The sequence below is a fragment of the Aulostomus chinensis genome, chromosome 2 (assembly GCF_037954235.1).
Source record: "Aulostomus chinensis isolate RoL2024-O1b breed Wild chromosome 2, RoL_Achi_v1.0, whole genome shotgun sequence".
Classification (NCBI taxonomy): domain Eukaryota; kingdom Metazoa; phylum Chordata; class Actinopteri; order Syngnathiformes; family Aulostomidae; genus Aulostomus; species Aulostomus chinensis.
This window is the reverse complement of record NC_141321.1, coordinates 7,278,476-7,350,564: the sequence shown is the minus strand read 5'-3', so window position 1 is coordinate 7,350,564 and position 72,089 is coordinate 7,278,476. Positions and strand designations below refer to the sequence as shown.

The 72,089-nt window shown below is 42.9% G+C and overlaps 2 protein-coding genes across 3 annotated transcripts in view; both read left to right on the top strand.

The window, feature by feature from the left end:
• The window catches only part of gatm (glycine amidinotransferase (L-arginine:glycine amidinotransferase)), a 4,170-nt gene extending 2,831 nt beyond the window's left edge, over nt 1-1,339 (top strand). The window contains exons 8-9 of the mRNA XM_086193402.1: nt 1-33; nt 127-1,339. The exon at nt 1-33 is cut by the window's left edge and continues 84 nt beyond it. Of these exons, the coding sequence (XP_086049528.1) occupies nt 1-33; nt 127-239 (146 nt within the window). The 3' untranslated portion in view covers nt 240-1,339. The remainder of the gene's footprint in view (nt 34-126) is intronic.
• A 14,719-nt stretch (nt 1,340-16,058) lies between these two features.
• Nucleotides 16,059-69,375, top strand: pde8a (phosphodiesterase 8A). 2 transcript variants are annotated; one of them, XM_086225153.1, is made up of 23 exons: nt 16,059-17,280; nt 17,528-17,645; nt 43,906-43,962; nt 48,082-48,272; nt 50,350-50,406; nt 50,633-50,687; nt 50,985-51,073; nt 51,599-51,677; nt 52,470-52,610; nt 53,110-53,198; nt 53,311-53,362; nt 53,650-53,692; nt 54,735-54,812; nt 55,004-55,074; nt 59,321-59,485; nt 61,973-62,021; nt 62,176-62,311; nt 62,413-62,611; nt 63,528-63,745; nt 64,742-64,874; nt 65,533-65,697; nt 65,802-65,931; nt 67,438-69,375. In XM_086225153.1, exons 3-23 carry the CDS (start codon nt 43,936-43,938, stop codon nt 67,542-67,544), a joined length of 2,274 nt encoding a protein of 757 aa, XP_086081279.1. In that variant the 5' UTR covers nt 16,059-17,280; nt 17,528-17,645; nt 43,906-43,935; the 3' UTR covers nt 67,545-69,375. The 2 variants fall into 2 exon arrangements, with proteins under 2 accessions (XP_086081279.1, XP_086081273.1); XM_086225147.1 differs by having other exon boundaries at nt 16,059-17,645.
• The last annotated feature ends 2,714 nt before the right edge of the window (nt 69,376-72,089 follow it).

Here is a 72,089-nt window from a genome sequence, read left to right as displayed (position 1 = left end):
AAGGCACCATTCAGAAGATGTTTGAGAGCCTTGGTGAGTGCACCAGCTTTTTTCTTTTTCTTTTTTTAAAGACACGACGGTGGCAGGGGCGCCACATTGTGCATTAATGTTGTGTTTTCACCGCAGGTATCAAGACCATAAAGGTGAACATTCGCCATGCTAACTCCCTGGGTGGCGGCTTTCACTGCTGGACAACTGATGTCCGCCGCCGTGGTACCCTGCAGTCCTACTTCCACTAGCCTTGCCAGAAATAGGCAGTTTCTATTGAGCTTTGAAGATTAAAGCATCAGTCCGGGATTTTAATTCCACTGCGAATTTTTGATTTTTTACAGCAGATCTAGCTTCTACTGTGTTTAAGACATAGGCTAATGAGACGTAGAGCTTTGTGTAAAGAAAAAAAAAACTTCCGTTTGCTAAATACATTTTCAATTTGTGTGTGAGTGTCAAACAATAGGTTGCTCCATTTCCGGATTGGGTCTTTATGTCCTGAATCAACATGTACGAATTGTTTTGATTGACATGGCCGTGCATCCCAGGGCCTTTGCAAAACAGCTCTGTTCATGCTATCCTCTCAGTAGCATCACATGAATATAAAATGAATGAATATAAATCATGAATCTCAATATTAACTGCATTTCTGGCCTGGCTCCTGTGAAACTGATTCGTTTATGGCGCATACATCTAAAAGTCATAGCTCTGAGGACAAGGTACAGTTTGGTATGTGAATGTCATCAAACTATAGGGCACAGGAGCGGAGAAACAAGCTCCTCTTCTTCAACACTCATAAACCACCATCTTTTTCCAAAGTATTTTTATATTTAAAGAAATGTATAAAAGTTGTTACGTAGGTCATGAAACAATATTAATTTCTTATCAATGGTATCTTATGTTGTAAAGATTTTATTTGATTGAACAGACAACGTTCTATTTTTATTTTTCATACTCTTTATTGGATTTCCCAACAATTCGTGTGTTTATATATTTACTTAAAAAAAAGTATGCAGTCCATATCAGATATTGTAAAACCTTTTTGCCTCTAGTGTTTTTTTCTTGTTGCGCGTCTGGGCCACGCTACTTGTCATTCTCACTCGGCTGTTTGGTTGTCTTTGTTTGCCAAGCAAAAATCTCTACAGAGAGGAAAGAGTTTTGTTGTGATGATTTCTGTTTTATGATTCCTTTGATGCGTATACGGTAGGATACAGTATAAGCATGTTTACCTCCTGACGGCTGCCTTTACATTTTAGTTATCCAATAAAATCTAAGGCAATTCTGGCTGAACCGAGTCATCTGTCATGGTGGGGGTTTTTGTGTGTGTGTGTGTGTGTGTGTGTGTATTTTTTTATTGGTCTTAACCTTTTACACACAAGCAGGTCATTGAAGGTCAGTCCATCCGGGCGGTTGATTAATGGCACCATAGACTGAAATGACTACGACACTTTTAACGCCTGTAAATATTAACCAGGGTGATGAGAGGAAAATTGCATCATTCATTATGTAAACTACCCAACTGCAAATCAAAATGGTGATTGTGCTGTAAAGATAAGATGATTTATGTTTTTACTTTTCAGTTGGGTGCAAGTCCCTGGCAATGTTTGGTCTTTTTAAAGTGAATTCCTGGTGAAAAATAAATAAATAAATAATAATAATAGGCATCTTGTACCCTGATTTTGGGCATAATTGTTTTTGTTACCTAAAGCACAAAAACTCCAGTATTGCTGCTATTGGATTTACAGTCATTGTCTCGCCCTGGCGGTGGGTGAAAGGTCAGTCAGCTGGAGTCGTGTACTCGGAGGGATTAAGTATCTTGCTCAAACTGCTTACGTGACCAGAGAAAGACAAATTTCCTGGAACGGCCCCAGAAAAAGCCTTTTCTATCTCCTGTAAATAATTATTCACTCCGCGGGACAATAAAGCCACGTGCTACAGGATTGTTTGCACTTTATGATGAACCGACTAACTTTTCAGGCATTTTAGGGAGTTCATTATATGTTTTAAGTGTGTGTCTGCTATTAATGGCAAGTCATTACCTGTTGCTGCATTTTGCTGCCATCTACTGGTGAAAAATACCAACACCAGGGAAATAAATCCACCAAGAATCACAACAGTCTTGGACGACTACTGTCACACGCAAATGATGAAGCCGCTCTGTGACATCCTGCTGTTGCTGATCCCAGGCAGGTGCTGTTCTGCCCTCAGGCACCAGGATCCAGCCTCATGCATGGAGCTGCTAAGTGGGACAGGACACAGGTTCAAAACAAGCATTGTTCTGTAAAACCAGGTCACTTGGATGCCGTGGCTGCGGCCTCCATGCAGCCATTGTGTAGCAGGAAAAGAGTTAACATGCAATACATGTCAGATCATAGCAGCATGATCATGAGTGCTGCGATGCCATGGTTTAGTGGGCCAACCTGGGGGTTGGGTTCTCCGTGGGTTCCCTCAGGATTATAAACTGGATCTTGGATCATTGCTCCAAATAAAATCTGTGGAGAAAAAAAGTTCATGAGATTTACAAGTTTTGTTCCGCATGGTAATCTTTACCTCTCTTATCATTTTCGAAGCATGAAGGTAAATGATGGATGTGCAAAGCTAACGCTGTGTTCTGAGCAAACCACGGCGGGGATGCAGGACTTCAGTATCACCACGACTTTGCTCTTTGCTTTGTTTTGACCCTGATGACTCTTAATGTCCTTGACCTCGGTGGTCTCAGTCGGACGCTAAATAGCAGCTGCAATTTTTCAGACACATTTAATGCTTCAGAGTGTCTGAATTTGGGATTTACTGTCATATTTTATGCAGCAGAACAAAAAATGAAGCTGGTGTTTCTCGACATTCAATAGAGAACTCACTGACGCTGGCGTGAGGGAACTTGGTGTTCAACAATGCTCATATATCAGCATTTCTTTCAGATTTTAGAAATCATTCCTGTGCCACTCTGTTTTTAGGTCTGTAAATGAACAAAGACTGTAGTCTAAGTATAACTTGTGTTAGGAATCACGCTATTGACATGAAACTGAATTGATCATAGAATTTCCCTTGAAATACTAACTTAAAACTGCTGCAGTCTTTATGGTTTCTCATTAACTTTTCTTTTTGTGTCTTCTTGTTCACTCTCGATGAGTTAAACCATTTCGTGAGGCCAAATACTTCAAAGTATTGTGGCCATTCACCACACAGCTTGTGATAAACTGTATTGTTCCGTAACATTAAAGTGACGAAATCTGAATTCAAAATTTCTCTGAGCTGATAAACTCTTTCTGGATGCTGCCGTGACAGCACAAGTCTCCGATGGGCCTGAAACAGTTTGCTACCAGTAGACACAACCTGACAATGCAAGGCTCTCCTCACACAAGCGCACCGCTTATTTAACTACTTCACCTTTGTCACAATGTGGCCCATATCAAGCGCTTGCAGGGTGAACGGTGCTATCAAGTTGCGACTGTGGCCTGTGACGAGGCCTGCGCGTCCTGTACTGATAAATCTCACCCTCGACTGAAGGTCACCGGTCGTCAGGCTAGCTCCTCTAGAGGCCAAGTCACCATGCAGCTGCTGACAACTACCTAATTTTTCCGCCTGTATGTAATCCTCAGCAGATGGATGCTTGTTTGTACAGCTGCTTAATTGCACAACACTACAGCTGCTTGTGCAACTGTTTGCAAACAGAAATGATTGCAATCTAGTAACGATCGGGCAGGAACACCTCCTCTTGGCTATGACTGAATAAATACAGGCTGTGCTCCAGTCAGCTGAAGCAGAGCTACGGCCTCTGCTCAAGGGTCCCTTGGTGGGTATCAGAGAATTCAATACAGGTGTCTGAGGAAATCTGCTGCAATGGCTCACCAGTAGTCCTCCATCAAACCACAGCAAAGAAGCAGCACATATGGTGTTTCTTTGGAATCGCCACGCAAGCATGTCTCAACTGTGCAACACAATTGTGCTGTTGTGTTGGCGGTGTCTCTTATTCCCCTCACTTAAGAACGCCATAAAAGCAGAAGATTTCTGCAACCTGGCCAAACCTTTAGTCACATCAATACATTCTGGGGTCTTGAATCAATGTTGTTCACATTTAGTTTCTGGGCAGAAGCGCAGCTCCTGTGGTTCCACGGCATTGTTTGACCCATGGACGTGGACCAGGGGAGGGTTTCAATCCTCCACTTTTACACTTGAGGATCACATAGATGTCACTCACCTAGGCATTTTGTATGTATGAGTCCATTTTTTTTGTTTTCATGGGTTAATTTGGATGTACCAACCATGTGATGGACTGGCAACCTGTCCAAGGTGTGCCGTGTCTCCCCTGGGGACAGCTGAGCTGGGCTGGCTGGTAACAGAGGGATGAATGATGGATTTGAACCAAAGCTCTGTTTCAGCTCTTTCCCAGCCAAGGACAAAGTCTTCGCAAACAACTGAAACATGTATTTTAATTAAATATATTTTGTCAGCAGATTTAAGCAGCAGGTTTAAATCAAAACTGTCACAGCCATCTAAATAAAAAAAAGAAAAAATTGAATGTGTGTAAGTTTGCAAAACACACTTCAAGTCCCATTGCTTATTTCTGTTTATGGTGATCATTTCTAAATTATATGTACTTCATCATAAATGTTATAAATGATATTATGGTGATTTAAAATACAAATCTTTCATGAAAGACATCTTAGATTAGATTATGAGTTTATTTTTTTTGGGGGGGGGGGGGCATTGTGCAATCTAACATGAATTAATCACATGGACTAAAAAGACGTGCACCAGATTTACAGATAGCTCATCTCCAGGAGTCACATGACACAACTCCAACCCTCTACAGAAGATGTGGAGTTCATTCTTCACCTAAGCGAGCAAAGTACAACGACCAAGTTTAGCATACAAAACAGCACAGGAACGCCTTCTTAACATAAAGCGGGAACTGTTCATACAGACAATAAGTTACCTGGTAATGAATAGATAAGTGCAGAGGGAGCGATGGTAATCAGACGGACGGTTCAGTTCTTCACCAGAACTGGGCTCCTGTGAGACCTGAACACTCATACCATGAAGCAGACCCACCTAGATGTCCCTGTCAAGCCTGTCCTTTCAGTACAGCAGCCAGCATCGTTCAAAATAATGAGTGCGTGGAAGAACTGTGTGCTGGTGCTCTTAATCTGAGGAGGAGGCCCTCCCGTGTTGACGCATGGGTACGTGTTTAGTCCCCTGATCTAAGGAGAGTATCTGCTAGAAACTGTTTCACACAAGCGTCGGCCGTGCAGAGAAGCTCACGTCCTCGATATTCACGCATCCCATTGAATGAAGTGGAAATTCTGTTCTGTCCGGAACACTTCTTTTTTTTTTTTTAATTCAAACGTGGGATAAAAAATGAGGTCATTAGTAGAATACCAACAAGTTTCCATTCCAGTAATATCACAGTTATTAATGGATTCTCCTCTAAAACACACGTCCTACTTTTTCATCAGAAGGCTCTCTCAGATGGGTTTTGTTTAATTAGAGGAATGATTTCGATCTCAAGTTGGTTCAACGTATTTATATTCAGATTCCTGGAACACAAAACATTCACTCAGTAATGTGTGGTTGACGCCAGTCGGCAGGAGTGATGAGGACATTTCTCACACAGGCTTGAAACAGCTTTGAACAAGGCGTTCTTAAACTTGTCTACTGTACCCGGAATGACAGTTCTGCTGGATCTGGGCCAGGAACTTCGTGTTTAACAGAGATAATGGAAGCACACCGTGTGCAGACAGTACATGATACAACAGCATGGCCACGGGACAGTAAGAGAAACAGTTTGGCTCCTCTCCTCCGTGTGTCTGAGAGACACAGACGCTAACTTGTTTCACGTCAAGTCTACAAAAGATGATATTCAGTGCAGGAGTTTGAACTGTTGCTGTCCATCCAGTTGTTGCAGCTTCAGCAAGGCTGCCTGAGCAAATGTTCTATCTGCTCTTGCACTGAATGTGGACTTCTTAAGCTGAAGAACAAATAGTTTGAGTATAAATTTGAGGTAATAATTATTCAATAATACACAAACCTTTTGAAGTGTCTGACAGGAAAGATTGTGAACATTTATTTTTCAGTTTGGAGACAAGCAGACCAACAGAGATCTCTTCTAATATTTCTATTGATACATTCTACTCTCTCTGAACGTTTTTTTTTAGACACGTAACATGGAAGGCCACTTCATAGTATATAGTGCATGTAGAAGTACAAAAACCATCAACTTTGCCTCCCTCTAGTGGCAGAAGCTGGGAACTTTCGTAAAACTTAACAGCAACATGTTTGCTGTCCATGTACTTTCAGAAATGTTCCTCCATGACCTCTTGATTGTTTGTGTCAGCCACAGACAGAGAGGGTGCAAAGGGTGACTTAGGCTCAGTTTACTTCATTCAGGGGTTTGAGCTTTTCTCAGATGTAGTTATTACAACTCTGAGCGCCAGAAACAAGAGTTCACGTCTTTCATGACGAGGAGCAGCCGATATTTCAGAAAGTCCCTGCAAAGTACAGTAGAGTATCAACATGGACGGAGGAAAGACAAATGTTGCTTTTATCGAACCCTCTCAGTGTCACAACCACACCCTCCACCTCGTCCTAACAAGTAGAATTGAAGCTGAACATCTAGTTGTGTTTCCACAGAAGGCGCTTTTATCTGACCATCAATGAATCTCTTTTGAATTTGTACTAATGGACTTCACTCCACGAAGGAAACTGTAGTGTCCAGATGTTTGTCTGATCAGGCCACACCTGGATTTAAGGAAGGGATTCCACTGGCGCTAAATTCTGTGTCATGTCCCATTGTAGCAGAGAACTCTGCTGTCAACCTTAGTCCCTCCCAAACTGATCATTTTATCGATAGAGCAGCCGGCAGGTTAAGAACAACTCTGGACTCAAATCGCCCCGCTAAAAAAGAAAACTATGAATCCAAGGAAACAAGCACCTTGGTACAATTCTGAAAGCAGACAGCTTCAACAAAAAACACAGAAACTGGAGAGAATGTGGCGCTCCTCCAGACTGAAGGAGTCACATGTAGTCTGGCGAGACAGCCTTAAAAGTTATAAGAAAGCCCTTTGAAAAGCTCGAGCAGCCTACAACTCGGTACTAATCGAGGTGCAGAAGAACAACCCCGGGTTCCTCTTCAGTCCTGGAGCCAGACTGACAGGGAGCCACAGCTCTACTGAACCAAGTATTCCTGTTTCCCTGGTCGGCAAAGATTTCGTGGACTTCTACAATAACAAAATTCTACTTATTAGAGAGAAAATTCTCCTCCTGCCATGAGGCAACAACACGGCACCTATGACCCCGGGATGATTCTCATGGAGAATTGTTGGATGTGACTTCATTGAGGGAGTGAGGTGCTGGACCTGCGCTACTAGTGAAGTGTCATGAGATAACTTTTGTTGGGATTTGGTGCTGTACAAATACTAGACTTCTTTTCCTGACGGGTGATGGGCTAAAACCATGCCTCCCAAAAACACAGGAATACAAGACATTCTGGTGAACGATGTACCGTTATCATATGAAGGAAATGCACTGTAATGGAATGTAGGGTTTAATTTGTATATCTATGGGTTTGAGGGTGTGGGAAGAATATATTTTTGGTATCAGGTATGAATGCTCATACTGAAGCTAAATCAATCTTCCAAAATATTGTTCAATAAGAACTCACCACAGCACTGACATGATACAGCAGGGCAGAGACACATTGCCCTGTTTGTTGGTTTATACCACCTATGTGACAGTAAACCAACATAATCATGTTAAAAGTTTACCTTCCTACAAAGGTTCATCTGAAGAATGCAGCAGCACAAAGAGCAATGAGAGTAAGTGATAAAACAAACACAAATAAAGAGAAGAGCAAATACAGCAGTAAACATGTCATTTCCCCACCAGTCCTGCTGCAGGGAACTGAAAGAGCACCGAGCACCGGGGCTGCACGGAGCTTTAGTCACTCAAAACCTAAAACTAAAGTCAAATCAGCCGTGTCACTCTTTCAGTAGCTGACCGAAGCTTGTGATTCAGGCGACTGTTGGAATGTAAATCCAGTGTTACGTGAGAGTGCAAATAACAACTTCTCTATGAAAAATCAGAATCAAATAAAACTTTGCAACCAGGACATGACATCTGAGTTGCTGCGGACACTCAGGGAGGTCCGGAGCCGTTCGTGTATTCCACACCTCAACGTTGAATTGAATCCACAACTTGATCACGTTCGTTCCCCTTAACTGTGAGCGCTTGAGCAAATTACATCTTTGGGGTGAAGTAATTCATCAGTGTTTCTAATTTACTTTCACTTTTTCCTGAGTTTCTCAGGTAGCATGACTTTAACAAGAAGGAGAAAAGTTGATGTTTCAACAGAATTGGTCAGCACCCAGCATACACCGCACGCAGCAGGGGCATACAGGCCGACGGTCGAGACCGGGGCCCGAGGGGGAGCCACGAACTAGTCAGAGGACCAGGTTTTGGAGGATCAGGATACGGAAAACACATCAGTCGTACTGGGTGTGCTGGTGAGCAGACGAGGTCCAAACACTCCATACCACCGTCACACTACCTTCAGTCCGGAGGAACCAGGCAGACTTAAAAGGCCTCTGAGAGGAACTCTGAAGACCAGCGAGGGTGTGACAGAGCACAGAGAACTTCAGCCAGCACCCGCAAGCGGCTACGGCTGCTGCTTTGCTCACTTTCAGATGAAAGAGATGGCAACACATCTACCAGTCTGCTGGACCTGATAATGGGACGTCCTCACAAATATTTGCACCCTGTCCCTGTCGAGATCCGTCACCCTACCCTGTCTGAACTCTACCACATTCATGCCACTGCGGAAGGAGATCAATCCAAGACCTGACTGTTTCCTTTACACAAGTCAAGTGCCCCGGGGGGAGTTCTCCTGCAGCGCATCCAACACAACCGACCCACTTTACCTGGAGCACGTAGGTCCACAGTTGACCACCAGATCACCGCCCTGCTCCCAACCCTGTACTGACCCACCTTGAACACCAGGGAGCTATGTAAGGCTTCTTTCTGTAGAGCAGGATCAAGAATCTTTTGGCTGATCTCCCTCCAGAATCTCGACCCCTTCCTCTCCACCTCTCACTGGCATATCAAGCTGACGATGACGTGACAAGGAGATGTCTAACACTGGAGGAGGAAGGAAGGAAATATAAAAAAAACAACAACTTTGGAATGTCTGCTAGAATCAAGAAAATAGCAAAAGACATTGCGCAGTACATTTTTGTATTTATTTCATTAAATTTTTGGTAAAGAGGAAACCTGTACAAATAGTACACGACGACAAATAGTAGTATTCACATCATCCTGCAGGCACCTCTGTCTGTCAGTGGGAGCCCAGTCCTGCAGTGGTCAGGAGGGGTGGGTCAGAGGTGGGGGGCAGGGACCGTGTTGTTGTACTTAGTAGTATTTTGGGGTTGTGGTGTTTTATGGGATTATTATCTCCACCTGGTGAGTCCGTCTTGCAACATCAAGTCTGTGGCTTAGAAACAACACCTGTCCCACATTACTAAAACAGCGTTTGACCGATAAATCTGCATGTTTTTGTGAGAGTATTTTACTTTGCTGGAATGCAGTCACTGCTAGCATGTCAAACCAAGTCCAAAATGTATAATAATGTATATACAGTCACACAACTGTGTTGTGGTAGCCAGACATGAAAATAAAATTATCATTCATGTGGTCAAACAGTTGAAATGTTTCTGTCTTGTTGATAATCAGGAAGCCATTTACATAATGTCCTTGTTTAGTCAAGTCAAGTCAATTTTATTTGTCTGGCGTCAAATCACAACAAAAGTTCTCTCATGACTCTTTACAAGTAGAGCAGGTCCAGTACCTCACTCCTTCAATGAATCTACACCCAAAAATTCTCCATCAGCAAACACATCCTGCAACAGTGGTGATGAAAACCTTCCTTTTAACAGGCAGGAATGTGGAGCAGAACCAGGATCAGTGGGGACGGCCTTCTGCTTTGACCGGTTGGGGGGAAAGACAGCAGGAGAGTGGGACAGAGACAAAGACAGATCATGGTGGAAGACAGATATGCAGAAGGAAAGACAGAGAGAGAAAGGGAGGAGACTGATGGACAGACGGGGACATGAGCAGGTGGAGCTACGGGTGGCAGCTTGAGCCTCTTCAGGTCTGCAGCCTCCTCCAGCAGCACGCGGGATCTGGGATGAGGGGAGCCTGAAGGCTCCGGAGAAGAAGAGGAGTTAGTAATACGTATGAGTCAGATTTATGTATGACAAATATAGGAGGACAGAGAGGAATTAAGCATTTAAGGTGGCATTGATGGCAGCTTTGGAACTAATGGACTGACGCATTTACTTGATGAAAAACCTTGATTTGTCACAACATTTTTATGTTGTTTAACACATCAAGAGAATCAATGAAGCAGCTTTTGTTAAACCTGCTGAGTGGCTGGGCATCAACACTCTTCAGTATGTGAACCTATACAGTTTCTATCATCAACAAAACGTGCAAATGGAAAGCGCACGTAGGACTGTATATACAACAATAAGTCATTTAATCAATAATCAGAAAATCCATTTTTAAAGCGAAACACAATAAATGCTGGCTGCAGCTTCTCAAATGTGAAGACTTCCTTTCTTTTATTTTTATTTATCATCTGATGTCATTGTAAAGTAGAAAACTGTAAATATCTTTGAGTGGATTTAGTAAAATCTGAATTCGTCTGCGCTTGAGGGAAGACTGACAGGTACATGTATTCGCACCGCTTTGTAACCTGTTGGTATACAGGATGATTTATCAGTGCACAGAAGGTGGAAGAGTTGACAATGAAATATTTCAGTTTCATCCCACATACGAAAGGGACACAAATAAATCCATCAGTGCGAAAAGAGGAACAAAGAAACATATTTATAAGCTGTGGAAGTGGAATGAGAAGTGGATAATAAACATTGATATCAAAATTTGAATGATTTAGCATTGTACAATTAGTTCACAATTTTTTAATGCGCATGTATCTAAGTTCATATATCATAAATAGCTGGAGCAATTTGCTTAATTATGTTTATGTCCACATTGTAGACTTATAATTTAATCCATATTTAGTGATGTGGTGTATAAAAACCTGTAACTTATAGTAAATATGAAATCCTTTGACAGTGGTGTTTGTCATGCGGAGAAACTAGACGGTGGTGCACAGTCACTGGAAGGTTACAGCCTGGAGTCACAGACATGTTGGATATAGAAACATGGAAGGACTGATATATTTAGATCTGCATAACCAGAGCAGCCTACTGAAACATCAGGAGAAATCCTGGGGAGCTGAGCTGGTTATTCAGAGGGCTGCAGCAACTTTTTTTTAATAAAGATCTAACTTACAAACAGCGTAGAGAGGACGTAGAGAATAGACGGATGTGAGACTAGGGCGTATATATCCAACCTTGTTTCCACCTTAATACCCACCTACTCTTGTAAGAAGTGGGCCAATTAGCCAGCTAGCGGCATCAGTCATTAAAAAAAAAAAAAAAAAGTGGAAAAATTGAAAACTGGCCTGATATTAAAAAAAGGAGGTCATTTGTGCATGAAGGCGCATGGTAGGTTTGCATGTGTTAACAGTAGCGCTAAAGTTGCTAGCATTCAGGATGAGGTTGACGGTGCCCTCGGGTCACAGGGCAGCACTCATCACTTGAACCCAGGACGAGCATGAAGCCAGCGGTGGAGGAGCCAGGAGAGGCCATCATGCAGCACGTAAGGTAAGGCAAGGCAAATTTATTTGTATAGCACATTTCATACACAGGGCAATTCAATGTGCTTTACATGAATAGATTGAAGTACAGGAAGGAAAAAGAAAGACATCAGCGTAAAATCAAATGAAATGAAGAGAAAAGAAAAGAGAGAAAGTCAGTGCAGACTATGAATAGGCACCTGAGAAGAGGAAAGTTTTCAACCTGGTTTTGAAGATATCCATGCTTGGTGAAAGTTTGACCTCCATTGGTAGCTTGTTCCAATGATTTGCAGCATAGTAACTAAATGCAGCTTCTCCGTGTTTATTTGTCACTCTGACAACTTTTTCTGAAGATTTCTACAAGGTTTATATGTTTTAAACATGTCACATAGGTAATCAGGAGCTAACCCCTTTATGGACTCATGGACTCAATTTTATATCAAAACTGGTGTGATGTCTTCTGTTCTTTTGGTACGGGTTAGAAACCTAGCAGCAGCATTTTGGATCAATTGTAGCTGCTTAATGCTCTTTTTAGGAAGGCCTGTTAGCAGACCATGACAATCGTCCAATCTGCTGGATATAAACGCATGGATGAGCATCTCTTGGTGTTTTTGGGTGATAAAACATTTAATTCTATTTATGTTTTTGAAGTGACAAAAAGCAGTTTTGGTGACTGCTTTGATGTGGCTGTCAAAGGTCAGATCTGAGTCTACTACAACACCAAGGTTACGGACTTGGTTTGTTGAATTCAGAGCCTGTGTCTCAAGATACCCTGCGATGGTGGTTCTTTTTTCTTTATTTCCAAAAAGAATAATCTCTGTTTTATCCTGGTTAAGTTGAAGGAAATTGTGGCTCATCCAATTTTTTATTTGCTCCAAACACTTATACAGTGACTCAGCTGAACTTAATTCCCCTGGCGACACAGATACATAAAGCTGTGTGTCGTCAGCATAGCTGTGGTAGTCAATATTGAACTGCTTTATAATCTGAATCAAAGGCAACATGTACAAATTGAACAGAGGGGGGCCTAATATGGACCCCTGGGGGACGCCACTCGTCATCGCCAGTTCTTCAGATTCATAGATGCCGATTGTAACAAGATACATCCTGTCTTCTAAGTAAGATCTGAACCACTTGAGGACCGTTCCTGAGAGTCCAACCCAGTTTTCTAACCTGTGCAGCAGGATTCCATGATCAACAGTGTCAAACGCAGCACTAAGATCTAATAAAAGCAAGATAGATACACAGCCAGTCTGTATTCAGTCTTATGTCGTTTAACCCCTTAATCAGGGCCGTTTCAGTGCTGTGGTGAGGTCGGAAACCTGATTGAAATTTGTCCAGAACGTAGTTTATGTTGTTATCTCATGATATTAATCCAATATGATGGCATATTATCGCATTATCCCGACATAATGAGTTCCGTTTCTGGTGATAAATCAACCCATTATCATAACATGAAACTTGTTTAAGCTACATAAATTTATCTGCTTACCATGATACAACGAGCTCTGTTGTGTCATGATAACGAGATGACAAATAGTCAAATAACTTGTTTACTTCCAAGAGAGCAGGAGTGCCGCATGCACAGATTTTACATTTTGTTGATCAACTTAAACTTATCAGAATTCACTTCAACCAAGGTCAAACACTGCTTTTCTCTCCTTTAGGGATGATGTTCAGATCGCTCCTCAATAACTGATCAGACTGCACCTTCACACACACGGCACCTAAGTGATCTTGCTGAGACTTCACAAATAACCAAATAAGTGGACCTGGTCGTCATGGTAACAGGATGATGCAGGGGATGTGTCAACTGGCTTGATTTGACATCTTCATGACTGGATAATTTGGTACAGTGGTACTCCTGGTACCTCATCGTTAATAAGTTTGCTGAATTCTCTAGCGTTAAAGGAAAAGTCTGTAACATGGTTCCCTGCGGCTGCTAAACACAACATTCATTCATCCAAACAGGGCTCCTCCTCCTGGACCCAACGGCACCAGAAGCGTCCGCATGCTACTCATCGAGTCCTAGCCAGCGGCACGCTTAACGCTGGCTAGGACAAACAAAAGCAGGTTAGCACAAGCTAGAGTAGGCCTAGCTACTAACTGACTAGGGACATGCTAACAGCATTTAGCAAGAGGAAACTGATGTTTGTCACCTACCAGAAAGCAGGCCAACTCCTCATCACTCTTCACCCCCAGCCTCTCCTTCAGCACTCAACATTGGGCGAAAGCCAAACCCAGGCTCCCTCTACCTCTGGAGCAAGCTCACTAGGGCCGCGTTTGCCTTTTCCTAGCTGTTCTGTGCACAGCCACCATTGTCTCAGGAATGAATTTCGTCGAGCCTCACCTGCTCCTTGTCAGTGGTGGGGGACACACATCCACTCACTGCCCAGGAGAGTCCCGACAAAACTGGCTTACAATAAAATATAGTATATAAATACAAATTACCACAGCTCGATAAGCAAAGAGACAAATAAACGCTGTGTATCACCAGTTTCATGGTTCAGCATCCACTTCCTCCCACACGTGCCAGACTCTCTACACTGCAGCTGACGCCCAGTGATACTGATGCTAGCTGAGTGTCCGGCGGGATATTAGGAGCTCACAAAGTCAAGCACAGGTGTAGAGACACCGTTGGCCTCGAGGCAGAGTGATGCAACATTCAGGGACGACATGAAACATATGGTGAATATGACTCACCAACCAGTAGGTTTTGGGAATTTCAAGGACAATTGATGAAACTGGCAAATCCAATATCTGACTAGTTTCTTCTATTGAAATACATTATTGAGACTATTGAGATAAAAGCTGCCTGAACCTGAGCCTGGACCTGAACCCGAACCTGAACCTGGACCTGGACCTGAACCTGAACCTGAACCTAGACCTGGACCTGAACTTGGACCTGAACCAGTCATGTCTCGCTCACGGTGGAGGCTGCTGCTGACCAACCTTTGACTTGATCTTGTTGTTGTATTAATGTTACAGTAGTGTGTGTGTGTGTGTGTGAGAGAGAGAGAGAGAGAGAGAGAGAGAGTGTGTGTGTGTGAGAGTGTGTTATGGAAGGGGCAATAGCTGTGGGTCGGTTTGGATAGAAAAGTTCAGGGCCATTTTTCAAGTCCATCCTCGTAAACGTGTGCATGCTCCATACTGGTCATGACCATCTACCCATTAGTCTCCAACATCCAGGTGAGAGCTGGAGGCTGAAGACAGAACCAAGGCGTGAGACACACTGCATGATTAAAGTGCATCACTGGCAGCAAAACTGATCTGAAACAGAACATGTGTGTGCTTGGCCCACATTATTTATCTGAACTGCTTTTATCATATCAACCTTCGCGGACCCTGAGGTCCTCTGGCACCGGCCTTTTAGTCGTGGTCCAAAAAGTAGCACTTAATATTGACATCAAATGAGAAAGAGTACAAATCACGGCGGCTCCAGATGGACATGAAGAATTTGACTCATAAATTAAAGTTCCAGTGAAAAGCCAATAGCCTCAGGATTCATATTGTACCCCAACAGCGATAGAAACCCTTTCCTTCTGTAAATGTACAAGCAATGTTTGAAGGCTTGTATGATTATAAAAACTGTTCTCAAGTCAGGATTTGCAACAACACATAATTTCACATGAGTTGCTCTTTACTTCAGTGTTTTTTTCTCTGGAAATGTTCACTAAAGGCAAATATATCGCTGACTCCACTACACATGCGTGAATGTTGTGTTTTAGTTTACTTTGTTTCTTTCTTGTAATCAACTAATATTTGATAAGGATTATGTGGACTTTGACTCAAAAATGTTTTTACCAAATGAATTTCCAGGACTTTTGCAAGCTGTTGAGGAAAATTATCTTGATATTCTCTTCGCATTGTCGAAAAACGTCTGCTTACACATGAAATCCACACGCAAGCAGACAATTCACGAATATCAACTACAAATTGTGTTGCTGGGTACAACGTAGAGATGAACTGAAGCCAATCAAAATTAACCGAGAGATTTTGATTGGCTTCATGAGCTTGATTTGTAAAATATGCAGGTATTAATGAAGCAATTTTAGATGACATTCATGTTTAAATGTAATTAATCACAAAATGATTCGCATATTTTGTTTCATAACTTTGTATTATTAGATGATTGTGTATTCATTTGTTAACCTCTACGTCTGGCGGGCCATACTCAAGCTCACGTCTTACATGATTCATTTGAACCTGCCAGTTCTTCCTTATTTTTATTTATTTATTTATTTATTTATAGCTTCAATCAAAATGGTGCTCAAAAACATGCGCCTGCCTCTTTAAATCCTCGTCACCCCCCCCCCCCCCCCCCCCCATGGAACCCTGAAAAACGCTCACCTGAACCAACTTCCCCTCCAGCGGGGCGGTGGAGGCAGAGGTGCTCCTACCTGCAGCCAGCTCCGGGTCTCCCTCGGCTCTTAAAGCGGCTTTCAAAGTTCCCACGGAAAGCGGAGGACCACCCAGCGACGCCGAGCGCGACGCCGATTAGCTGCGCGGAGCTCATTTGCATTAACGTCAGTAAAGGCTGTAGGTCAATCCTTGCGGGTGCTTTTATTGGATGTGCCGCTGTCAAGCAGCGCTGAAGAAATGGAAGGGCAAACGCCAGGCAAGGCAGGGAAAAGACAAACATAAAACCAGCATTATGTAGCTCGATGCTGCCTTATCTCGGCTGTCGTTGATAATCCTGCGTCCCAGATTCCAGATCCGAAACTTGTGTACGCGGAGCTGCTTTTTCCTCTCTCTCTCTCTCTCTCTCTCTCTCTCTCTCTCTCTCTCTCTCTCTCTCTCTCTCTCTCTCTCTCTCTCACGGCGATTGCATTCTCCAGAGGTGGTACCTCCACATTTTACAATTTGACCACCTCGCATCTTTTTTTTTCCTTGCTTTTTCTTTTTCCTTTCCTCCTCAAGAATGAGAGAATCTCGGTAACGCTGCAGCCGGTTCGAACCTCTGGTATCAGGCGGATCATCTCCGAGCTGGTAGCGGATGACAGCGAGCCCTCAACCGAGACTCCCCCTGCGAAACTGCTGAATTTTGAGGCTCACAAATGGAGAGTTGTGCGTTTGACCGGAGATGTTTGGCGACAGAGACACTCTGCGGTGTGAATATTGCCGCCTGTTGATGATGAACTGCTCGGGACCGGAGCAAAGTGCTGTGAGAACCGCGTTACTGGCCGCGTCTGGAGCTCAAGTCGCTGCTTAAAGAGAGGAGGACAAGCATCGCTGTTGATGGCTCCGGGGTGGGGAAGGACGACTACACATGAAAGATTGGACTCAAAAAATGGATAAAACTGTTGCATGAGAGCTGGCAGAGGGACTGCATGGCGTGTGTGTATGAATAAGCATGTGGGGGATTTTTTTGTTTGTTTTTTTTGTTTTGTTTGTTTAGGCCTACTTGATAAATTGAAGTTCAGCAAAAATGAGAACATGATGTGGTACGAAGAAGGCGAGAAGAGGAGCAGGAACGAGGGATAAAGCGTCCATGGGGATCTGAGAAGAAGAAGTTTTACAGGAGGGCTTTGATTCAAGATCTCCATTCAACTTCATGAACGACACAGCAAGGAAACCAGCTTCCTAGTCAGGGGGAGGTGGGGGACAGATATATATATTATTCATGCCTTGCTTTAGAGCATTTCCAGTACTGGCTTTGTTGTGGGCTAGATGACATATTTATCTATTTAAATGAAAGCCTAGAAGAACCAGTGGACCTTTGACACAAAAAGAGAGAGCGGATGACACTCTGGTGGCCCTCAGAGTAAAGCACTTGCGCAAAAAGAAAAAGGCTGAAGTGGGTTGAAGCATGGGCTGTGCTTCAAGTATTCATATCTCTGATAGGGTGGTCTACCACAGTGGAAAAGAGTCCGAGGATTCCCACTCACCCCAGCAGACTAACACCACTCAGCATCAAGGAAATCCTGTCTCGGGACTGCCCCTAAAACCCCCGAGCTGCAAGGTGAGGGAACCCACATTCATCACACATGCATTTTAACAATGATTGTGTAGGAAGTGATACACCCATCACCCGAAAAGTTATTATAGCAACAATAACCAGGGCAACTGAAATAAGAGGTCGCGACACACTTTATCACGAAAGAGGCCTTTTATTTTATTTCACTGTTAAGTCCTTTAAAATCTGAACAGCTGCTTTGTTTAATCACACACACACACACATTCTCAGTGGAAGGTCACGGGGTCACAGGCTAACCAAAGGTATTGTTCTCTTTGCTAGCTTAGCTAAGATAAAGCAGGCGAGGACAGCTTCCAGATGCCTCATACTGCATATACTCGTATATATACACAATATGCATAATGTGGGTGTTGGTGATATCTGGTTTCAGACGTGGTTCTCTGCCGCTCAAAGCTTTGGCCTCTGGTTCACCTTTCCACCAGTTTCCAGCAGGACAGCTTCTCCTCAGGGGTCTTCGAAGGCCTAAACTTTCTGTGTCAGCTGACAGATTTTATACTGACAAAAATCAGGCTAAAAACAGAAGTGAGAAATGGTAGGGTGAGATATTGGCAGAAACATTGCTGTCAGTGTGTTATATCATCACAAAAAAAAACCCAACACAGACTCGTTTGTTTATTGGACCACAAATAATCACACTAAGAGTGGTATGATGAAATGTGCAGGCGGGGGCTCAGAATGATGGTGATGGTGATGATGTCGATCAATTTCGCTATTATTTAATGTGTTGTGTAAGAGCTCAGCAGGCAAATGGCTTTCTGGGGGGAAAAGACTGAACTTTAGCCACAAAGTAAGAAGGTTCTGGTTTCCATGTTTGCTGGCACTCTGTGGGAAGATCAGATGAATATTAATGCCATCCTGATAACAGCCAAGAGCTCACACTCACGTATGCATGTACATCTGCAAACATTCCAGGAAGAAAACAAAAGTGGGATTTTGTGAATTTTCTTGTGTATGGTTAGCGCGCGCGCGCGTGTGTGTGTGTGTGTGTGTGTGTGTGTGTTTCGCCTGATAAACCGCAGGCTATTTGAGAGCTTCTGTCAAGCTGAATTTTGTGGCTAAATGTCACCGCAGGATGCAGTGAGAAGTCAGCATGACAGATGCCCCCACGTCAAGACGCCCACTGTGCCTTGGATTGAATTAGTCCCCTGATTGAGTTAGACTAATGGTCCACAAATATCCTTCAGCTGGAAATGGTTAATACGGGATCTGTAAGGTGTCATCTCTGTTGTGCTTACTAGCTGGCGCTAACTGCACCCGGAAGAATGGTCAGAACTCCAATATCACTGTAAACCAGTCGCACCAGTAGCAGCTGTACCTGCTGCTTTTTGTTGCTCTTTTTCTCTGCATATACAGTAGATATCACTGATGGTTACTGGAGGTGTGTGTGTGTGTGTGTGTGTGTGTGTGTGTGTGTGTGTGTGTGTGTGTGTGAGATACTAGGATTTAATTAGCCCTTTCAGACACACTGTCATTGTAAAAAGAGCTAGTTTCATGCACCGATTTCAGAATATGTTTGAGGTTTTCTGAGAAGTCTGAATGACAGCAGCAGGTGTAGAGAGTAGAACTTCATCGGTCCATCAAGTGATCAGCAGGATGTAAATTTTATTAGTCGTTCCGGGGTGACGCCAACCACATTCTTCAGTTCCAGCCTCACAGAGCTGAGACTCTGGGCAGACGTAAATAATCATTTGAAGACATCATATTGACCTGCAGAAGTTGTTTCCTGACTTTTAAACCTCTAGATTTCAACGTGTAAATTAATTATTCAAGGTAATCAAAGGAAAATGTTTATTCCTCACTCGAGGTGCAAAACGAAACCATTGGGTACTTTGGGAGCAACGGTTCACCAATCCAAGGGTTTGTTTTTTATTGTGTATTGAATGCAGTTTGTTTAGTTTATTAAAGAGAAAAAAGGAAGAAAGACAAACCCAGCAAAATAAACAAACAAACAAAAAAAAACCCGGCTGAGCTGAAATGAATAAATACCATGAGAATCGGTGCTGCTGAGCCTGTATGAACCGAACTGGTGCACCATGTCTACCATAACCTTTGTCTCTCTGTGAAACCAAAAAATTGCAGTTCATGTGCACATTGAATCTCGGCTTTTGTATAGAAAGATGATTTTTTTTTTTTCCCCCAGGTTTGGGTTTTGCATCCAATGATACTGTTTTTACATGTGAACCAGCGCTCAGGTTCCACAAAAAATGTATTACCCTGTGTGTAAAGCACACACACTCACAGACACTCACACACAGACGGTCTGTTGGCTCTGAACTTGCTGAGAAAGTGCAGAGAAGATAATGGACACTAGAGCGATGGTGACCGTACTGTAAGTGACAGAAAAGTGCAATAACGATTACATTTATTTGTTATGTATTTATTCATCACCACCCAGTGAGTGTCTCTATTTTCTCTCATTTTTTGCCCTGCTCCCTAATATACTAAACAAACTGAAATCAATCCCAAAATCCGCAACACAAACGGAGCTGTGGACTAGCTGGAGCCCTGCAGGCCCGGTTGCTGCGCTAGAACGAGGTGCATGGTAGCATCTTTAATTGTTGGGGTGTCTGATTGTCTGTGGGCACGTCAGAGCGCTGCCTTGGGTTTGGGAGTGTGAGGAGAGCGCCTACATTTGCCTCTGGAAGGGTCATAATAATCGTCTAAATCTACATGCAGCTGATCGGAGCTACACTACACTACCTTGGGGGGGGGGGGGTATACATTGTGAGAAACATTCAGTAGAGGTTTGGGAGTGTGATGTGAGTCTTTGTCAAGGGTATGTTACCATCTGGGCTACTCCAGGGATGATAAGGCTCAAGCACAAGGTCCTGTGATAGCTGGGCTTTTTTTTTCTGTGCATATAGGGCCAAACAGGCAGAGGAAGACTTCAGCCAAACACAACACCATTTATCTGGCCTTGACGTTTCCAGTCTGGTTGCCCCCCCACTGGAAGAAATCAAGTACATCTCCCCCTGAACAGCAAGAGGTTTACCTCGGACTAACACTGGAAAGGGGCAATAAGCTGCACAAAGCTTCTAAGTATCTGGAGAGTAATATTATTTTGCTTATACCTGCAGAAGTGGTGAAATCACTCACCCATACCCCCCCATGATGAAACCCTCCCATCTCCAGAAAGCTGTTTTTGTTTTTTTGGGTTTTTTTTTTTTTTTTTTTTTTTTTTGTAGCTCCGGTTGAGGATCACTGAATCATTGCTAGAGTGCAGCTCACAACTTAAAAAGTTCCTGAACCAAACATCTTACCCTTAAAAGAATGTGTGGTAAGATTTGACACACCTCTGATCCAGCCAGCTCCACTCCATGGTGTGTGTGTGTGTGTGTGTGCGCGCACGCACTCTCTGGTCAGTTTTGTGTGTGTGTGTGTGTGTATTCTAAGTTAAGAGTCATCGGGTAATTTATTCCAGAGGAGGGCAAAGGCTTAGCATGGTGATGAATTAATCCACTGTGCTGTTTCTGCTTGCTGAGAGGAGGGAGAATGATATTGGCTTGCTTTTACTTTCATTAGTTTATCAAAGTTTTAGCTCTTCCCCTTTTGCTGTTCTTGAGCTACAACAGCTCCTGCTCTTAGGTGTTACACTCTGAACGTCTACAGTTAATGCATTCGTCTCCATTTAATTGGAAGCTTGTTTTTATTGCTGCAATCTAATGATTTAATGCACAATGGGAGCAGTCTCCTCTTGTGCACCCTCAGAAATGCTAACGTTCAGTCCACTTAAATGGCCCTGCTGTTGTCTTTGTGTGTACAGCTGCTGATTGGATCAAGTGATGGACTGTGCTTATCTGTGGCCATCAAGCATGGCATGTGTAAAGGTACAATGGCCCTTTATAGCCCAGAGCATGGCACTAACCCCTACAACTCCGTCATGCTTGGTGGTTTGTTTCCCACTGGAGAAAAATTTGGCACCATTTCCAGCACTTTTATAGGAACAATTCAATATTTTGATGCTTCCACTCTTCAGTCATCCGCTGACTGTACGCTCCACCTGGCTGCTGGTTAGCCTGTCTTAGTCTAGCAAGGTTCTGAAAGGCCTTGATTATACAAAGCTAAGCTGGTCGGCTGCTAGCTCCAGTCTGATATTTAAAACAACATGATGTAAATGTTGTGTTTGCGTGTTTTGAGAGGCCTCCATTAGGGGTTAGACAGGCTGTGGGAGTCGGAATGAAACCGACAATATTATATCTAAGTTCTATAAGGCCCTGATCAAAAGGCTAGTAACTGTAACTGACCAGTTTGCAATCTCTGTCGGATATTTCAAGAGCGTCACAAAGGAGTTTGAAAACCAGGCAATTTACCTATGGCCTGAGCTGAAGAGGGCCCCCAAGGACTGCTGGTTATGAGTCCACCGCAATGGCACCAGAGCACCCTTAGATTCATTGATAGGCCATGTAATGGAGTTTCCAACAAACCAAAGCGGGCGCGCCCATGCCAGTAGTTTGGGTTCAGTGGGAGGTCAGATTGGACACACACACCCTCAGGTTTTTGTTTTTTTTGCATGGGCCCCCCGATTGGCTAGAAACGCCCCTGGATATCTACGTGTAGCTAAGCAGGAGTAGCATGCTGCTTGTAGCTTCACACCTAGCATCATTAGCGGGAAAGTTTTCCCCTGTGTAGGGAGGAAATTCGCGTGTTACAAATTACACAACTTCTGAATCAAACAAGCTGTAAAGACAAAGTTGCAAAAATGTCCCGAACAACAAACTTAATCAGACACTTCGCACCAGGCCACCGAAGAAGCCCAGTTGAAAGAGGCCTTGAAAAGCATTGTGGCTAAAGCAGGTAATCAGAAAATGACAAACACTACACTTCATTTTAGTTGCAAGTCAAAACTGTAACTTGATGGCTTTTATGATTATGAATGAGGTAAAGAATATTTTTCACCGTAAAAAAGTTACCCAAGTGTTTGTTTAGCTGGCCATAAAATGTCTTGGAGCAGAATGAAATTCGGAGGCAGCAAGTTAATTGCGTTTGCGCATCAAAGGGAGTTTTTCCTTAAGTGTGACTTTAAGTGCTCATTGTGTTTTATTTAAACATAACGTCAGTGGCAGTTTGACAACGTCCTCCCTTCCTGATCGGCGTGTCTACAGAGGGAGTGAGGGGTAGTTTTTGCTGTGTCATTTATCTCCATTGACACATGAGCTGAATGAATTGACAGGAAGTGAGACGGGGCCTATGGAGCACCCATCATCCACTGATTGACGCTCTGGACTCTCGAGCTTCTTAAGACGAGATGTTTGTTAAGGCGGCAGCACATCAGCAGGCCGTATTCATACATTTTATGAAGAAATCTATTCATGAGCATTGATTAGTTGCACTGTGGGATGTCATGGCGGCAAGTCAACTGCTGTCAGTATTAATAGCGATCCTGCGTTGAAACAACACGAGGGCAACACTAATAATCCCTCCATCGTCTGATGTGTGGATATAGGGGATCTCTTCAGTTTGCTCTCTTATGAGGATTTGAGTACTTTGGAAACAGAACCTCCCACCGCTATCAAACACTCTTAACAAATAAGACCACTTTCAACACTTGTTCTGCTCACCTCCACGTTAAGAATTTTGTATCACAAGGTCGGCATGTGATAGCTTCATGAGATTAGGAAATCTTCAATAACAAGTTTTTTAACGATCTAGCTGTGCTCTTTGTTCCATTTAAATTGGACACATCAGGCCAATTTCCTGCTCTGTATTTTTTATGTCAGTTAGTGTAGCTTTGCATGATTCAGCATTTTTTTAAAACTGTGTGCGTAAGTGTGTATGTGTGTGTTCTTGGGAAGATTTGGGGAGTAAGTGATGTCACTGGGGTCACAGCCCCCAGTGCTGTGATGACCAAACTGGGAGAGTGACTCCACCGGACTAAGTACAACTTCTGAACATCTCAGCTGAGATACTGCCCCATATCTTAGCTGTCTCAGGGGCACCTTTGCCCAGCCTGCTTCTGGGGTCCTGTCTGGTGGTCCAGACCCTGGCCTCTATTGATCTGATCCTAAGTGCCAGCTCTAATTGCTGCCACTGGTCGAGCCTCTGTGCTGTCTACCGCCCAGCCTTCTCCAGCCACTGGTTGGGTCTGCTGATGTCCTCCTCTTCTTGTATCTGGTGGTGGCAGATGCTGTGTGGGGGCTTGTTCCTCCATGATGCAAAGCAGAACTATTCATGCACTGGACTGTAGTCTACCAGGAGGAGTAATGTTCATATAAAATCTGTCCTGCATCAAACGCTTTCAGGTGAAGTTCTTCTGAAAATTTCATTCTCATTTGTCATCTGCTGGAGTGTCTTGCAACAATCACTAACACGCTTTAGTTCCTGAGAGCTTCTTGACAGGCAGTCATGAAACTGAGGCATATGCCAAAGAACCCAAAGAACATATGGGGCATACAGAGTTCACACCATGCCAAGGAGATTTGTTCTTTCTAAAAAAAGACACTATGTTTTTACAAAACACGGTGGGAGATAAACTCATGAAAAAGTGAACAGTCCCATATAGTCTAAGCTCACAGAACTGAATTTATTGATTAAAATGGACCAAGTTTTGATCTAACATATCTTTTTTGATGAAAACCACTTAACTTAATTGGGTTAGTTCTATCTGCAAGCTGTGTACTCTGTACAGGACTTTTCTTTTTCTACGTCTGTAAGTTCTGAATAACTTTTTGATGCAACTTTTTCATGGCAGCTCTCATCTCCCCTAAATGCAATCAAAGTGAGGAGCTCTAATATGTGCAGAAAACGGATGAGTATTTTGAAGACCTTCTGACTCAAAAGTGTAATTTCCTGAAATATTATGTACTTTAAAGTTTGGGAAGTAAGCATACAAACAACCATGGAAAAGGACTGAAGGTCAACTCAATTAAAATTTATTTTGTAGCACATTTCTTGAAACAGGCTTGAACTCATTAAGTATTTTTGGAACACTTAACAGCATCGATGGAGCTTCGTGCAAAAGTGAGAAATGTAGAGAATTCGGGGTTTGGTTAGGTTGTCGGGCGAAAATGCTCAGAGGTAGAGTGGCCCTCCTCCACATGAGGGGTCGTTGGTTCGATCCTCACTTCCATGAATGACTGTCCAAGTGTTCTTGAGCAACACCGAACCTTGAATTGTTCCTGATGCGAAGGGTAGCAGCTTGCGTGGAAGCCTCCACATCAGTGTGCGTGACTGGGTGAAGGAGGCGACATCTTAAAGCTCTTTTAGTGCTGCTAGGGTAGAAAGGTGCATCCTGGCTGGATGACCTCCTGAGTCTCGTTGAAGCTGCCTTTGCACAACCATTGTAATTTCACTAAAATTTGGATTCGTGAGCGTTACAGATGCACATACCTGGGATTTTTTTTTTTTACTTTTTGATCGAAACCTTGTTAGCCATTTCTTCCTGTTAGCATCTTTGTGCAAAGCCCTAAGTGGGGCACCGATTGATTGATTGATACTCAGCAGTACCAACATTATTCTTATCAAAAAGCTAAGCTAACTGTTTCCTGTCTGTAGCTTCATATATTCACTGCCCAGATTTACTGGTATTGATCTTCTCTATAGAGTCTAAATGGAGACCCAGCGGGTCCAAAAAAAAAGCGCTGATTATTATTCCACATTTTGTGTACATTCTGTATTTCTGTTCCAGGTTTCCAGTTGTCTCAGTGTATTTGCTTCTTTAAACTCTGGCAGTCTGTAAAAGATCATTTGATTCTATTTGAACAGTTGGTACCTCCTCGGCTCTTTACTGTTTCAACCATTTTAAAGATTTTTTTCTGTGAATGAATCATCATGCATACTCTACAGGGATTTCTTGTATGTACACTCTATACGAACATCTCTCAAGGTCTTTCACCAGATGTGCGCTGTGTGATTTTTGGTGCTGTGTCAGACAAAAGGTCACGAAAGGTGTGTTTGGTCGAGGCTCCCAAGGGTGGTCCTAGGTTCCACTTGGAGAGGTTCAAGGACGGCAGTGTCACAGTCAACTGAGGATAACCTGGGACAAAGTCTGACGGTGTCAGAAATCGAGGATCACCTTCTCACTGTGTGATTGCGGCTACGGCCCGCGTCGACTAACACACCAGTAGGAATGCAGCAGGAAATGCTGCTGATGTCTGATTGACTTGCATGGCAGCCTGCTGTTCAGGAGGTGGTTGATAGACTGATGTATCACCCAGGTTTCTAGATCTTGGTAGATGTGGCAATGTGGCTTTGACAAAACTTATAAGATGGCTAAAATCTAACAGTCTGTTGGAGGCCTTATCCCCTCACTTTGGGGTGTTGTGGAAGGCTTAGCGTGTGAACACCATCAAGGTCATCTGAGAGTCATCTCTCTCACATCGCACCAGTGTCTGTCAGTGTGGTCGTGATCTGGCCTTCAGGAGAACCGTATGTGGCAACCGTAGGGTTTTCTATGGAGTTTTTCCTCAGTCGATGTGAGGGTCTAAGGGCAGAGGATGTTGTTATGATGCCATGTGAAGCCCTTTGAGACAAACTGTTTGTGAAAACGGGCTATACAAATAAAATTGCCTTGCCTTGCCTTGCCTTGCCGTAAGCAGGAACAACACACTGCACGGAATCTAGTTACTGCAGTGCCGTTTTTATCAACTGTCTTTGCAGCCAGGATAAACAAAAGCCAGAAAGTTGTGTGCCGCACACCAAGTTGAGAGATACTAAGATTAAAGGAGCTCTACATATTTTGTGTTTAATTATTAATTGCATTTCACTGCAAATTTTGACAGTATATCTGTAGCAAATTTGGTCCCCAAAAGCTGACGAGGTCTTGACTTAATTTTCGCTTCAATGAGGAAGCACTGAGCAGAGAAGAGCACGGCTGGATTTAAGTGAGCAGGCCTGAAGCTTATTGGCTGACAGGAAAGTCACTCATTCACCAGCTCAGCACTGCAGTAATCCAGCAACTCTTGGCTCCTTCCTTGTTGTAATGAACACAACTATGGTGCAAAATATTCTGGAGTGTCTCCTTCCGTTTGCTTTCAACATACTGCCCCTCAACTTCGCTTAACCCCCACAGTTTGTAGTGGGAAGGGAACAAGTACTTTTTGTTGTTTTGTTTTTTGCAGTTTCATGGACATAATTGTTTATCAAGATACTTCATTTAAATTTAAATTTGTATCATAGCCAAACACAGTCTGGTCATCTCCCCTCTGTTATTGTATACATTTTGTCAAATTAGGGAAATGAACTTTGCTCTGAGAGGATTTAGTTTTAGACATACTGACCTTGATGAAGGTGCAGGAGCTTAAAGTAACCATGTCTGCTCTGTTTGGTCCGGTCATCTTAGATGATGCCCTGAAAATACTGAATTCTTAATGTGCAGATTAAATACCGGAATTGAGGCAGGAGGCCGCTGTTCACTTCCCGGTTGCAACTTAGCCAAGACTGTCATCCCCTTGACCTTAACAAAAGTACATATTTGTTACAAAACCACCATCTTTGCTTAAGGGGAACCTGACCCTAAGCATTGCAGAACTTCATTATTTTTCCGTCATTGATATGAGCACGTAGGAAATGTGTGTCAGCCTGAAAAGATTTGTAGGTGTGTGCAGATCATGTGTTATCATGCAGTTCGTTTAATAGTTGCAAAATTAAATGTAATGATTTGTGTGTATAGGGATACAAATTTCCCAATTTTTCAGCGACACCCAACGCAACTTTCAAATCAAACATTTTCTGTCGTGGTGGACTTGAGAAATCAATGTACCTCCAGGGACAGTGGTTGGTAGGGTTTTGTAGCTCTGAAAAATTAAATGTGCCATTTTCACAGACATCAGCTTCTTCAGATGATGTTCACTGAAGTAAACTTTTGTTTTATGAATGAATTCATGAAGGTCTGGTTAGTTTTAGGTGCAAAAAACCTGAAAAAACATGATGGCCTCAGTTACAGTTGTGCAACACGGTGCCGTAAACGGGGCACTAGCTTCAGGTTCTGGTTATGTACAGGCGTGCCGATTTGAAAAGCGTTGCAGCTGATGTGGCAGTTGTGCAAGGTAGTGTTTTAAATGCAAAGTGAACAGGACAGGAACCAGTGCCTGCCTGCAGGGTCCAGCTCTCAGCTGTGCTGTCATGCGGACTCGTCTTCTCCCATGTGATCCCTTTGACTCAGGACTGGTGGTCGACACCGTTTTGAAATGTATAACACAGACACTCATGATGAATGTCACATAAAATAGATGTGAAACTTGTGTCAGGTGCTTGAATCAACAGGTGAACTTATACATGGGCTGATTGTACGAACTGCGGTGAGACCTGGGCTGTTCGTTGACCTGAAGCTTTATAAAACTTTTTTACGTATCTTAAAAAAAAAAGATGTTTCCTTCCCACAGAAACATTTTGTTTCTTGTCCTGAATTGATTCAAACTTTACCGCATCACAAAATACCATCTTTATTGTGGCATAACGTCGACATCATGTGTTGGCAGCCGTACCAGGGAAGGAAATGTTGAATGGAAACTATGAGATCACATGCCTTATTACAAATAACTGACCTGCACACGAGAAGCTGTGAAACACATGGCAGTTTCTAATTGTAGTGAATCAATAGTTTAAACATTCCTTTAAGTCTGTCAGAAGAACTTGTGATTACATTGGGTGCACGTGTCAGATTGTAGCTTGATGGATTCTTCCTTTTTGTCATGTAAATATATTCAAAAATATATTTTCCTGTTTTGCTGATCAGGTAGAGGCGTTTTCAGTCATTACAGCCTTATCAGCGTTGAATATTCCATCCCAATAAACACCAAGACTCAAACGAGCTGGCTTTCTATCATATTCCATTGTTTCATGTCATGTTTTCATAACACATCACATCATTCTCTTCTTAATGGTGATCACTGAAGACCCACAGGGAGACTTGAGGCCTCTGCTTGAAAATAATCCCAGAAAAGCATGTGTCCTCACAAACTATCTTTTCACATCAACCTTCTCTTGTGTGGCATTTAGTTTAAAGGTTTGCCGTGTTCTTCCTTGTTTTTCACCTAAAATGCACAAAAACTACAGAATAGATCAGCTGAAGTTGTTTCAACCTAGCATGCAGTGCAGGGTTTCAGGGACGTTCAATGTTCATAGCAGTTATTGAGCTTGATATCCAAATTCTATAAAATCGAAGGTGGATTTTAAGCAGAAAGATGTTTCCAAATGAAATTTATGAAAGTGTTTACACACTTCCTCCTCATTCCTCATTCAGTGTGTGTGTGTGTGTGTGTGTGTGTGTGTGTGTGTGTGTCTCCCACTATGTGTAAGTCAAATAGTTTATGTGCCAAGAACCAGCCTGGTGTTCCAGCTCGTGTCACTCCCTGATCCCTCACGCAGCAGTGACATCAGTGCTCCTGTTTTAGCAGGTGAATTGGGGGGGCAGTGATTATCTAATGCCCTCAAAGAGCTCCCAAGAACCTCCTCTAATATTTAGCAGTGTTGTGAAGAGGTGGAGCCACGTACTCGGAGATAGAGCAGCGATGTCGTGGCTGCTGTGGGCGTATTGCTAATTCTAAGGCTTCTAATTCTTTCGGCTGCAAGGCCACTGAGGTAATTAAGATTGGACAACTGGGCATTGCTCTGCAACATGATCAACGTTCCTGCAGCCTAATGATCTCTTCTTTAGGCCACACAAGCTCCTTTCGTAGCTTTTAGCTTGTAGCTTGTACTGTTTTCTTGTTGTCATGCTGGATGGAGGAGGGGCTGGCTGCAATGGAAAGGTTCCTGGTAAGATTACGTTAAACTTCAGTGTCTCTGGACCAAGCAGTGCCCCAATTAGACTCCAAAAGCTTCTTTAGCTTGTCCTTTTGCTTGATTGGCCTTTGACCTTACCTGGCACCCACTGAGAGGAGGGAGAATGTGGACTGAACATACCTGACCAACAGCTGCCTGTGCTTCACAGCGCAGCTGACACTTGTCAGCAGAGAGTGTTGGAACAGTTTTAGGATTTATAGCTAATGCAAGCAGATGGACCAATCAGAGAGAAAGCTGGATTTTTGCATTTATATCCAGCAAAATCTGGGTGCCTGTATAAGAGGGGACAAGGTGAGAATGAGGGTGAAGCAAAACCTAAATGCTGGACCACCGGGACAGTTGTGTTGATGAAGGCTGCTGGGGTTGAGAGAGGAGGAGGTTTTAGTAAGGGGCTGCTCCAGAGTCCTGCATGGCTTAGGATTGTCCAGGTCTTATGGGGATTTCAGGGTAATCTGGATAAGGACAGAAATATCTTGAAGGTGAACATTGGAGAAAGCATCCAGCTTCTTGTCATTCTGCCTTCTGACTCATGTATTTAACAATACACACAGTGTCAGGCGGTACAGAAGGATTGGTCTTTTAAAGAGGCTAACCATCAGTTTAGCACCTGGAGATCACTGCACTCTTCATGAGCTGTGTTCTGACATTTCTTATTTTTTTATGAAAAAATAACCCTGGTCATGTTAGTGTGAGATTACCACTGTAAAAGAGAGAACTGCATTACATACTGGAGGTGAAAGCCACGCTGCCCAGTAGCACTGACCTCCACGGGGGGGGGGCAGCTGCTGGGCCTGCACTTCATCTCAGAGGTGCTAGCAATACTTTAATATCACGGACCAAATCACTACAATACTATGAGGTACTGAAAGGTGCCTGTTTATTCAGTACCAGGTTGTAAAACTGCTTTGGGTGGAGAAATGCCGGTGTGCTGAAACATAAAACTGAAGAACTGAAACTGACAAGTTGAACCAAAGTTTTTGTGAATCGGTTCATATTTTCATGTTATGTTGTTAAAACAACATTTATGAAAATGTCAAGGGGCTTAAACTTAAACCAGCACATTTGCAATGTAATATGTAGTGTAATTTTCATTTTCTTAAAAAGGATTTTACCAGCGTCATAAAGTACCGTTAAGGAATCAGCATCAGTAAAAAGTACTGGTGCAAACATTTCTCTCTCTCTTATTGCTGGATATCACTCAGACTTTAGTGAGCGAGCACCAGCGCTATCTTAAGTCTGAGTGCTGGTTCCCAATTTACATCACTTGTCTCGCTGACAGGTGGAGAGAAGCTACAGCAGAGCAGCGGCTTCTATTTGCAAAGTAGAACTCACACGCACTTCGTGGAAGCCGAACTGCTCAGAGGCTGGTGTGAGCGGACTGCTTGCAGTCGCTGCTTCAGTAAAATCACTGATTTTGTAAAGGGAGTCTGGACTGACTGACATGAAACAGTTGAAAATGAACTCTTGAAAGGAAGCGTTGCAGCAGAATGAGGTGCCCTGGAGCGACATGCTGTGATGGGTCGTGCTTTTTATTATTCAAATATCACTGGAAGCAGGAATTCTTCAGAAATGTGATGGTTTAATGAAGTCCACACCGGCGAGCTCAACCACAACTAAACACCAACAACGTTTCCACTGATTGAAACAACTAGAAAGCAACTGGGAAACTTCAGCTCTCCTCTGCTGCAGCAATGGTGCCACGAGAAAACTCAGCTGCTCTGCTATCAGTGCTTGTCTGGTGCTGGCCAGTCACTGGTATAGTCATTGAATGCAATTGTAGCAAATGTAGCAGGTTCCTCTGTCCCATGACACGTCCTTCCAACAAGTTGAATGAAAATCTGGCTCCTTGTTTTTGCATAATCCAGCGAAACAGACTGAGAAGTGGAACCTTCCTGGCTGAGGTAACAGTAAAGCACTATATATTTAGCTCGTGGTATGATTTTTAAATTAATTACCAGTCTCAGGACATGACGTCACCCCCCTGCTGTTGTACTCAGCTACACGTTGCCACTGGAGTCTCAATCTAAGATGTTCCAATTGGTCAGGCTCATACTGAGGTGTCTGTTTGGAGTCACCACAATGCAAGCGAACACAAGATGGAGGAGGTTTTGCATCTCCTGCGATTTTGAAAAATCGCAGGAGATGCAAAACATGAATTGACGTATGGCGATGTGATCTCACTAAAACCTCTTCTGTCTTTTTGAATCGAAATCTGAAAAGTCCCCGCCCTCAGCTCGGTCATCCCAGTTTGGCAGCGTGCTTGTATGCAGTGACGCAGCAGTGAGCAGCACTGTGTCCATGTTTAATGAGTTCTCTCTCTCTCTGGCTTCATCTCTGCCTCTCATATCCCTCTAGGCCAGCATGTGAGGGCTCTGAGCACACGGCCTTACCCTCGTCACACAGCCTCTCGGTAGGAGCTGCTCCGCCACCAGGCCTCAGTTACTCTCCTTGGCACAGTGACACAGAGATCACATATACACTGGCGCCATTATGGGTATGCAGGCGGGCCTATAGGCAGCATCACGAGCTGAGGCAGGGCTGCGTGTACTCTGATGTCATGTACAATATTCAGTCATTCAGGGAGCACGTGTTGCTTCCTTGGAGGCCAGATAGTCCTGTACTAGTGTTGCTTTGCTGTGGTTAGCAGTGAGCATATCCATACTCCTTTTCCTCCCTTTTATTCCGTCTATGTTGAGCTGTCGTGGACCAGCTGTTTACACATGCTTTAGTGATATCTGAGGCAATGCTTGCAAGGTGAGGAGCACGAGTGAGAAACAGGGACAGGTCAACAAGGATAAAGTAACCAATCCATTTTCTGCAAACTCTGTATTTTTAAACCGCAAGTGTCATTCAAGGTCGTTTGGGACTGAATTCCAGCAACCCGGTGTCTTCCCTCTGGGTGTACATTCCCGTATGCTTGAGTTTCCGCACTATCCGGCGAGGTGAGAGGGATGTCAGTGCAGACAGAATAAAGGTCGAGGCATAGTCCAACAACAATGAAAGTGCATGTGCCTGTATTGTTTAGCATGACTGGTTTGAAGGTGCTGTATCTGGGAGGGAATCACATGGAAGAGGTGAACACTGCAGTACATTTACAGGGAGTACTTCTGTGTAAACATTTCATACAGCTTCAGTTCTACCTGTGGGCAAATTAATGATATTTAACTTCGCTTCCATGTTGCCTGAAGTCCACCAGGTGATGCATTTTACTTGTTTTTTGTCAAATCAGCTCCCCATCTCTGCAAAGTCAAACCTCCACCACATCCACAGCAGCGCCAGCAGGGCAACAGTCATCCCAAGTGCAAGAGACAGTTGTTTGTCACAGACAGCAGTGTCACAGCAGCCTGGGAGTGGCCTTGGATGGCAGCAGGCCCAGTGCATTCTGGTTGTTGTAGATTTTCTGCCCCTAGTCGCTGTTTTCAAAATGATTTGCATCAAGTTTTATTTTCCATCTTTCCATCAGTGACATAATTCTTTAAATTGCCAGTCCACAGCTGTTGGGCTGTTCAGTTGACACTACAACCTCGGCTTCTCCTTTGGAAGTGTAACAAAGAGGTAGAGATTATTCATGCATGTCAAAGAGTGAAAAGACAGGACAACACGAGGATTAGGGAGGAAACTCGGCATAGGGGCTTTTTTTTATCTTTTATTTTTCCAATTGGAGGCAGCATTGCCATGGGATGATAGGTTTATACCAGATTACATCACGTCTGTCTGTACTAACATGACATGACAGATGGCGCTTGTCCATGATGTGATATAAAATCATGTAACAGCCTGGCAAACAGATAGCGGGGAACTGTCAATGGAACCTTGGTGGCTGTGTAGCGGGAGAGAGATCAGACACGTGACGTGACCCCTGAAACACACATGTTCATGCACACGGGGCTTCATGATGCCATTGAATCATCACACCCACGTAGTAGAGTTCCCTCCTGTCTACGTTCCCTTCGCTGTTCCCCCTAACGGAACACATTATTTGTCTTTTGGATAAAAACAGCCGTAAATTAATTTAATGATCTGTTATGAGGCCAGTGCTTCACAGTTGGTCCCGCTGTGGGATCTTCCCAAGATCACGTTGGAGAAGGTTTGTTCTTTTTTGTTTGTTTGTTTGATTTTTTTTTTGCAAATATTATTTATTTGCCGCGAGTCTTAAAGTAAAGCTCTTATAAACTGGGAGCGCCGGAGAAAGGAAAAAAAGGATCAGCATCAGGCCATAATCATCATAATATTAGAATCCTAATAACAAGATGATTTTCATGTTATAACGATATAAATGATCATTTTAGAGCACACGTTTTATGTGAGATAAAGATGAATAGTTTGTTGAAACAATAAGTTTGTACGTCATATTTACCTGGAAATCTTGTTACAACAGCCTTAACCTGTTAGTTACTGATCAGTTTTCCTCCTCTGGGTTGGTATCAATATGCGTCTGTACAACGTTCTTTTTGGGTGTTTGACGAGTTGTCAAAACTTACTTTAAAGCATGTTTTTAAGGATCTTTTAAAGCTGTTCTAAACACAGGATGAGCAATGAATCAAAATATTATCTTAATATGGCCAAGTGCAACATCCAAATCACAGGAAATGGAAGTTTTGATGAAGGTCAAATGTTTCCCTAAACAGTTACAGATGAAGCATGGCGGTGCCACAGGGACCCGGCACGTCTCCTGGTGCTGGAGAACAAAGTCCTTGGTGCAGACCCCAGCAAACGTCACATCTTCATAGTTGCTGGATTTTCGGTTTGAAAATGTAATGCGAAAATTATAATTCCCCCTGAACGATTGAGTTAAAATTCAATTGCAGCATCCGTCACAATAATTGCGATATGATAGTGCTGATAATATTCAGCCCCATTTTCACACTGTGAACTGTTCAATTGAGACATTTGTTGGTAGATGGAGGAATCAGGCTCTTAATCTCATGACAGCTGAACACCAGGAGGTGAATAAAACATCCAGTTGAATATAACAGAATGCATCTTTAAGAGGATGCTCTTTAGCTTGCAGGACATGAAAAGGTTTCCTCTTTAGTGTGCTCAGGCAGAGTGAGAGAGAGGGAGGGAGAGACAGAAATCCAGAGAAAGTGAGGATGTTCAGGACTAACTGATCCACTGTGGCCTAGTTTCCCTCAGCCATGCCAATGACTCAACTAAAGTCTTCTGCTTGGCTGACTGTGGCTTGGTCACTGTGGATGGGACGTGTGGAAGGAGCCAGAGCACACACTGCTGCAGTTCTCTCAATGGATTAACTGCCGTCACAACATCGCCTTAGACTGATGCCGAATTATTTATTTGGGTGGGAGACTGGACTTATTTTGACTCGACCTGTCCTGATGGCAATCTGGTGAATCGAAGGCATGAGGAAGCAGAAGCTCATGAGAGACAGAGGAGATATTTATTAGGATAACCAGATGTACTGTACGTGCCGCTGAGGCGATAACGACGCCTCTGCCCTAGTTTTCTTTTGTTTGATTAATCACATTGGCAGGTCAAATTAATGCAAGTCCTGGCTCCAAATGGACATTTATTATAACCCAACTAAAAAGACACTCTGAACATCCAGCAGCGTGTGTGGCGGGGATCGATGCGGTTATTTAATAGCTGTGCCTGTGATGATTCAGCCGAAAGGCGGCCTGCTCCAATTTGACACTTTTTAGGCTTTACGTTTTGTATTGTATGCAGTTAGTGAGGTCTCAGGAGCACATCATCTGAGCTACTTTCTTATTTATTTAGAATTTCAGTGTACTGTCCAGATTTATTTTTACACCCTGAATACTGGGCTCCGAATATTTCAAACTCCATCAGAGAGTCTAGTGTTCCACTCTCATCCTTTACTTGACATGTTAACATGTTGTGTGCTGGTGAGAGCTTGTAGCGTGCTGAAATGTTTACTCCCTGTGTTGAGTTGTTGCAACTTTGATATCTTTTATGTACCTTGAGGGATTTGATGATGATGGTTTTGTGGTGTCACTGGCGTGTGGGGAGGGCTGGTTGAATAATGGTGAGGACGAGCATGCTAGCACACACCTCTATTATGTCCTCTGTCAGAAACACAGGTATATATATAATTTTCTTTTGGTATATACTATAAAGGTATATGTTGTTCTTATTTGACACTTCATGTATCATTTATTAATTTTATGAATGTGAAAATGAAGCAAAATGAGACTTGTGTGTAACTGGATAGAGGAGAGTGACTGAGTCCAGGTGAAACTGGTGCGAAACCACATTGTTGTCGATGGCTTCTGTGCAGATCTGTGGGTCCTAATGTAAATGGCCACACATGAAAGGGAATTATTCTCTTTGAGGTAACACGCACAGCATGGGCTGCTAGTAGTACTATCTGAGTGGCTCAGCGTGGGGTGAGGTGGATGTGTCACACGGTGCCATTTAGCCCATCACTTAGCTCTGCGTGAGGGAGTTTGCACATCTGTCTGTCCCTCTATCTGTCTGGTACATAGTGTGCATCTCACATTTGTGGCTGGGGCAGCTCCCCTTAATCGGACCTAATGAAGAACATTGATTCATCGCCATTTGATTCACACCTTTAGACGGAGGCGGATACACAACTGAGAAATCAACATCAACACTTTTATAAGAGGAAGAATAACAGATCTCCTGTCACTGTTGTATTTTTAGCTCTGCATGTAATATTCTACTTAACCACATGGGGAAAAGTTTAAGAGGCGGGGCAAAGTGACACTTTGCGGTATCGGAGTGGGAGGGAGAGAGAGGGCGTGTTCAGGAATCTTGAGATTGTTAGTAACCAGGACAGCCGTGACCGTTTTTTTGTTGTTGTTTTTTTCCCTAAGAAGCACAAGCAGAACAGGCATCCCAAGATTCCCAGCATCCTGGTCCCAGCTCTGGGTTGGAGGAAGCTGTTTACTCTTTCTATCTCTCACTGCTGACGTCGGCGCACTGAACAATGTCATCCAATTTCCTGTTTTTCACTTTAGTGGAAAGCCACTCTCCCAGTGTGTATGGTGCAGCGTGTATGTCTGTCCATGAGTGTGAGACAGAAAAGCTGGTGGGCTGGAGGAAAGGAGAGGAGAGGAGGAGGAGATCCATAGGGCCGGATACACAGGGAGCAGGATATAGGGTTAGAGGCAACTCCGCTATGTAAATACATTAAGTGTATTGAATAAGAGTAGCAGGATGCTGCAGACGGTCCTCAATGAAGTTCCACCGAGCAGCTCTGATGTGGGCTAAACACTCACACACGACATGGAAAACTGGACCGATCTGCAGGGAACTATACCTTCAGTCGTTTTGGGATTTAATTTTAATAAATCAGGGGATTCACTGTCACGCTATGAACGCAGGTCCGTCCACGGCTGTTTGCAGGCAAAGAAATCTAACAACTCTTTGGATTTGCATCAAGTTTCAAACACCAGTAATGTTCAATCATCCGCTGGAATGTTAGAACCGAAGAAAAACAGCTTCTATAAGCCATCTCACTGATATTGACTTCACTACCCACAATTCTTAATGGTATCAGTGGTCTCTCTGATTGGTTGAGCTTGCAGTCTCCATGGGAATATTTGGTGAACTCGTTGTTGTCGGCCATTTTGCGTTTTACAAGTACTTGCGATTATTTAAAAGGACTGTTTTATCGTGGCATAATTTCCCTTTGTGATGAGAAACATGGAATATTTTAATTTCTATATTCATTGACGTCAGTTACAGATCAGCTGGCAACAACAATAATGATCAGAATGTAGTTATTTTAAACAATGTTGGATCGGAACCGTCATTTGCAATAGTAACTAGACTAGTTCCTGAACTGAGTGTAAGGATGTCTTGTAGCTGTGCTCTTTTCTCTGCTTTCCTGGTATCTTTTTGTGCAGAATCAACTATTTTGTCATGTTTCATCTGCTTGTTGGTTGGCTTGGTCCCAGGCTTAAAAAAATTTTGGAAACAACAGTGGAAGAATTGAATGGGAGATTGGCGAAGATGAGCCATCGCTGTTGGGCTGCGTGATTCTGAGAAATTTCTAAGTGCAATGATGTCGTCTGATATTTCAATTGTGGCGTGATTTGAAATGCAAACATGGAAGTTCCTAGATCCATCATTGTCATTAAATAGAAACTCTCATTAAAGGGATTATGGTGTGATTGTTGTGGGGATCTGTGCCAAACACAGAACTTTTCTAACCTCAGAAGAATCTGATGTGCAGGACGTCTCTGCAGCACCACAATATTAAATCTGAAATGGTGACGACACACAATTAGCAATGAACAAATTTTGACCTTCCTGTCATTTGAAAAATGCAGCTGATCACATTTTTAACATGCAAAGCTTGGTGCGGCATCAGCCTCACCTGAGAGAGCTAACGTCTCACCCGCCGAAGCGTGCTAACATTAGCATTTAGCTCACACGTAGCAGCTTAATTGCAGTCTTGCAGAGCCACAAGCACTGTGTCTGCTCCCTGGATTCCAATACTAGCGAGGGTGGATTACCAACCAGGCAAAATGGGCAACTGTCCAAACCCTGATAATCATGTTCATTGTGTGTCAATTAGTGTCCATTCACAGCCAGACTGGACAGGAGGAACCGTCCGCCCCCCCCCCCCCCCCCCCCAATTTGCTTTAAGCACCACTTCCAGAAATAAGAGCTTGCACTTAAAGTCACCTGTACTATCTTATAAAACAACCAGCCCTTTTTTATTTCTATTTCTGTTGTGTGTAACATGCCACATATCCGTGAGTAGGGTTCAGCTCAGCGAGATTCATTAAGCTAATCAGTAAATACCAGCTAGCATGTACACAATACACAGAAGGAGGGAGAAACGAAAGGTCAACATGGGCCCAAAGTGCATTTTTGCCTTGGTCCCTTTGTGGGTTAATCAGTGTGTAGACAGTAGGAATTGCAAATACTAGCGATAGTGCCGGGGGATATTACTACACAGTGGGAACGTTCTGTGAAGAAATCTCACCACATGGAAAATTTATACACAGTCACATGTGAATAATTATTTAATTTTAAATTTTCAGCATTTAATTTTTACTTGCAGTTTGCTCAGATTTTTGACAAAGAATTTTGGTACAAGTCATGTTTATGACTCAGGCAAAATCTGTAAATGGTAATGAGTGATGGGAATGTGTATGACAAACACCACACTGACAAGAATTCATCACGTCCTCTCTGAGCACTGCTGCCCAGACCCACAGCCGTGTCTGATTAACAAGATACAAGATTACAAGTGGTGTCTTAGCCATAGCGACAAATATCCCTGTGTAACTGGTACAACATAGTGTATAGCAAGAAGGCAGGACATGGACTACGCTGGCACACACACACACACACACACACACACACACTAGGCCAGCATTACAGCTTGCCTGGCCTACATGCTCACTCACTTCCCCAGCCTTGTTTGCCTCTGGTTGAGTGCCAATATGATGTTTGCGGGATGCAAATGCTCAACTGAGTGATTCATTGCAGTGGGTGCACTGTACTAGAGGAGCATGTTGCCTGACGAGGCTGGCACACTGGCTCTGTGTGTGTGTGTGTGTGTGTGTGTGTGTGTGTGTGTGTGTGTGTGTGTGTGGTAGGTGGGCTATTCCAGTTACACAACCACAGTTGCATTGGTTGTGTCGGTGTCAGTCAGAGAAGGAAGTCTCCCTGGATGGAGCGCTGCATACGGCTCCACTAGGCTGCAGCTAGCCGGACGCCCTGTGGCCGAACTCGTTACATCAAAGCCCTGACCTCAGCTCCTTCGCTAACAGTAAAAACATGATTGTGTGTGTGTGTGTGTGTGTGTGTGTGTGTGTTTGTGTGTGTGTGTGTCTGTGCTTGGTGAGGCGAGTGCAGCTTCTATCTGTGGCATTTACCCAGCAGTGGTTCAGAGAAGAGAGAATGTTCTGTTTCACCCCAACAGTTAAGTGAACGTCTGGGTTGAATCTTTTATCAAACCTCTGTGTAATTGAAATCAGGTCTGACAACAGGAAAACTTGCAACCTTCTTCAAATGCACAGATGGTGAAAGGTGGAGGTCTTGATTGCTTGAAGGCTCTTCAAAGCTCCACAGACATCATGGTGTTTAAGCAGTGTAAAGGAACCACAGACCCTGGTGTGTGAGGATTAACAACAAACAGAATTTGATGACGGTAGATATTGAGCTCACTCATTGTATCTGATGGTTGTTGTTTTTTTTAGGTAACAATACAAATTGTAATGTAAATGTCCACACTTTAATCACAGTAACACTAATATACAGTCCTAACAGCCTCACATGTATTATTGCTTGAAAATTCAAATTTGAGTTGATTCCTCTGCCCAAATAAACACTGTCCAATATTGTCCAAGTTATTACCTTTTATTTTTCATCTTCTTGCTCCATCTTGGTCTAATATTTGAATACTTAAAGACAAATCGTGGTTTGATTCACCTTTGTGCTTTGAACTGGACAGGCGTCATGGCTGGAAGGTAGCCCGGCTGCCTGGTTTGATCAGTTGTCTTGGATCAGGATACTGAACCTTTAGTAGCTGCCAACCTGAGCCACAGGTGCTGGGTGGCCAGTGCAGCCTTGGTGCCAGACCCAAGCCTGGATAATTCCCCATAATAACCTACACCAAACAGAATATGTGGATCAATGATCAGCTGTGGAAGCCACTAACAGGAGCAGCCCAGGTGCAGAAGAAGCGCCCACTTGAGCACTTAGACACTCTTAATGTGTGCGCACAAATTGTGTACATCTTATATGCCAGTCTTTACCAGCTGGCTCAACAAAAGGAACAAATCTGAATCCCACTTAAGTTACCAAACAGTTACCATAAGGACTTGATCCACAATCCAGCACACTGTTTGTCACGCTATTTCTGTAAAGATGTCAGGAATGAACCTGTAACAGCATGATAATAAATAAAATTGTTATTTAGAAGAGGATTTGTGCTTTCATGAGTATGACAAGGCATTGCTGGAATAGAGTGCGCAGGAATGAGTCCTAAAACCTGGAAGTAAATTGGAGTTGCTGCACGTTCTGCTCCCTGGTCTCAAATTCAATGGGTTTTTTGAATGAGGTTTTGGTTAAATGCCTGAAAGAAGGTCTGCGGTTAACACAAGCTTCAGATACTTCAACATTTCTTTCTGCAACACAGAGGACGACAGCAAATACAGAGCTCGTGAATTTTTAAGCTTTTAAGAGTCTTAAAAATGGCAGCTAACAGAAGCTACTGAGTTGGTTGTAGCCATTAAATGTCGTCAGGTCAAAACCAGAAGCACAGAGCTGGTTGAGGTGGTGCGGAGGTGGGATTCGTTCATAGTGTAACGTTAGCTGTGCTTGTAACGTTTGAGTTCACGGTTTCAAAAAATCTGTTCATTTGTGAAGTTTATCTCACTCAACATAAACAGATGAATAAACTTCAGTTCAGCACAGAGCGTATCTTCCCAATAATCCAGCAGCAAATGGGACTGTTAATGATGCTAACTTCTGGGCTGGCAGGCATAAATGCATCATCCCTGTGGTGTCTGTAGTTGGTAAATAATCTGAAATGTCACCCAAATACATCTCTGGCTAAGCCGTGTCAATGCTATGACACCAAACGTAGTGAAGTAAGACAGTTACGCCTAAAAAAAAAAGATGACTCAGCCTCTCTGGGAAACGATATCAGTGTGTTTTGATGAGCAGAGTTACTCAAGGTGACACAAAGAACTACTTTTTTTTTTTTCTTTACAGTTGATTGCAACAATGATATGTTACTTTTAATGGATTAGGTTGAATCTGCTGCTACTCTATTTTGCAGTGGATATGATGAATCAGATCTGAAGTGTGTGTGTGTGTGTGTGTGTGTGTGTGTGTGTGTGTGTGTGTGTGTGTGTGTGTGTGTGTGTGTGTGAACGCAAAATATTGAGCGAGAATCACCCAGAGTCATTTGAGGATGCTGCTGCTTTAACCACATTACAGCTTAATTTTATTTGGGACTGGTTCTGAAGCATCTAATAGCTGAGGATTGTTTAATTAAATGACTTAAACTACTTTTGAAACATTACACCATTGTTGCTGCACATTTGCCATTTTGTTTACCATTGCTTGCAGTTGCTGAAAAAATACCAGGAACTTCGCTGCCGAAGGGCATTTGCACGTCTGTATGTCTGTATTGAATTACCATGCGCGTACACACACACACACACACACACACACACACACAGTCACACACACATGCCCACTGTCTCTCCTGTTCAGATGAGTTTATCATGCGACCGTGTCCTCGTGTCTGTGGAAGATCAGATCATCACAGAGCATCCGCGGCCCGGCTCTATACCACTGCTTGTTTGCAACAAACGGCCGAGTGTCATGATGACGTCAATTTGGCTACAGTGTAGGGTTAATCAGCTTTGTTCCCCCTTTGTTGTTTCATTGAGCTTGCAAAAGGCTTACACTTTAGCCAGAAGTGATTTACTGCTGCCTGCCATGCTCAGAAATTCCTCCCTGTATTCCCCCTCACATGTGTAGATTGTTTACGGAGAAGAGGAATTCTAGAGGGATGGCCATCCACAAGGGGCTTGGTCGCTATGGTTACTAACCCCTGAGCTGGGTTCCATTTAGCAGAAAGGAAGCTAAATTATTTGCAGACAGAAAAGAATTTGCTCATGTAGGGAAAGTTTAATGAGTTGAGTCTTCTTTTTTTTAAAATCATTTTAACAAGCAGTTTAATTATATATGTGAATTTTAAATCAATGCATGGTCAAACAAGTTAATAGATATTAATGCATTACTTTATGTTGTTCCACTTGATGTCCTGGAGGCCCTGGGGTCTCCACTTTGTGCCCCGTTACTTTCAGCTTTCTTCATGATCCATCATTTCAATTTGTAAATATTGCCAAATACACAAGAGCTATGGTCGTGTGAATTGATGTTGATTGGGTCAAATGTTGTCACGATTTGTAGGACGTTATTGCGGCGCAGTGCAGCAGCTTCAGAATGAACGTTGGCGTGTGGTGATGAATCGTGATAACAACACTGTTCACACTTTGTTGTATGAAGACAGAAACGGAGAACTATCTAGAAGAGGCCAACTTTATGGTGAACGGGGCTGCGGTGATAGAGAGCAGCAGGGTAGACGGAGGGCGAACACTGAGACTCCCACCCTCTCTCAGCACCAACTTCAGTAAAACCTGATTTCAGAGAAGATTTAGATGATTGAACAATGTTGTCACACACGTTTGGTTTTGTGAATGACGTTTCGTTGCTGTGTCAGCACTCTGTCTGCCCTGCTTCCTACTAGTCGCCTGCTTTTACAGTTAGCAAGTGTTAACACTAATACTACTTAATACTCGGTTCTATGTTCTTAACCCTGCTGTGACCAGTGCTCAACAACATCGGCTAACATTAGCCACAAGTTGCAATGATGTCAAAGAATTTCTAATAAAGTTCCTGGAAGGTTCAATGTTCAATATACCAAAGGTTTTAACGGCAACATTCTGAGGATGTTTTTTGGGACTTTTTCGAATCTATAATCAGTTGCCCCAGCCAACATTTCTGACATGTTTTTGTAACTGGGTCGACCCGTCAGTTTCTCAGCTGTCCCACCAGAAGTCCCAAACAAAGTCAATACGTTGAACCCATGGGATTAAAACTGAAGACAGTCCTGCTCTCAATCATCTCAACGATGTTCAGAGCTTCCCAAAACTCTGGGTCATAGCATGGGCACAGCTCATTTGACCTGATCTATGGAGCATCTTTGGAACGGGCCAGACGCACTCTTGCATCAAAACAAACTAGTCGCACGACTCAACTTGTTTGGCCTCTAAACCGATCTTTGACGCAGCTCATGAAACATCGCCAGTGGTGCTGGAACATGATTTTGCTGTGGCTGTGTTCTTGCCACTGTCACCTTGACCCAGTTAGCTGGGGGCTAAGCTAGCTGTAACATCAGCTACACCAAATTCTACCGCTTGTTTCTCTCTTCGTCAGTCGCTGTATTTTTTTTAATCAGTTGTTGATTTAAATGACAATTATTAAGAATGTGAATGAATGTAAAGGTTCTTACATGTACAGCAGCACCTTTTAACATTGTTTCTGGGCTTCACAACACAAATATTCTGTTACTTCAATGAAGCACGATTCCCCTCTCCCTTCTAGCCTAGTTCATATATTTGGTTTGCGGGTGTTTGAATTTTAGACCAGTTTGGTTATGTAGAGGCTCAAAGAGACTCTGGGTATTTTTATTGCAGAGACTTCATGACAAACAATGATACGTTTCTTTTATTTAGCAAACGAATGAAGCTTTATTTTGAATTTGTCACCGTTACCACCTGGAGGCCACAAGAGGGGTTTTGCGCTGTTTTGCTCGAGGGGATCAGATCACAAGGATAAAAAAAATTAATGAAAGGGGAGAATAGATTATATTGCAATTATCAAAATTATCTTTGCGCCCCCAGCAGAGGGGTAAGTGTTAGAGGTCGTGTCAATTAAAAAAAAAAAAAAAAAAAAAAAAGAGCTTGAAATGTGAAGAGCAGAATAAGAGAGTAAAAGCCTTCTGTGTATTTCTAATCCTTGTATTCTTCTTGTTATCTTTCAGACCACATTAACAGAGGTGCAATTTGGACCAATGAAGTTATTTAAAGACCCGCTTCAGGTACTGTGAAACAAAGCTGAACATCTGAGTGGTTGATGCTGATGTGGCTGCAGACCCAGTTTTGTCCTGGACTGGTACCTGTGGCAGGATCGCTGCTGCAGGACTTTGCCCTGGTTTTAAGGGTGTGTGTGGAGCAGAGTTATATTGATCGATGTATTTATCATCAACTCTTTGGATAATGTGTCATCAGAGGTGACAAGTCATGATGTTTCAGTACCGTCAGTCACCACCACCTTCCTCTGGTGTTGGTCCATCAACACCGGGTCCGCTTGGTCAACCATCACCAGTTAGTCAGTCTGGATCTGGAAGTCCCCCAGGATCTTAGCTGGGTCCTTCTCCACCACCTTAGGGGGGTCCTCCATTCTGACCCTGGGACCTGCAGCCCAGACTCAGTGCAGATGTTGCTATCAACCATTCCGCCACTTGGTTCCGGTGCTCCATGGAGGCTCTTCCTGTCTCAGAGGGATCTTGGCCCAGCCTGCTCCTGGGATCCTGTCTAGTGGTCTGGACCCAGACCTCTGTTGATCTAGTCCTGTGATGTCATAAATAGTGCCTCTTTTCTGTCTTTCTGTGTGGGGACGGCATGGTTCAGCGGGAGACTGGACTTCCAGCAGCCAAAGGGTCGCTGGTTAGATCCTCACTTCCCCTGGTAACCTTGTTGAAGTGTCCTTGAGCAAGATACTGAGACCCTAATTGCTTCTGATGAGGTGGTTGGTGCCTTGCGTAGCGGCGTCCACCGTCAGTGTGTGGGTGCGTGAGTTTTTTGTGTGTGTGTGTGTGTGTGTGTGTGTTCTTGTACTTGCTACATATTGAGGACTAGTATACCTATTTAACCAACAAAGTGGGGACATTTTAGCCAGTCCTCACTTCTTCAAAGGGCCGTTGGAGGTCAAGACTTGGTTTTAGGGTTTGAGGTTAGAATCAGGTTCTGGTTAGGTTTAGGGTCAATGTTAGGGTCATGCAGTCAGTGGAGATGGTAGGTTTAGGGTCAAGGTTAGGGTCATGCAGTCAGTGGTCAATGGTTAGGGTTAGGGTGAGGGGCTAGGGAATGTAGTACGTCAATGAAAGTCCTCACAAACTAATAAGTAGAAGGGTGTGTGTGTGTGTGTGTGTGTGTGTGTGTGTGTGTGTGTGTGTGTATGTGTGTGTGTGTGTGTGTGTGTTTTGGTGAATGAGATGACGGACTTCAAGTACCAGGAAGGTAGAGAGGCACAGTTTACCGTTCCAGTCCAGCCTTCTTCATCAGTCCCGTCTTTTACCCCCCCATCCTCCTCCTCTTCTTCTGCACTGTTGGCCTCTGGCATCTTCAGACCCATTTGGCTGTAGCCCTCACCAGTCCTCCACCCTCCCTCACTCTCACGCTCTCTGCAATGTAAGGAGCTGCCTTGTCTTGATATCAGCACCCTTTAGCTCCTTTGTGTGTGTGTGTGTGTGTGTGTGTGTGTGTGTGTGTGTAAAGATAGATAGATAGATAGAGCTGTATATATATATACATATACAGCTATATATATATATATATATATATGTATGTATATGTCACATAGAATAATTTGATAGATTTTAAATTTGATTTCTTTATTTCCAACTTTTCAACTAATGCTCTTAGTTGAATCAGTGCTTTCGCCTTTCTCTACTGGAGATAATGGATATTTTGACATACTCTGCTGCCTGTGGTGATGAATAATTTAAGGATGTTGCGTTTGCATACTGCTGCCTCTTACCATCACCAGATGATCGCACCAGTTTCACCACAAAACTCAAGATCAAGCTTTATTCCAGCATGATAATCACCGTCATAGGGCCTTTAACAGTGATCTGGAGACTCGCTCCATCCATGAAGGAGGTATAAAGTAGTAAAGGAGTGTTTCCCCCTATCTATCAGCTGCACGTTATGAAGTCACTGAGAGTGTGGAAGGAGTCAAGGAAAAGTAATACATCACACATCCTGTACTTTAATGCCATGTATAAGTGCGCAGACTAAGCTTTATGGTCTGATGCGCTCTAGTGTGACTGCAGTATGGAAACAAGGTAGAGAGATATCCCCTTCCTGTTTTTGTCACTCACAGCTGATCCTCCTAACTACTCCTCTTTTTTCTGGGCTAACAGGATCTGGCCAGGCCCTGCCTTTCCAACAATGACACTTTCTAGACAGAGCAGTTAGACTCTAACAAGACACAGGCTACCCCCTTGAACTAGTGGTTCCCCTGTTGCTTCTGTATGACGCCACTCTGCCTCTTCCTCCTGTTTATCTGCTTGCATCGAAGCGTATGTAGACACACGTTCACTTGAAAGTTCTGCGAGCTTGTTTGATGTCTCTGTCCGCTGTGACTGGGTGGGTTATGACTGAGAGAGGCATATCTGTCCAGCCCCAGACAACACTCAGCCATCGGGAGAAAAGACCTTATCTCAGCCTATATTAGCCTGATCCTCCACAGCAGCTGGAATGTTGACTTTTCTACCAACATCCCAATGTGGAATTCTGATCTAATTCCCTCTGCGTACTGAACACAGCTTCAGGACTCAGTAGTGATGTATTTATGACCTGAAAAATATTCTATTGTGTAACATGGTTTGCATTAGTAACGCCTCTCTTGGGCATAAGCCTCTGGCCTGAGGCTGCATTTGCTACTTAGAGCCCCACCAATCTTCATAATGAAGCAAAAGGACTAGTGTCAAAACCACCAAGCCTCTGTCTCCTCATTGTGTGAAGGACAGCAGCTCTGGTTTTCTCTGCAAGCTCTCATCTTTGTGCCCTAACTCAATTTTATAGGTGTGATGCAAATGTAAAACTGCAGAACAAACTTTCCATTCTTTACGTTCATTCTGCTCCCTGCCAACAGTCGGAGATGACGTCTGTTTGAGAGGGTGACTCATGAATCTACTCTTAGTGCGGCACTGCTCTTGGAGGCAGGCCTAAATCTCTGGTCCACTATTTACGCAAGTAAGGGGTAATATGAAAGTATGCTGGCAGAGAGGGAGCGTGCTCTCCAGTGACTGTTTGACGGTAGCAGCAGTCCTTTCTGCCTCAGGATTGGCAGACCGGTGGGAGGGGACACAGTCATGGCCACCTCAACTAATTGTGTCATAGATCATGACAGCGGACAATAAAATCTCTGATGCATCTGAGTTTGAGCTGGGGCTGATCAATCAGGGCATATCCATCGGAGGCCTGAGGTCACAGTCGTGCCCTTCCTGCAGGCTGATTAGTACGACAGGCCCAAATGAGCATGAATGCACCAATAATGACTTGACAACTGTGAGCTGTTGATTCGGAGGCACTTCTGCTGCAGCTCTCCTCTCTCTACGACACGTCTTCACCTCCGGGTCGGAGGCAGCCTGGGAGCAGTTGTGTCATTTTCCTTTGTCATGTCAGTCAACCCAGTTTCTCTTTTGCGAAGTTAAATAGAAGAACAATCGGAAAGTATGCAGAAATGCAGTTATAATAATTCAGAAGCAGATAATTAGGATCTAAGTGGATCATTACTGCTGAAAGAACAAACTTCTCGACTGAGCAAAGGTAATAATAATCAATAACAATTCTGAATTTTTTGTTCAAGTAATTGATCAGGCATTAATGCCAAAAAAATAAGTGGTTTGCATTTTCATACAGTATATATAAAAAATTTTGAGTTTTTCTTTTTCCTACGCTTAATATCAGTGCAAACAGAATATGAGTTCAACCTGAATGAGTGCGTGGACGAAACATGCAACCTGAAGTTTTTACTTGGTTACCGGGAGGTAATGATGGGGGAAAGTAACTGATTCATTTTGCAAATAATCAACAGATGTGTATCATATCAACTCATGGTAATAATTTTTTGGATTTTTCCAAGTGTGTCTGTTGGCATAAATAGATTTACATGTTTGTTGTCTTATCTGATTGTCTGAATGTCTTGATACGACACGCATGTGCATATACATGTCTGACAGGTGACACGTGACATTTTTGAATATTTACAGTTCTCTTTTATTATAGCAGTTTATAAATCACTTTGAAACAGGTTGTTAATGAATGGAAATTGAGTTTATTGTGGTTACAAGTAGTGGTGTGACATTGCAGGAGGTCAGACAAATGTGACTCAGTTGGCTACATGTGCTTAGTCATCTCTCCTTCTGCAGGTACTTTTAGTTTTTGCCAAAGAGGACAGTCAGAGTAATGGCTTCTGCTGGGCATGTGAGAAGGCCAACTTCAGGTGCAGCATCGCGCGGACGCCTGAGTCGGCTCTCGAATGCTTCATGGAGAAGCATCACGACCTCGTCATCATTGACCACAGACATTCCAGACACTTTGACGCTGAAGCACTATGCCGGTAGGACAGCATCCGCATCATCAATGAGACTTAATGATGTATATGTGTGTCTGAGCTGGGCGAATGTCTCACCATAACCAAGTCAGAGGAACTCAAGAATACCCATCACACACACGTTACTTCTTTAGAGCCAACAGGTTATTAAATGCCTTTAATTACATAAAATCTGATATTAGTTTAGTTGTTTTCATCTAATTCACATCTAATTTGATTTATTTTTTTTGTCTGTTCGTTTTAGCAGTGACACTTTGTTGCCCCCCCCCCCCCCTTTAGCATTTGTTATCATGGGAATTTGTGTAGAGACGTGTAATGAATGTTAAAGAACACACTGCCCTGTCGTTGGAAGCATATGCTGGTAAATGTTGAGTGTTTATTGATGTTTAATATTCATCAGCATATTAAGCATCAATAAACATCGATTACCCCACACTGCATTACAGTGTGTTATGAACCATTTCAAGTTCATGTACTGCTAATGTTGGTTTAGCGATCTGGGGTACATGACACCGGTGCCTGCTGGACATGTGCTAGCCATTCAAATGAATTTTACAATGAACGATGTGGGTAGAAAGTCCAGTGCAGGCAGGTTGTCATGGGCGAACCATGAATGGAAGGCTGCCTTCAGGAGCCAGCTGCACCCAAACCAGGGACGGGAATAGATATCAATGCTAGCGATGCGTCAGTTTTTCAGTCCAATTCGCTGCTGAGTCAATTCCTGATCAGTTGTCAAAGTGGAAGAAAAAGTCAGACCCACACAGGTTTTCACCTTGTTCATTAATGCTGAATGGGAGAACGGTGTAGGAACACCGTAGAACCAAGGTTTGAATATCTGCCTCTCACAGTTGAACTTCTTTTCTTTCACACACGACATCATTGAGTTGCCAGGAGCAACTGTTGAAAACGCTGATAAAAGAAATTGATAACCTCAGAGGCAAACAATGAGGATTTCAGGGTAACGGTGCCAATTCCTTGATAGATTTTGGTGTTTTATTCACATACATGAACCACTGACAATAAACGTTTTGTTGCTGGGTTGTTGTTGTTTTTTTTGGGGGGGGGGGTGTCAAACCGTTATGCTATGGGCGTCAACATTAGGCATAAGATGTTACAGGTGACTCCGGAATGAACAAGTAAACATGTAAATATACAGCTCATTAAGTTCAACTTGATCAAACTAATACATCTTAATCAAAGGAAGATTTTGGGGGGGGGGGGGGGCGCATTTTTGTAGGCTATTTTGTCCATGGAAGAAAACAAAAACAAACAAAACTGGAAGACCAGCTTAGCAATTTACAGCCTCGTAAAACTGACTATTAAAATAAACCGACTCCTCTCAAACTAGCATTATCTAGATGGAATTTTTCAGTCAGCAAGTGTGTGTGTGTGTGTGTATACACACACACATATATACATAGGCGTATTTATGTACATATATTACATGCGTGTGTGTTCTGAAGTTGTTCTTTTCTGATGAATGAATGTCCTCCTCAGTACTTCTGTGTACCCCCTGACATGGTCCCTTTGACTGTGCATTGTAAACACAGTTTCATAGTGACGTTATCCAGCCAATGACATAGTCCACAGTAGATGGTACCAGTGTGTTATGTGTGTCACTGTTTACTTGGTGTGATTGTGCCACTTTCAGCTCACTAGTCCTCATCACATGACTACTAACAGAGTCCAATAACTGAGAAATGAGTGGTGCCTGCCCATACCGCTCTATCTTTAGCATTTGCCCAAACAAAAAACACATTTAAAAACATTCATTTTCCCTGCCTAGCGTGTATGTTAACCCTATTCATTTTGGCCGATCCATATGTTCAGTGTACACGCACAGGCTCCGATGGGGAACTAAAGGGCCTTTATGACCACTGGCTGGGAAAAACCACAGGCGGATGAGTGGCCCTGTACACTGCATTCTTTCAGAGGCCTAGGCCGGCTCACAGAGCTCCACCACTGGGCTCTGCCTGCCCGGGAGAATCGGAGCGTGAAAAACTGAAAAATACATTGATTTGATGCCATGGGCTTTTCCACCAGCCTGCTCACTGGCTAAAAGGCTCCCTCTGTTTACATTCAGGTCAATTAGAGCGGTCAACTCTTCAGAAAACACTGTGATAGTCGCCGTTGTAAAGAGGTAGGTACAACTCGCTGACCCCCTCTCTTTCTCTCTGCTCTTCCTTGTTCTTTTCTCCGCTGGGTTTTTTAGTAGCTAATTATTGGGAGTACTGTTGAAATTAAAATGCCTGACTCAGTGGTGGTCTAGAGGCCTCCACCCTGTCATATGGAGAAACCTATGATGTTCTCTAAACAAGCATTTGTCATGGTGACGGTTGTGTGCTAACATGTGCTCTCTTTTTAAGGCCAGACAGAGAGGAAGCCTCTGTGATGCCTCTGATCAATGCCGGCTTTAATAGGGTGAGACTGTGTGTGTGTGTGTGTGTGTGTGTGTGTGTGTGTGTGTGTGTGTGTGTGTGTGTGTGTGCGTGTGTGTCCCTTTATAGTATTACTGTTTGAAAATGTTATAATATACCTGGTGTCAGTTCTTAGTGGAGGACAGCTGTTATAACTCTTGTTGAGTTTGCTCAGGAGACAGATGGCTGAATCATTGCCACTCAAGGCGGGGAAGGCACCAGAACGTATCCTGTAATGACACTGATTTGAAAATTGGATTTTAGTTGACTGTGTTGCTTGGTGCTGCCCTCTGACCCTCAGAGATATGTGGAGAATGTCAATATGATGGCCTGCTACAATGAACTGCTACAGCTGGAGTATGGAGAGGTGCAGGCGCAGTTTAAACTGAGGTGAGTCGTCGACTCAGGTTTTGCGTTCCTGGTACAGATACATGGTACTTTATATAGACCTGGAAGAATACTGCACATACAGAAAAAAGAAAATACTGGCACTTAGGTCCAATTGAGATTATTGTGATATAACAAACAAATGGTGCCAGGAGGTTGCTTGCTGGGTTATCAAGAAAAATCATTTTGAAATTTGTTTTTCTTAACTGTTTACACTGAACAGAAGAGTACACTCGTTAATGTGTAATTAATCATCATTAATGCCCAGTTAAGTGTTAGTTAACGGTCAAGTGATCGTTTTCTAACAGTGTTCATGTTACCTTTACATGTTGCAGCAAAGGTGGAGATGCTGTTCGGAATGATGATTGAGTTTTATTTGCTTTCTTTATCATTTCAAAGGCTGAATCGTGATTCAGTCGATCGTGCTGTACAAACTGTAATTTTAACATGTGCTATCTGTGTCTGACTCTGAATGTTTGTTGTATATAGTAACAATGACCGGTTGTGTTCTCTCACCAACTCTACAAGGGCTGGAAATGCTATTTTCACAGCTCTAGAACAAAGCCAAGAGGCCATCGAGATCACTTCTGAAGATCAAGTCATTCAGGTGGGTTGCAGGGAAATTTGACCTTCCAGCTGTGTTGTTGGGATGAACAATGAGTTCTAGCTCTTCTCGACTCCTTCCTCTTTCCCGCTTCAGAGCATGTCGATGTCTTGCAATCAGGAGTGACTGCTGTGATTCCTCGGAATGCATCTGTTTGTTTGCATCAAAGTGACATCGCACTGTGGTTTCATGTGAAATACATGTTTTTGAACTTACACGAGCAGCAGGTGTGTCCGTCGTTGGGCCCTCTGCTAAGCATGGCACAAGATGGCGCTTGGTGATGTCCAAGCCTCATTGCTAGTTTCAGGCCAGCGTAAAATGATGTTTTCGCTCCCGATACCTTCGCCCGTTAACAAGCTAATGAACTTGCTAGCCTGCACCAGCGGTTGCTAAAGATTGTTAATGAGGCTGGTCTGGTGCATCCAGGGTGCATTGATACTTTGGGACTCAGGAAAAAGTTTGTGCCACAAACCAAGAAGAGGAAGGTCTTTGGTCATCGGCCGTATGTAGCCAGTTAAAGGGCGCATCAATCAGACGAGCAGGTGCGCAGCATTGCTATTGATGCCCAGGAGCGTGTTAACACTTCCTCCCAGGCCTGCTTCACCTCCGAATGGCCTCAGTGGATGCCTGCTGCTCCCTTATATAATGTGTGCACGCGCCTTCGCCTGGCGCATGAGGAGGTCCGTTCTTCTGATGAGAAGCCCTCGCAAGCGCCTGGCGCCACAGATCACTTAAATAGGTCCCTTTGTGTCTGTATTCATCGGGGAGTTCATCCTCTCATCTCTTCCTTCACAGTACGTGAACCCTGCCTATGAGTCCATCATGGGCTACCAACAAGGCGAGCTGATAGGGAAGGAAATAATAGAAGTGCCTAAAAGTGAGAAGAATAAGCCTGATCTCCTTGAAACGATAAACTCCTGCATTCGGAAAGGAAAGGTAGGAAGAATTTCTTATCGGTATTTTAGCCGTGGATCAGTTTTTAGTGTGATGAACCTTTTGCCAGCAATGAAATGCTACATGTGAAACGACTCCATACGCTCTTCCCCGTCGCATCATCACTGTAGATATTTGCTTTTGTGCTGCACACCTGAACCCCTGGTCCTCCAGCAGCTCTGTTTTATGTGCATAAGTCCAGCCGCTGATAACTGGGCTGTAATCTTACTACACAGAGAGCGAAGGTCAGTTTCAGACAGCCTAACAGCAGGAAGGGTCTTTTTAAGCTGCCACTGCAGCCAGTAGGTGGGGGGCACATGAAACAAGTGCACAGGACTCCAGGAGTGCCTCTCCCATCCATTAGAACAATTCTCTGAAATACTCTGACCCAGTCTGCCACCTCACATGCACCACAAAGACCAGCAAGATGATCTCTCCATCTATGCGATGATTAGAATTTCCTACATTAGTATTTCTGCAATGATTGTGGCTTATGTTCCAGGAGTGGCAGGGGATTTATTATGCCAAAAAGAAGAACGGAGACAGCATTCAGCAAAATGTGAAGATCACTCCTATAGTTGGGCAGGGAGGGTGAGTGGCTTTGCTAATGAAAAATGTGCTTTCTAATAAACAAATAGTGTCTCGAGATCATATGTGAACGAATAACAATTATATTCCTGTTTGCATCTTCTGTCATTCACAGAAAAATAAGACACTATGTGTCTATCAACAGGCCTTTAAATGATAATAATAAGGTGAGATGTGGCCCAATGTTGTTGAACGGTTGAAGAATGAAAGAATCCTGCTTGCTTTATTCACATTCTCTGTTTTTATGCTGTAATTGTTCTTGATTAGTGTGTCGACTGCTGACACTAAATACTGATTGGACACTGGTCATTTACCTTTTATTGTGCTTTATTCCATTTATGGTTGTTTATCTACTGTATCAAGTATGAGTCACTGTTGAAATGTTGCGGTACACTGACTACAGCTATTTTAATAACTCCATGCGCCAATGTATTTTGTCCACCCATCCATGCAGAGTGATAAATCCAGTGAGCGTGTGCAAGCAGAGTCCCAAACAGGTAAGATCCTGTTCAGGTGACATCAAGACTCCATTTTGATTGACCCTCCCATGTGTTAGAATAGAGATTATTGAGAAGTGTGCAGGAGGCAGAGGTGTCAAGATGGGACAGCTGAGGTTCTCTCCGATGTGCAGACATCAGCACCAGTGATGGGTGTTCTCTCCACGATGTTGGAGCCTGATCAGCAAGAAACCTCCACTTCTGCTGTTGGAACTAAAACTAAAATCATCTCCGTGAACTCGTAGGAATATCTCAGTGAATGTGCTGCAGGCGGCCAGTCGCAGCCTCCATTGTAAAGAGCAGCTGTCCAGTTTTTCTCTATCTAGTTGTGAAATAAGCAAAGTGCAATATCTTTTGTCCTTGTCAAAAACAGGCATTTTATTCTTTGTTATTGTCCAGCGCGTTATTGTTCGCTGCCGTATTGCGATATCGAGCCAGCTCGCAGCTTTCAAAGTGTGTCTCTCGTACTGGCGTCCGTTCTCCACTCAATAGACTTGACTTTGAAATCTTGTTGTTGTTTTTTTAAGCTTTGTGCTCTTTTACCGCTGCTTGTTTCACAGTGGCACTCAACCAACAGTTTTCCTCGTATTTGTCAGCCTCAGTTATGTTGCGTAGGTATTTGTGTATTAGTCACTTTAATCATTTACCATTTGGCGTTTATTTCAGACTGACGATGTAGAGAAATTAATGTTTAATTTGAAAAACCCAGACTTTTCTTGATTTGGTTATTTAAACTGGCAAATGATTATGAAAGTAAGTTAAAATCATATCACATACACAGAGTTCATGCTTGCCATAGATGCCGTTTATTCCCAATAATTTTGAAAAAACTTAGGTCAGATCAGATCGAATAGGTGAAACAGAAATGGTGAGGTTGACAGATCAATCACAAGTTGTGTTCAAGTTCTGAACTTCTTCAAGTAGTTCTCGCTGTCTCACCTTTGACTCTTTTTGCTCTTGACTTCTTCTCACATCTCATTCGGACGTGCATGTGTGAACATGGGTTTGTTTGCATTAATATAAGGTGTTCTCCTCTCCCCAGACATCCAATCCAGTAAGCACAAAGACCGGAGGAAAGGCTCTCTGGACGTCAGATCCACAACATCTCGAGGGAGTGACGGTGAGGGTGAATGATGGAAACTCTGCTTATGAAACCTCCCCAGTTGTCTGTTTGTATCAAGTGTTGATTGGGCGCGCGCACACACACACACACACGCACGCACGTGCGCACGCATATACACACGTGGTTGAAACAGTTTAATGTCAGTTATGTGAGGACTATGTTGTGTTCCCTTCTCTCCATCCTGCCAGGGAGCTCACAGCGAAGGCACTCCTCGATGGCTCGAATCCACTCCATGACCATAGAAGCTCCCATCACCAAGGTGGGTGAATCTCCCTCCCCACCCCCCATCCACCACCCCACCCCCACCCCCACCCTCCACCTCAGTCGTACGATGAGCGGTTTTACTGATATTTTTGGATCTTGTGACTGAACTCTTGGGTTATAAAACGGCCACAAACGCCATGAGCACTTCTTGTACAGACACTACCGCTGGTCTGGAGGCTATACGAGGAGGTGGTGATAAAATGCCACATTTCATGCACAAGACAAGAAAGCATGCTAGACCAGATTGACCTGCTGTTTCAGTGGTTGGTTGCTGGTTCAGCTTGGATAGACTGAAACAGAGAAAGTCCCCAGATGGATCATATGACATACTACAGTTCCCTTGTTGTATCGGTTGACTGTGTACTCAGTCCCTGAAGGCCTCAACCTCCGTGGAATAAAACACTGATAGAACTGCTGCTGGTGTGTGTGTGTGTGTGTGTGTGTGTGTGTGTGTGTGTGTGTGTGTGTGTGTGAGAGAGAGAGAGTGAGCAGGCGAAAACGCTTGCTTATACCGCTCACATCACCACAGGTGCTCACTGCTAAATCCTCCAAAACATCTCATGTTTTAGAGGAATGTAAATATATCTCTAACCTTTCCCGCACCATCCCACAAGCCACACTAGTCATCCTTTATTGCCTGAGAAATGTTTCAGAAATAAGAGAGAGGTCATCTTGCATCACTTACCCGTGGTCACAAGCTTTGGCTAGTGACTGACAGCTAAAATGAGTTTTCTTTTTTTTTTTTAATTATCTTTTTATTGACAGTTTTTCAATAAAATGACAACATAAAATAAAAACAGAACAGGGAGGGAGTAGATTGTCTCCTGTAAGTACAGCAATTACATAACTGAAGGAAAGAGTTCTGGTCTGCGCGGCCTTGCATATATTATCCATTTTTCCCACCGTGATGAGAACAGGTCCAGTGTTTGGTTAACAGAGGCTGTGATCTTCTCCATTTTGTAAATATCCACGATAATGTCCATCCACTCATTCAGGGTCGGCCTTTCTTGCAACATCCATTTTTTAGTGATAGATTTTTTTGCAGCTGTGAGCAACACATTTAACAGATATTTGTCTTTTTTCCTCCATTCTTGAGGTAACAGCCCAAAGAAAATAGTCTTAATTTCAAATGGAAATTGACAAGTAAAGACATGCTGGATATCTTTATGTATTTCTTTCCAAAATTCAATAATGACACTACAATTCCAAAAAACATGATAATGGTTGGCATTTAAATTCCCACATTTTCGCCAGCAAGTTGGAGGGTTTCCATCATAATGGGCTTTCTGAGAGGGTGTTATAAAAAACTTTATCAGACTTTTCCACCCAAACTCTCTCCACCTCTGTGAACTCATACATTTCCACTGGTTTATCCACATTACTTTCCATTCTTACTCAGAAATGTTTATCCCTCCTTCCCTCTCCCATAGTGTTTTAATATACAGAGTTGAACATTGTTTAAGGTTAGAGAGTTCTCTATACAGGAGTGAAATAATTCTTTTAGTATCCTTAGATTCATATGCTTTCCTAATCAGTTCAACCAAACCATTACTTGTCTCTGTTGTATGTTTTACCTTGTTAAAAAAATAACGTAGTTGTAGGTATCTGTAAAAATCTTTTCTATCCAGTGAGAATTTTCCTTTTAAGTGTTTCGAAGCTGTAAAGTATGTCTTTTTCCATTATCCCACAGAGAGCTGTTATACCCATGTTTGTCCACTCTCTAAATCTGGTATCTAGTTTGTTTGGTGCAAACCCAGAGTCATAAGCACACCACTTAAAAATAGCCATATCTTGATCTAGTTAATGTGTCATTATAATTGTTTTCCATATTCTGAGTGTAAATTTTATCCAAGGATTTTCGATATCATTTATATAACTTTGTAGGCTATCGTCAGCTAAAACTGCTTGTATTGGAATAGGTGGTGTCCTCTCTTCTATGGTCTTCCATTGGGCTTCATATGAAGGGTTGCACCAGCAAATAATAACTTTTAACTGAGCTGCTATGTAATATTCTTTTAGACAGGGAAGGCCCCATCCTCCCTTTTCTTTTGCTAAAAGTAATGTTTTAAGACGAATTCGGGGTCTTTTATTTTGCCAGATATATCTCGATATTAATTTGTCCCATTCATTGAATTGGTTTTGGTTAACCTCTATCGGTAGGGTCTGAAATAAGTAGAGAAGTCTCGGCAAGACGTTCATTTTGATGGATTCAATTTTAGAGCTAAAATTGAAAAAAGGAATTAAATTCCATCTTGCTATGTCTTCTCTAATTTTTTTATTGATAGGTGTATAATTATATTTTGATAATTTTTCAAGATCTTTTGGTATTATAATGCCCAAGTATTTAAAGTGTTCTGTTTGCCATGCCAATGGATACCTATTTTTTATTTTATCAGGTGGGTCGTAGTTGTATGTAAGCAGTTGCGTTTTTCCTATGTTGATCTTGTATCCTGACAGTTTGCTGAATTGCTCAAATGTCTGCATTAATTTAGGCAGGGAGTTAGTCGGTTGCTCTAAAAAGACCAAAATGTCACCCGCGTCGCAGGCTAACTTATGTTCTATCCCTTGAATAGTAATTCCTTTTATTTTATCATTTTGTTGTATACATTGAGCCACTGGTTCCAAATATAATGCGAAAAGTAATGGTGACCATGCACAACCTTGTCTTGTTCCTCGTTCCAGAACTATACTATTTGATATTTGTCCGTTCACTTTAATTTTAGCTGAGGGTTCATTATACAGTGCTTCTATGGTTTTGATAATTTTTTCATCTAATCCAAATTTATGTAAAACTCTGTAGAGAAAGTCCCAGTTCACGGAGTCAAAGGCCTTTTCAGCATCGACACTTATCACTATAGCTGGGATATTATGTCTTTTTATATGGTCTATTAAAATGAGTTTTCTTAGTTTGCTCAGGCTTGCTCTGACAAATCAACCATTTAAAGGAAGCGCTTAACATGATAGAAATTAGCTTATTTATTCTCTTAATGGGAATAAGATGAAAAGACAAATGCCAGTCTTCCCGCCATCAGCAGCAAGTTGGATGGCTAGCAAGAACAGCTAGCCTGTACAAGCTGCACTGTTTAAAGTGTCTGTCCTACCAGCACTTGTGATTATATGCAACTGGCATGTTTCGTTTGATTAGTTTTATCGGGGCAAAACAAACATATAAATAAAATAATTATGGTTTGGGACAATAAAGGTGCCACTCCTTGAAGTTGAAGCTACCAGTGTTAGCAGTAAGCCTGGTCTTGCTAGCAGTGGCGCGGTAGCAGGACTGGCCTACAAACACGATGACAGCTCCAGGTTACACTGAAACCCAGCAGCTTTCTGGCTTGATTGTCAGCGCCTGTACCTCTGACTCAGGAGCCTGCTCGGAGCCTGGATGTGGAGTTTTCCAGTGTCTTGGAGCCTCTGTGCTCTGGACCCTCAACACTCAGGATCAGCCTGGCCTGAATAAATGAGCTCAATAATGCCAATTGCTTCTGGAAACCCACTTTTATTAGATTATTTACATTGAAATGTCTTCATTTGGCTCTAGATTTGTCTCTATTAATGAATATTTTTCAATATGATTCATAATTTTCTAATGTGATCTGTTGCTTGTGGGGTAAAAACACTAATAATCTGTATAGTAGATATTATTTGCCAACATTTTGACTGCTACTGTAAACATGGATCTCCTCGTATTATTTCTTCTAATCTCATGTGACAAATCAACCAGTTGGAATTTGTTCTTTTTATTTGTTTTAAAGTCACTGTCCAATAATTTGTTTCCTTATCAACTCCTGTCTTATTTAAACGGCATAAGATGTTTATCTGCTGAAGTTTCAGTGGTAACTCGTCTTTTGCTGAAATCTTTCACAATAAATTGCTGTTTTTACATTTTTCTAGTTAAAAACGTGCCAGACGTATTCATTTATCGTGTTTGCAAAGTGCAAAAGAAAATGAGTGAATGAAAATAACGACTCACAAATTCGCCAAAAAATTAAAGATTTAAGGAAATAATAACATAATGAAATATTTTATAGAAGGGACCCTCCAGATGTTTTCTGATTCCCTGCCTTCGATTGGCTCATCTTTAAGTGATTTTTTCACCTAAAGACTCTTCGTCATCTGGGTTAGGGTGGCAGTGAGGCAGGTGGCGGCTTCAATTTCACCCAATATACACCTCTGTTTCTTGAATAGAAATACTCACCATGGTGTCTGCAAATAATTTTGGTTCCTATTTCTTTTTCCAGGTGATTAATATCATCAATGCGGCACAGGAAAGCAGCCCCATGCCTGTGGCAGAGGCCTTGGATCGGGTTCTGGAGATCCTGAGGACCACTGAGCTTTACTCGCCACAGCTGGGAACCAAGGATGAAGATCCCCATACCAATGACCTTGTTGGGGGTCTGATGACGGTAAGGAGCAGCTCCTGTGTAGCATGCAGGGCCTTCCAAAATATAAACTACCCAAACTACTTCCTGCCGCTCTGAATGAATGGACTCTCATATGATAACACATGTCAGAGCTCTGTTCCAGTGAGATAACGCGCATGTCCCTGTGAACATCCATGTGTCAGGAGTGTGTGTGTGTGTGTGTGTGTGTGTGTGTGTGGGGGGGGGGGGGCGGCATTTTGTTTAATATTTGAGGAGGACAGAGGGAGATTAACAGACAGCACTGGTGAAGTACAGAAGTAGAAAGAGTGCCAAGTTGGCAGTCTTGGCAACAACCCCAGAGGAAGTGTTAGATTGTCCTTTGTGCTCCTGTAAGCTGGAGAGGAAAGCCCACCCCACCCTCTCCTTCTCCCTGCTCTCTCTCTCTCTCTCTCTCTCTCTCTCTCTCTCTCTCTCTTGCTCTCTCTCTCTCTCTCTCTCTCTCTCTGTCTTGTTCTCTCTGCACACAGTAACACTCACATGAACCTCTTCCTCTTGACTCCACATGCCTGGAAACATCCTGTTCTTCTTTGGACCAGATGAATAAGCATGGCTTTACTTGTAAACGTCGACTCTGGAGTCGCAGAGACAGGGAGGTGTTACACTTTCCCCAGAAAAGATTTGTTCTGCGTGATGACTGATGAAACCAGGGAGTCTTGAGATGGCAATGGAGGAGTTCTCTACTTTTAGATGATTATTCACGTATGATCATATTGGTGGCGGAGACTTTGTGTTTGTTCCCTCAACCTTGTTGTAGGTGTTGTATCTGCATCTGAACTCAGGAGCAAACATTAAGTGCAGACTTGTCATTTTTCTGAAGAGAAAGTCTTAAAATAGCTAGTGTGTACAGAGGCAGCGGCACCATGAGACAATGCCTGGGTCAAAGATGAGCTTGTCTCCTCTTCCTTTTTCACTTGTGAAGTAAACATGTCACTCTACGACACACACCCATGTTCTCTCTGACACCCAAAATATATACCGGTGCGACCGGGTGATAGATGCCTTTCACTGTCATCAGTGAGAAGTAGCCGAAATATTGGGGGAGCAACAGGGTTCCGAAATTTGATCATTTGAATAACTTTCCAAGGCCTGAGGATATAGTTTTATACCTCATAATAATGCATCTTGAGACTTCAACTGGAACTTGTTTCGACAATATTTCCTTTTGAGAAAACTGTTAAATTCCACATTTGCATTTACGTAATCGCATAAAAAAACAAACAGGATGCTAATCCTTTGCTCGGCGTGTCGTCTGTTTAGAACAGCCAACGTAGAAATTGAAGAGCAAGAAGTTGAGACTTGTAACCACTAAAGAAGCCATGTTTGATCATCTGTTTCCCTACCGATGAGCTCCACTTACCCCCACAGCCTGCAGCAACACCCATGGGAGGGTGGATGTCATAATCTGCTGTAGGTTACATGATAAATGCATGTTGAAAAATATGACCAGTTTGTAAATGAGGTATTTTTCTCTTAACTGCTGATATTTCTCATTAATCCCTGCCCTCCATCTGTAGGCTAATGTGGAAATGATATGAGCCCTCATGGGAGATGAGGGAAACATGCGTGTACTTCATTCAAGACGCATTTTTATTTCGGAATTCACTTTAACGTCGCAATTCTTGTAAATACTTTTGTTGTCTTTGCTCAGTATTTGGGTCATTAAAAAGATTCGTAGTTGACAATAGTCTAGACGTTAGAGCACACGACGGAAATCTGCTGTTACTACTCATCGACCCATTATTGATGGTTACTGGTGAGAATGAGGTGATAGCTCAGGATGTTGGGGAGCTGTTGGGTCCTCAGAATTGTTTAAACCGATGATTTATCAGTTTGACATGTTTTTTATCTGTTTGGGTTGCTCTGAGGCTGGGGTCGATCAATAGGTTTTTTTCAAGGGACCAATTATTAGTAATCGAAGACGCTGATATTTGGAACTGATAACCGCACATTACTGTCAGAATGAATCCCTCTGTAGCACAGTAGCCTTCATTGTTGACTCATGACGTGTTACCAGTCGGAGAGTGCTGCTGGCAGGACCCTTGAGACCCCAGAGTGGTGACTTCAGACAGAGAGGCGGCTGCAGCAGAGCCAAAGCAACGCGTTTTAAGATGTGTTTTCTTAACAGATTAAAATTAAGATGCTGAAGAGGGGCTCCAATAAGCCAGGCTGCTAAATAGTTGACACCTACCGTGAGGGAGGCAGAGGCTCTGTTCATATTGACTTACCCTTCAACAGCACCCAAAACATATTCCAGCGTGTGTCCAGCTCAGATCCCACACGTGATGCACATCAAGGGGCTTATCTCACCTCTAGGCTCATTTATGAGCTTTTCAACTTGACACGGATTGACACCAAGATATTAAGTTGAAATTTTAGGCTTTGAACAATGATTGATAATGCATTTTTTATAAATATAGTTTTTTTTAAATTTCTCATTTGTTTTCCGTCACTTCACTCTGTCATTCACAGGATGGTTTGCGCAGATTGTCAGGAAATGAATACATCTTGTCAACAAAACGTGAGTCTTTACAAAGAGGAATATTCTGAAATGATGTGTTGTAGAGCTCAGTGTTTATTCCTCTGCCTGGAGAAATCCAAAATGAATAGTGAACTACAAATCATGCACTGTTTATCCAGACGCCAACTTTTCTTGTCTCTTCTGTGGCTCGCAGCACCGCATCACATCCCCAGTCACCTGACCACTCCCCTGTCATTGAATGACATCCCCCCTCGCATAGCTCAGACCATGGAGAACGAGGACTCTTGGGACTTTGACATCTTCAACTTGGAGGCTGCAACCATGAAACGGTAAGGCAACAGCACAGTGAAGAGCCACCAAAGAAACCATGTCTCATGAGGAGGGAGGGAGCGCGGATGTTGATAAACTGAGGTCTTGCATCCACCTGCAGGCCTTTGACGTTCTTGGGCCTGAAGATTTTTTCTCGCTTTGGGGTCTGCGAGTTCCTTAACTGCCCTGAGGCCACTTTGCGCTCCTGGCTGCAAGTGATTGAAGCCAACTACCACTCCACTAACTCCTACCACAACTCTACACATGCAGCCGATGTCCTGCACGCTACTGCATATTTCCTCTGCAAAGAAAGGGTCAAGGTAAATTAACAAAACACACACAGATAGTTTAGTAAGTAAGGTTGCGAACCAGGCTGTGAGTTTTGCTCTCAGAATATTTCAGTGCTTCAGGAAGAAGTCTCGTGTTACTTTGTTGAAACTCTCATCATGAAATACATTATTTAAGTAGCGGTGAACTGGAGGATTCTTTTACTGGCTTCATGTGTGATATGAAGTGCAGCTCTCCGCTCAGCCTCAGCTGAACGGCGTCTCATCTTATGTGATCCTCGAGAGCTGCAGTTTCACCCAAGTGTGTCAGTGGCTCAGTAACTGGTCAAGGCCATGCACCAGCTAAGCTGATTACCAAACTGTCTATTTCTGATGTCAGCGGCGTGATCTTTCATTGGCTTAGCCAGTGAACGGCAAGGTTACATCACCTGACGTTAATGAATCCCTGGAAATCTGCAGACGGGCTCCAAGGTCTGTGATGCTGCAAAATTAATACACGTGAAATCATTTTGTTGATCCCAGCCATTTTTTTCATTTTTTTCCCCCGTATTATAAATAGTCACTCGCTTTTTATAGTCCTTGACCTCACACAAAGAGAGCAAGTGAGGAGAGAATATTGGGCCTAAAATAGCGCAACTGGTTGTTGTTTGTGCTGATTTTTACTGTGTCCTAACGTTTCCTTCAGTGCTTCGACGCGTGGGTTGGGTCTGGTTCTACATTAAGGCTTCATACGTCACTCCGTCAGCTGCAGGCGTTTGGTATCTTGAGCCCTCGTGAAGGCAGCTAATATGGCTGAAACATGATCATAAGGACTGTGGCTGTCTCTCACAATCTGTCACATTTCAGTCGTGCCAAGTTGCATTTCCAACAACAATGTCAAGATGCTTCTCTTATAACATCATGTCAAGTTTCACAGCTCCACTGCTCCCTGACTCACTCATCCTAACAGCAAAGTTTGGATCCCACTGATGAGGTAGCTGCCCTTATCGCCGCCACGGTGCATGACGTGGACCACCCGGGCCGCACCAACAGTTTCCTGTGCAACGCAGGAAGCGAGCTGGCGATCTTGTACAATGACACAGCCGTGCTGGAGAGTCACCATGCAGCACTGGCCTTCCAGATCACCACCAGGGACGATAAGTGCAACATCTTCAAAAACATTGAAAGGCAGGTTGAAATGCCAAAATCTGTTGTTTTAGCTTTCATGGGATCATCAGATGGGAAGGAAATTGATGATGCATCTTTGCATTATGTCTCCAAAAAGCAAAGGTGATAAGAAAATAATCAAAATTAAATTTTGTTTGAACTATGATTTATCCATACACTGGTAGTGCTTATGTGCAGCATGAGTCACAGCCATCAATGGCACATCAAATAACCATCCAGTCTAAGGTGTTTCAGTCAGGTGTTGGTGCACATTCACTCAACTACAAAGCAGAGGAAAATATTTCTCTTTTTCTCAACTTTCTTAGTTCCACAGCTTGAGTTCCCTCTCTGTTGAAGGTTTGACTTGATATAGCAGTTGCTAAAGGTGAAGCTTGAACCGGCAGGCAGAAGTTTACCCCCTGAACTTCTTACACTCTCACATGTTCCCAGCCTAAAGAGGCAAATCTTCGATAAACTGTAATCATCTGCATATAAAGTACCACCTTGAACGGCTACACCAGAAAAATGAAAACTTAGTTTGAGTTTCATTCGTTTTCTTAAACTCTGTCTTCTGTTGAGGACTTTTCTCTCTGCTATTGTTGAAGTGTCTGTTGGAGACAGACATTGCTATAATTAGGTTGCTCAGGCCTACTGAAACATTCATTGTTGATCATCCACCAGTTCTACTTTCTTTGAAATAAAGCTGGTACCCTGTGATCTGGAGCATCACATAGATAAATTCAAGGTGTGTGTGTGTGTGTGTGTGTGTGTGTGGGGGGGGGGGGCTAGTAATGTGATTTGGTTACTTGAGTCCTCCAGTAGAATAGCTCACATGTGCTGGTCCCCTCAGAGGGCCACGCTGAACAAAGCGTCCATTCATGGCCACTGTCACTTCAGTCTGATGGGGAATCTGTTCACTTGAGTTCTCATGCTAGTTACCAACCACACTGTGATTTTGCTCTCTTCTCTCCTCTCTCTGCCTCACCCTCCTCCTCCTGTCGCCCTCTTCCTTTCCAGGAATGAATATCGAACACTACGGCAGGCTGTCATCGACATGGTACTTGCAACTGAGATGACCAAACACTTTGAACATGTCAACAAATTTGTGAACAGCATCAACAAGCCGTTGGCTGCTCTGGAGGAGAACGGGGTGAGACGAACACTTCTAATGCCTTGCTAGAAACGGTGTAGTTAACATCATAAATGGATCGGCGGGACTGAGATGGGCGTTCAGACACTAGATAAACATTGCGATCTAATTATGCCTCTCGGCGATCAGTCCAACAGTATGCAAGCCACAATAGTGTATGGGCTTGAGAACTGATGATGCTGATCCTGGGGACTTCTGGGCACAGATATCTTTGTGGGGAGAGAATTTGACAACCTGGTACCATCTTTCTCATCTGTGTGTGGAATGCCCTGCACAGACACTTAAAAGTTGTCTTCCTTTTTAAGGCAGGCATGATATGGATTGTGATATTAGTCCTTTTTCTTTCACCTGGCTACACACTGAATCAAGCGCTTTCAGTTTGGTGACCATGCAATCAAGTATTGGTGTAAATTATACATTAGGTTAGTGTCACTTCATTCAAGAAGTATAATTTGTCTTTCAAGTACTCACAGCTGGGTGTGTTGAACTCATGGGGAATCTGCATGTTCTTTCATGTGTTCCAGGAGATGAACTCTCCTCCTCCTTTAGTCAAACATTATCATCTTCAGATCTCCGGTCTGGTTCATGTACAGGCTGTTACTCATAAAGCTGCTCATCTGCTGAGTGTTGCTGTGCTCACGGTTTCATCTGTTTTCAGGGAAACAGTGATGAGGAGTCTGTCAAAAGCATTCTGACATCCCTTGAGAATCGCATCCTCGTCAAGAGAATGTTGATCAAATGTGCAGACATCTCCAATCCGTGCAGGCCTCAGGAGCTCTGTATAGAATGGGCTGGACGCATCTCAGAGGAGTATTTTGCACAGGTGATAAGAGCAAAGACATTCTAACGTGCGGCTGCTATTATACGTTTTAATGTTGTATTAATTTTATGTGTGTGTTCCCTGATCCCCTGTTGTCTTTGCTACAGACAGACGAGGAGAAGAGACAAGGTCTCCCGGTGGTTATGCCTGTGTTCGACAGAAACACATGTAGCATCCCAAAGTCGCAGATATCTTTCATAGACTATTTCATTACTGACATGTTCGATGCGTGGGATGGTAAGACCTCAGAGCATGACGCCAACACCGGACAGAAATCTGTTGTAGTTCATTTCAAAGCAGGTGTCTTCTCTAGGGTCAAGATTTAACGTTAACCTTTAAACGGGAAAATAGGTTTAGCAGGACAGAATATGTTTAGAAATGGCATTTTATTATTTTTAGTTTAATATTTAAAATGTTTTAACCTGCTGATGCTGGATTAAACCTTCTTCTTCTTAAATCACAATCTCAAAATGGCAATTGAATTAAATGTAATTTTTAAAAATATACATACCTTGACCGCTAGAATGTCTTCGAAACATTCTGATACACCAAATCTGTATTGGAGCCAATCAATGTCATAAAAATGTTTATAATATTATAATAGTATTAATAATAATTTTAGCAAATGCATACTTTGAGGCCGTTAATACACTTTATACACTGGAAGTCTGTTCGCTACCTATGAAATGTCCTTGGTCTCCAACGCGTGTATGAAGCTCCTCCCATTACTTATCTTTTGCTTAGCATTTGCCTTGAATACGCTGAAATTTAGCGTCTGCCACAGGGAGACCATCTACAGCACAGGTGTCAAACTGATCCAGTAAAGGGCCGTGTGGCTGCAGGTTTTCATTCCAACCAAGCAAAAGCAACACCTGAATCTACTTAAATCAATCAAGCTGTGTCCACATGGCTCATTGGTTGGACCAGGTGTTGCTTTTGCTTGGTTGGAATGAAAACCTGCAGCCACACGGCCCTTTACTGGATCAGTTTGACACCCCTGATCTACAGTGTGGTAGCTAAACAATGAGGCTACAAGTGAGGGAAATGACAGCCTTTGTTCTTCTCTGTAGCCGCCTCTGTTCCTTGAGGATATTCCACGTCTGAGAGAGAGAGAGAGAGAGAGAGAAAACCAGACGTCTGTATATAGAAATGAGGAGTCACTAACCATAACTTTATTAGCCAGATCAGGTGTCTGCAGGTGCCTAAGCAATTCACATTAATCTCATTTGAAGTATCAGTGTCATTATAAATTCATTCATAAACTGCTCCCACTATCGGTTACAATCATTCAGTCGCAAAGAAATTTCTGTTCCTTGACATCTCCAGTTTCCTCCCATGTTCTCAGCGACTTCGCCGTTCTGTGGCTTCTTGTTAATGTGGGGAAAAGAGACTTCTGGTATTCGCACAGAACCATCTTACCACTCATTGTGTGGTTTGGAAGTTTCCCTTTTCACTACCCTCCAACACATTCTTGTGTATGTTATAGTCATGTACACGTAACATGACTTCATTGTAGAGAAAAACAGGTAACAGGTAAAATTCCAAAGTTCACCTCAAAACAAAACTCTGCAAAAACGTTATGCCATTTGCATGAAGACAGCCAAAAATGCTCATAAGTCAAAACCTAAAATACATAAACATTTGTATAGGGTACATTCAGAGAGGAAGGATTAGTACGTCCTTTCAAAAAAATGTATATAAGAAAAAAACAACTTAATCTAATATTCTTTTAAATGTCTCCAGCATTTGCAGACCTCCCTAATCTTATGCAGCACTTGGACAACAACTTCAAGTACTGGAAAGGCCTGGATGAAAGGAAGCTGCACAGCCTGCGACCGCCTCCCGAGTAGGCACTGCACCCCACTGCTCCTGTAGCACACCGAGCGTCCACACGTCCATCCGTACAGAGAACCCAGCAGTTGACCTTCTGACATGCAGCTGCAGCAGAAAGATGGCTGGCTTTCCATCCCCATCCTATGAAAACTGACACGCAGACATGGACATACAGCACTCTTAAGGAACTTCTCGTGCCTCTCAGGCATTTGCAATGTAGCTGGTCGTGACTGAGTTAGGGTCCTTCCAGGCTTCCATCCCCCGTTTAGCATGTGGGCTCTCCTGTCTGCCTGGCAAGCTGCTGTCTGAGTAAAAACTGCTTGTTTACTGGAGGGGCGAGTGAGGGGAAGTGTGATCTAGATATGAAGGTGTTCAATACAAGTCAGGCCATATAATCACCTTCAACCTTGATTGCTCTTCATGCCCCTGGAGGCCAAACCATAAAAGGACACTTCACTGCATTTTTTTTTTTTTTTTTTGGTATTTTCTCTGGGGAGGGCAGGGCTTCAGAAACACATCCAAGTTGACATGTAGCTGCCATAACATACATGTGGGAGGTGATGTTTTTCTTTGAGTCAGGGAGTGGATCTTTATTTTAGGCCACTGCTTCAAGATAAAAACCTCAACACCATGATCATAGATAACTAATTACAGACGTTTGTTTGTTTTTTTTTTTTAGATGTTCCGTATTTTCTATATTAAAGCTCATAAAGGAGTTAGCCGATAACTAAGAACAAATTTTAACAAGAGAGAGAAAAGCCAAAGCTGATGAAGATACTATAAGACTATAACTCTCAAAACTCTTATTCATATGAAGCATTAGCATATTAAACCTTTTTATTTTCTTATCAAAAATACAGTTTGAATGAACACTTTTGTATTGCACTGTAAACAATATTAGAAATGTCTACGTCTCAGTGATTTGTCCAGGGATGGGATGTTTCATGGAGAATAAGCTGTTATTGTTGATCATCAGGAGTTTCCGCGCACACGTGTGTGTGTCTGTGTGTGGTTGTGTGCGTGTCTGTGTGTGTGTGTGTGTGCGCGTGCAGGGGGGCGGGGTGTGGGCTGTGGGTGTATTCATCGTTGCAACAATCCCTTACTCTTGGTTTAATGCTGTAAATCGCTTGACATTTGACAACAGCAGAGATATGTGAAAAAACATTTTGGACTTGAAAATTTTTTCTCCCAGAAATTTTTGTATCTGGTTTATCCTACTGAAAAGACTGCCTTATTTTATACAATATTTATACAGTACATCCCACTGTGCAACTGCAACAGACATCTGGAGTTTTTATTATGACAGAGTCAGAAGGTTATGTTCAAGTAAATCTCAATATTTTTATAGACAATGAATTTTACACTGGATTTGCAGCAAATGAGATCAACCATTCTAGCTATCTGAATACCTGTGAATCGGATGGTCACACAGAGCATGTATATAGAGAACTGAATGGGTAGGATGGATGTGGACGGCAGAGTTGTCTATCACTGTTCTGAGCAGCCTCCTAGGCTGGCTCGCATTGATTTTGATCAAAAATCATTCTATTTTGACCACAACATCTTTATGCACAGACCCAGGGAACAGCTCTTTGTTCAAGGTTGGTTTCAAATTAGGATACTAATATATGTCAAGGAATGTCACATATTAAAATTATTTCCTCTTTAAACAGTATATAAATGCCATAAAAGCCGAGCAGATGATGGTTAATGACATGTATTGACCAGTTATCTTAGTTTCTCTCTTATGACATAAATGTACACTCAGTCAGGAGGCCTGTTGCTTCTTTCTTATTCACATCTTGGTCTGAGGGCACGGAAAAAAAATTAGAAATTATTCAATGAAAAATAAAATGAAATTATTTAACTTTGTACTTTTTTTTTTACTTGTTGTTACCACCTCTTTCTGTTCACGTCGACTCTCAAGTTTTCTAATTACTCGTTTATGCAGTTTGAGGGGTTTGCGGGAAGGTGAATCTCAAAGACTGAAGTCAAAATTACCCTTGAAAAGGAACACGCCAACATTTGGGGAAACGCACTTATTACCTTTTCTCTTCGGTGATTCTGAAGCGGAGAGACCAGCTGACCACTAGTTAGCTTAGCGCAATGAATGGTAGCGAGCAGGAAGTATTAACAAACCTCCATCAAAGTCTTCAGAAAGACTTTGTTCTAAAAGGATGTTTGGCTGCGTTAATTTCATCAGGGTTCTGTGTAACATTCATGATGAAATCCTTCATAATCACGTTGGCTGTGACTGAAGCGTGTCACTTCTCATGACACAGTTTACTACAGTGACCTTGCCGTTTTGTCATGGTGTCCAAATGTGTAGTGACATTTATTTTAGCCTATGTAGTTGACACAAAGTGTCCCACAATGCCATGGGGAAAGTAGTGTCCAGCCAACAGTCACTAACAAAGCACTACACAATCATGCATCTCGCTGGCTGCCAGAAAGCTGGCAGATGTACAAAATGAGAGCGAGGCACAGGAGACCGAACTGTCCCAAAAGTGACATTTTAATTTTGCAGATGAGCTCATGATAGAGTCCTCTACATGGAGTGAGTAGGGAGGAGTGAAAAAGGGAGGGGGGGGGGGGTTTCAAAAACAGCCTTTCTAATTTTAGAATCAGATACGTAGTTGGAACTACTTTGCTGACCGGGCAGTGATTTCACACAGCTCCTCAAAACTTTGGCAATCAAAACAGATTTTTGGCAACTAGAAGAGTGACATCTACTCATAAGTATTACCGTCTTTGGAAGATGATTACTTCAGGACAAACCAAAATCCTGAAGATTATGTATTTGAGGGCTTTTTGTCTACAAACACTTCCCATCTATGACCATTTATAGAATTAAGCTAACTCATGGTCAGCCAACGTGCAGGGCCCTGCTCCCTCACGCACCCGCAGAGGAAAGTCGGGCATCTATCAACTCGTAGCTGGTGGTGCTGGATCAAACTCAGGGTGTCATTCATGTGGTCTTTATTGATCTGCTGGGGTCCTGAGGTATGTTTGCACAAAATGTCATCATAATCCAAACAAACAAAAGTCATCCACCTCAACATCTGGCATTTATATTAATTATTAGTTTTCCTGAATTGCCGCCTTTACGTTAATTGTGGGCACAGACGGAATCGAGGCTCAGAGGACTATATTGGGTAGGGCTGAAGGAGGTACTTGGCTAAAGGTAGGAAATGATCAGGCTTAAAAGAGGGGTCCCTGTGATGCAGCCAGCGATCACACGCTCATCCGTCCACCCCAGTGTCTCTTCAAGGTTTTGCATTGTAAGCGACAACAACATGCAACCTCACTCGTTCCTGATGGAGTAGGTAGTCCTGATCAGATATTTACTGCTATTTCTGGTCAGATATTTTATACCATTGTATCACAGCTGGTTGGCGGCAGGTGAAGTAATGCGAGTATTTTATCTGTATCGTGTTCTTCAGTTGAAGTGGAGGAAGAAGATCTTTCATCGCTGTGTCACCATGTCCGAGTCAACCACAGTCCCATAATGTGTCCCATACAGCGAGACCTAAACCTTATTTCTGACAAGTCATAAAAACACGATCATTTCTCTTTTATTTAAACTGCCTGAGTTACGCACACACACACAGATTTGATCTTAAATGGTGCTCGTGGACAACGGACGGTTGCTTCTTGGTACATACTATGAATGGTCCAAGTGTAAATTTACCACCCAAAAGTAACATCAGAACATTTTTATTTTGTTTGCATTGTTCTGACAGTGTTAATGTACTTTAACTTTATATATACAGATGTAATATTGATGCCATATGGTTGGAATCAAACCCAAATACCCAGTATTTTAGCATTTTTTTGCTGTGAAATAAGGAAAGCGATGATTTGATGATTTACTTCATGAAATCAACACCAACAACTCACTATTCTTGTTATAATTGTCAATGTTAACCATTGCTAAAGATCAACTCTCATCATATTCAGCTTTAGACACTGTGAAAAAGGGACTCTATGTCAGGGTTACTGTGCTTCTGTTGGAGTCCACTGTCCTAACGTGGGCATCGGGGCACCGAAGCCATTCTCATCCACCATTCAAAACAATTCCATTCAATCAGAATGAGAGGTAATCAGGATCAATCCAGTCAAGGTGCTGCTGAGGAGGTGTATCTGAAATGATGGAACACAAGAGAATTTTACATCATTGCAAATGCAAAATAATTTAATAAACAGTCACCATGCATATTGCATCACTCTGCTGCCTGATTAAATTCTAAAAAATATTATTAGCCATTCGACATTGAAGTTGCATTTTTCCTCTCAAAAAGGAAAACTGCATTCACAGGGATTTACTGTATCATTTCAAGGTGATTTTATATATTATCATTGCTGTTATTATTATTATTATTATTATTATTATCTCATTAAATTTGGCAGGCAAAACTGAACCTTATGTTTGGCTGAATTTGGCCCCCAGTCTACTTCTGCTTTCGTGACACATTTTACTGTGATCAAAAAATTGCAATTTCTGTAAATTGGATACGACACTCTGCCATATTGCGTTTGAATAATATATTTATTAATTGCAC

What these genes read in the sequence shown, in the direction of transcription:
- pde8a (XM_086225147.1), top strand. Translation starts at nt 17,493, where the DNA reads ATGGGCTGTGCTTCAAGTATTCATATCTCTGATAGGGTGGTCTACCAC. An exon ending in CCTGCATTCGGAAAGGAAAG is followed by an intron (nt 52,611 to 53,109) that starts GTAGGAAGAATT and finishes CTTATGTTCCAG; the next exon opens with GAGTGGCAGGGGATTTATTA. An exon ending in AACATCTCGAGGGAGTGACG is followed by an intron (nt 54,813 to 55,003) that starts GTGAGGGTGAAT and finishes CCATCCTGCCAG; the next exon opens with GGAGCTCACAGCGAAGGCAC.